General features: G+C 41.8%; 1 pseudogene; it reads left to right on the top strand.

Annotated features, from left to right (window-relative positions):
* Positions 1 to 29377: 29377 nt before the first annotated feature.
* Positions 29378 to 65205, top strand: LOC144252974 (ankyrin repeat domain-containing protein 60-like; annotated as a pseudogene).
* Positions 65206 to 72089: the final 6884 nt, after the last annotated feature.

Genomic DNA, 72089 nt, shown 5'->3' with positions numbered 1-72089 from the left:
AGCCTCTTTTTCAAAGGTGCATTGCACTGAGAATAACCAAGTCTGTTACCTGGCCCACATGGCCCTGTATAATCTGGTTTGTACCCAGATGTTATGTCCACTTCAGGTCACTCTCCTGCATTCCGGACTCACTAGCCCTTCTCCCACCTGAGCATTTCCTGTTGCTTTGGCCTGAAGCCCTTCACTCTCAGCTCTCCATGGTTGACTCATTCCTATCCCGTGAGTCTTGGTTAAGTGTCACTTCCTCAACACATCCTCTGTGACTATCCTTTTTCTTTAATTGCCTCTGTCTTCCTTCACCCTTCCCCAATAATCACTATATTCTATCACATGATATGTTTTTCTTGGTATTTTTTTACACAATGAGTAATGATTTTTTATATATATTTACTTATTTTCAATTTTTTAATACTGTAATATAAGAATGCAAGTCCCATGAGGGCATAAATATCACTTGTCTTGTTTGGGTTTGTCCCCCCTTTTCACTTGGAACATGTCAAGTATTTGTGAAATAAATAAATGACACCAAGTTCCATCTCATTACAAGGTCAGCCATCCTCTTAAACCCTGAAGTTCCTTCCAACCTCTTAATCAAGTGCTGTCCTCCATGGACCAATCACACTTGGCACCCAGAGCCTCATGCTGCTGCAGAAAGCAACAAGTCACTTTTTATCTTGTCTCTGAAATTCGATACCAGCTGTCATCACTTGTTAGGACAGTTTTCTCCCTTACCCTACTCAAGTCTGACCTGACTCAAAGTTCAGCTTGTTATTTCTTTTAGGATTTCAAATTCTAAAAGGAATCTTTGTCCCAAAATGAAACACAGCTACATTTTCTTAAAAGATCTGCTTTCCTTTCAATGGGTGAATCCCAGAAGTATATGAACCCTAGCAACTAAGTTTAATGGATTCTTGGTAACTTCAGTGTCTAAGTGTAAACTTTGGTGAGATACCTGGTTATTCTGGCTTTCAAAATTTTCAAAATTATATATATATATATATATATATATATATATATATATATATGTGTGTGTGTGTGTGTGTGTGTGTGTGTGTGTGTGTCTCAAGTTCTCTTTTTCTGCTCTCACCATCTATAAGGTCATTAGCTGAAATTTGCTTTTTTGTTCATTGTTATTTTGATCTGAAGTACTCATTCTTAATATTGTAGCAGTATTTTAGCGTCACTATTGATAGATTTGCAATTCTGGAAGATAAAGTACATCCAATTCTCTCTCTGTGTCTCATTCTCTCCCTCTGTCTCAGAAACCAGTTGATCATTATAAAAAAAAATAGTAGTCCCTTCAAGACTTCTGCATTTGCATATTCAAGTCAGTCCTTTGCTACTGTGCATGTAAAGTCATTTATAGTTGTTTAGAATGATTAAAGTCATTCAATGATAAATATAACAAAGCCAATGAACTCAGACCTGAGCACCCATAGAAACTTTTTTTTTTTTGGTTCTAGTCTTCATTAAATTCCAACACTAGACTAGAACCAAAAAAAAAGTATTAGGAAAACAAAGTCCCTTTTATGGAAAAGAGGAAAAAAATTTCAAACACCAGCAGCTTTAGTCAGCTAAATTCAAGACCAAAGAAGATTGTTGGATATTCTCTCTAAAAATGCTTACTGTATACATATATTTTTAAAATACAATAAAAACATAACAATAAAAGAGGTCAATGAAGCCTAATTAGTGTTTTGACATCTGGCTGAATTACTATTTCCTGCATTTCATACTTTTACAGTAAAGTATTACTCTTTTTGGTTACCAGGGATTAAACTCAGGATTACTTAGTCACTGAGCCATATCCCCAGCCTTTTCCATTTCTTTATTTAGGGAAAGGCTCTCACTAAGTTGCTTATGCCTAAGTTGCTGAGGCTAGCTTTGAACTTGTGATCCTCCTGCCATCAGCCTCCCAAGTTGCTGGGATAACAGGCATACACCACCATACCCCACAAGCATGACACTTTTAAATTAAGAACATTACTTCTGTTTCTCCTGAACCAACTAGCTATATGGCTGCTGTTTGGACAGAAAAGTCATCAAGGGATGTTGTAAGGGATGTTTTTCTGTTACATTGCAGGCAATCACTGGTTCTGAGATTAAGCTAAATATCATCTTACTTTTTTTATAGATGATAAGATTTTATTGGTACTGTATAGTACTTGAAAATAAACCCACATGCACATATATGTATAACACACATGTAATCACTCTAATTTTGCACATAATAATATCATTTTTGTGCTCTGTGCCAATGTGCTCTGTTAAGTCATAGAGAAATACACTTATTTCTCAAGATTGAGATATGTGTGGTTTCTCTGCTTTGCTAGGACTTTAAAACCTAACAGAACTAGTTCACATTTTACCTTTTATGTCTTCTTTTGTAATCAGAATGAAACATAGAAGAACATGAGCCTCCAAAACTGCACTTTACTACTTGGTTAACTATAAAGCTAGCAACAAAGAAATTTCTATTAATTAAGATAGTTCAGGAACTATCTTTCCCTGCTCTGCCACATATAATTAAATATATTATCGAGACAAAAATGTGAGATGCAGAAGCTTTCACACCCAAATTTCCAACTCCAAATTTATAACAAGATAAATGTGGATGCTGCAAGCACAGGGTGAAGTATTTTGCTTTCACTCTAAAAACCTTTGAAATCATATTCCAAGAAGAAAAAGATGTTTTAAAATTAGTACTATGGGATGGATTTTCAGAGAAAAGAAACCAATAAAACAAACAAAATCTCAGGTGCCCAACTTAGAGCACCCTGCATTGCTCAGATAACACAAGAATTTTCAATCCTTTATATGTACACAAAGTGTACATGTGGTACCTACTCCACCAGTCTCTCACACACAGAAGCGAATCTAAAATCTACAACATCATGATGTAAAACAGGAAACATCCAATATTTGGACACTGAAGAATCTGAAAAATAGAATCCATTCCCAACCACACAATTCTTTGTGGTTAAATGAAATAATTTGGAACCCTTAAGAAATTCGAAACTTCCCTATGAAAAATTGCTCTGTTGAAAGGAAATGACCCAGTTATTTATTGTAGGGCTTTCCATTGTCTACAAATAACTTATATTAGTGATAATTCACATTGGTTTTATACTAGATGAATATGTCATTTTTTAAAGTTGACATTTTGTATGCATTTGAAAACAAAGCTGAGTAATATTTTCCCAGGAAAAGACTCATTTAATTAAACAAATTTTGAGCTTGATATATCTTTATGCATCTTTTTATTAACATGAATGATATTTCTGTGATGTTTGAATCATTTTACCCTTCCAAAACATACACATAGACAGATCTTCACAGTAAACTATATTGCTAAAAACAGCTTTTCTTACAGATAAAAATACATATCTACAATTCATGCACTTATCAGAATAACCCACCAAAAGAAGATTAAAACTGACTGAATATATGCAGATAGCTTTTTGATATAACCCTTCATAAATAACAGAATATGTGGTTGACAACTTCAGTTTGCTTTCTTAAGGCAGTAAGAAAGTAAAAAATTCTGTTTGGCTAGACACATTGACTTCAATCATTTAATTTTAAATCAGAAATGCATATTGTTCTGAGGATGTTCTGAATGGATAATCAGAGTAGCTAACACCCGTGTCAAATTTTCTCCAAAGTTTTGTTTTCACATACACCTTACTTTGATAATTTTGACACATTAGTCAATTTAACCCTAATACAGTTTTATGGAGCTGGAAGCCTTTGTTTGACTTTGACTCTATGTATCATGTCAACGAACTTATAGGGTTGTTTCCATAACAAAGCCTTATGTTTTTACTTAGGTCATTTGGGAAAGTTGTTCTGAACTGAACACAATTTGAGATTCTGAAGCTACAGGAACAACTATCTGAGGACTTTTCTGAAAACAAAATCAGATGCTAAGGATCAATCCCCAGCACCAAAAGCCAAAACAACTAATTCAGACGTGAGTTCAAAAGTTGAGTCTCAGCAAGAATAGTCAAAAAATCATTTAAGTTATATACTTTCCTTCCCAGGTCACTGTCCAGCTTTTCTGTGTATTTTGATTTTATTTTCTGCCTATCTACAACCTGGCTCTCTCTCCTGTTTTGCCAGAATTCTTATTATGGGGGCTCTTGGTGGGATGGGAAGTGCTTTTCATTTACCAGACCGACTCTTCCCTCTTCCTTCCCAGAGCCTGAACTACAGAGGCCTCCTAGCTCTTTTGATCTCTCTCACATCAGATGCTGTGTTTCTCATATCTTGGCCCTTAAATCTGTCTTGGTTCTTTCTATTTTCTAAGGTTTGTTCTTTGGCCACTTATGGATTCCATTAGCTCTTACTATAAGCTAGCAAATCTCCCTTTTACTCCATATGACCAGAGCTGAGTCCATGGTTACCCACGGAAAACCTCATAATGGAAACTGCTTCACAGATTGCTCACTCTTCTCTGGCTACAGTAAGAGGGAGAAGAGACACAGATTCAAAGGGTAACATGGATGTGCTGTTTATCTCCCCCACCTCATTATATTAAACTAGGCCTGAATTTCTATGTTCAGCACTGGAGCCTGGAAGAAATAATAGCTCTTCAGTTAATGTCCTTCACAAAGGAATTGGCCAGCACTGTTTGTATTTGAACTTTTCATACCATCCCATGCATCTCAGAGGGTATTAAGCTTCAGAAAACACAGAATATTTCCAAAGGTGAAATATTTCCCCATTTAGACTCTATAAATGAGTCTTAGAGAATGAAAACAAAAATCCATCTCTGGCTTTTGTTTATTCCCAAAGAAGGGAGAGGAAAAAAAAGAAGAAGAAAAGGAAAAGGAAAAACAGAGATATTTCTTGGGCCAAATAATGGGAAGCATTATAATCCTTAGGGTTTCTAATCCAAAGGCCTTCAAATCCCAGCAGGTAAAGCAGTACAGAGAAAGCAGTACAGAGAAAAGGGCAGAATGCACATTGTGAGAATAACAGAAGCAAGTGCTTAATGGTTTTCTTAAATGCTGCAGAAAGTGGCTTGTGTGGACGTAAGTATCCTAAGGTATCAAGGCTTAGCAAGAAGAAAAGGTGAAAATGGAACTCGAGGGCCCTAGAGGCCCTATTCTCAGCTTCATCTGCTGGAGTTCTGCATAAATCTGACCTTTCTGCACGTGAAGTGCTTTTCTATAGCCCAGTTCTCCCTCTCCCTCCCAGCTGGCTGCTAACCCACAGCAGCAGTCAGATGTAACACATGATATGTTTCCTGCACTTGCCCCCCTTTTTCTTTAAATAGGGTAATAATTGTTCAAATTTGTGTTTTCACTTCACTGCTTGGAGAGTTGCTCCTAGAAAAATCCAATGGGAATATGAAAGGAATATGCAGGCTTGGATCCTACATACTCGAAGATTCACACAACTCAATCAGACCAAAACTGGTCCAATGTCATGGCTACACAGCAAACAGAAAAGCTGTGTTCCAAGGACAACTTTCTTGAGCTTTCTATTCTGTGTCCTGTCTTATTAATTGAGGGAGTTGGGCTATCTTCATAAAATGATAATTCATTTTGTGGTCAAATTAATTGCTGTGTTAAATATCAGGACTTTTATTAGCATGGTTTGTACTTATATGCACTGTAAGTCACTAAGGGTGGGGACAGAATAAGCTACACCCTTTCAACTCATTTATCCATCTTTCACAGCTCTTCCCAGGAACACAAAGTTATTCTAAGAAATCACTACATGTCTTTCAACTCTATAATATTATGCTCCTTTCTCAAAAGGACAAAATAACTTAAAGGAATGGTTAATGGGATGTGAGGTTCTTTTTCTAAGGGAATCCAAAAATCACTGAAGCAACTCCATTGTTAATGCTTTGGTAAGGCCAAGAAGATGCGTTATAGAGCCAAGCTGACTTGGAGTCACATTCTGTTTTTGCCTTTGGTAGCTGTGTATTCTTGGACAAGTTAGTTCACCTCTCTGAACAACAGTTTCTTTTTTTTTTCTTTTTTTTAAAGAGAGAGTGAGAGAGGAGAGAGAGAGAGAGAGAGAGAGAATTTTTTTAATATTTATTTTTTTTTTTAGTTCTCGGTGGACACAACATCTTTGTTGGTATGTGGTGCTGAGGATTGAACCCGGGCCGCACGCATGCCAGGCGAGCGCGCTACCGCTAGAGCCACATCCCCAGCCCACAGTTTCTTGATCTGTAAAACAACTCCTCTGTTTTCCCTGAGCCATTCTCAGCATGGCCTCCATTTTAGGTTTCACTCAATATTATACCTGATTTATCTAACTACACTGACTACCTAACTTTAAATCTGGCTTCAATATCAACCCAAAAGAATTTATTACCCAAATTCTACAGGGGACTTTTTATTATATTTTTTTTCATCTCTCTTCCATGCATGATTTTCTCCATTTTGCTGCTAAATTGGGTGCAGGTTTTTAATTGTCGTCATTTTAATCATTAACAGCTTTTTTTTTTCTTTCAAGATCCATCAGTTCAGAGAAAATGGCGCCTCAATCAGAGAAGAATTAGACATCACTTCTCTGTCCCAAGAGGAGCAGACAGCAATAAGATCTCCTTGCTGGAACAAATTATTTTCCCAGGGTGTGATGCCTATGGGGCTGGGTCAGAAGACAACAAATGGGGACTCTCAATTTGTTACCTATTCACTGCAAGCCCCCTGAACAGATGCATTAATACTGTAGTCTCAAATATGAAAGAAGGCAAAAACTAAATGATTTCATACTAAACACTTAAAAGTGTAGTCAGAGTATTCTGCATTACTACAGGCCCAGAAGCAATGGAGCCAACCAACCAAGGACTAAAACCTATGGAACCATGAGCCAAAATACTTTTCCTCCCTGTACATGGATTCTCTCAGGTATTTTGTGACAGTGATGGAAAGCTGACTTACACACTCAGAAACACATATATTGGAGGATCTGATATTCTTAAAAATATTTCCTAGGAAAACAGAAGTTCCAGTGAAATCAACGGTTTAAAAATAAAGATATTTCTTTTAAAGCTTCTTGCCTGCCTCTAACTATGGTCTTGTTTCCTTCCGATTTTCCTTGATGCTGACAGCAATTTATCCTTGAGCACAAATCTGGCTCCTGCTTAAGAATTCTTTACCAGGAGGCAGTCTGGGTACAGGGCAAGGCCCACAAGGCCCCACACTGTCTGCCAGCTCTCCACCTTTGCCTTGGCCACCTTGGCTTACACATGCTACTTCCAGGTGCTTTGTGCCTCACCGCCTCTACCCTGCAGCTGCAACTCTCTGGATGCCCCAGGCCCTCTGTCACCCAGCAAACACCTGCTTATCCTCTTCAGTTCTGGTAAAGGGTGGGCCTGGACTTTCTGACACCTCGCTGTGCCCCGTTACATCCACCCACACTTGCACTGATCCCTTTGTCCCACAGACTGGTACTTATTTGATTGCACATTTGTCTCCCTAGTACTTTCTAGAGCAAAGTCTGGGCCTTCTTTGTTTTTAAATCTGTAGAGTGTAACAGAGAGGGTGGTACATGTTAGGAGCTTAACAGATGTCTGACAAACAGAGTAAGTGAATGAATGGTTCGATCATGACATTTCTCTTTAGCGCATTCTCCAGAGTGTTTCAAACCCTATTTTGGTTTAAAACACCTTTAAGGAGGATGGGAAGTTATTGTTTGATGGGTACAAAGTTTCAGTTTGAGATGATGAGAAGGTTCTGGAAATGAAGACTGGTGCTGGCTGCACAACAATGTGAATGCCTCATAACTGAACACTTAATAATGGTCCAGCCAGTGAATTTTATATGTTTTGTATTTAACACAATTATAAAAGAAAAAAATATAATACAGACCACCAAGAGACTGCTGACTAAAAAATAACCCAAGAATATAATCATGGAAAGGAGTAAGGAAAAGCTCTTACACAAAGTCTTGAGGATGTGATCTTGCTATTTAAAATACAGCCCCAAACCCATAAGAAGGGCTCCAGAGCCACACTCAGTTCTTTGGTTGTACTTGAAAATTCTGACCTCCTAGCACAGTGCTTGATACATTAGTATATGCCCTAAATATTCCCAGAATGTGTCTAAAATCACTGGCAGAAATAGCACACAGCTTAGGAATTATTTTGGTGTAATGGTCTTTTTCCTGTAACAGCAGCAATAGTGAGATTTGACCTCTGCATGATACTCTGATACTCTCCTAAGGAACAAAGAAATCTGTGCTCAGAAATATCACAATCTCACTGCCAAAGGGAGCTCCACTTGCTGGCACAACCTGAACTGGTCCTTCCTCTACCTTTAGGTTGCTCTTTCCCAAAGGGAAGGCAATCCTCATCCAACTCTGTGCCACCATTTCAGGTAACCCCTTCACCGTCCCTCTCAAGAAAAAGTCATAGTCCCCCCAGAACAAGCCTTTCATTTTTCAGCTAAAAATGTGGAACCCAAGGCCATTAAACTTTTGATAGAAAAAAAAAAAAACAGGGCTCCACAGGGTCAGAAAAGCATTTTTTCTTCTAGTCATTTTACTAATCAGAAACAGGCCTCAACTGCCATCACCATTATCCATCACCAGAAGGCAAGGGGAGAAACACACACACACACACACACACACACACACACACACACACACACATACATCAAGACAAAGCAAAATCAAAGCCAAAAGGCAATGAATCCTACCCCTTCTTTCCTTATATAGTGAGGGTAATGACGTCTCCATAGAGACTTCATTCAACCAAAGAGCCAATGATGCCAGGAAGTCACCTCATCCACAATTCACTTCCCGGGATTGCTCAGCTGAGCCACTTGTCAGTGTGCGCCACTTTCAATGTCACATAAACATCCCCACCATAGTCTTATGTTCTTCAAAATTTTGACAATCTACAGTCCATCCCCACAAAGAGACCTCAAAATAGGGTTACTTGGCCATGCTCTTTTAATTATTAAGAGAGTGTATTCTCCTATAAGGAATTCAGAATCAATAAAGACAGAGTTGTATTTGTTTAAAAAATTAAGGGAATGGCCACACTACTGAATTTCTGTGCTTTAAGAGGTTATGGCAAATACCTGAATAAGCTACCACAGAACTCTGCAAAGCTCTATTCACAAAAGTTTCATGCCAGGCTATATTCAGAAGTAAATATAAACTATAAAAGTCATAGAAAGAATTACCTGGAAGTCACAAGCCCCATCATCTACTCACATCCTGTCAGCCAAATTCCTTCTATTGCAGTTGAAGGCACCATTTATGGAAGGAGTTGACCCTCCTGGTCCCTAGAAGCCTTGCTGCTGGGCGTGGCAGATAGCAGGGATGAATCTTTCCTGAACTCCTCTGGTCCCCTTCCATGAACTCTATTGTTCTATCTCCTAGTAAGTTCCAGTATGACCTCCACAGACCTGATACTACTTGTCCCTATACAAATATGTTTTGCAAAAGAATACCAATGGGCTGAGATTGTAGCTCAGTGGCAGCGTGCTTGCCTCACATGTGTGAGGCCCTGAGTTCGGTCCCCAGCACCATATAAAAATAAACAAATAAAGATAAAGATATTTTTAAAAAAAATAATACGAATGTATTTGTTGGGAACAAATACTGAAATTTCACAGAATACTATTTCCCTACCTTTGAATAAAACAATGCTTCCATGCTTAGGGTTCTTGCCTTTAAGCTCTTTAGAAAGCAGAAAACAATTAAAAATTGAACAAACAAAATAGCTTTTTCAGTTAACATTAATAAAATAAGAGATTTTAGAACTTAGGCTAAATGACCTCTTATTTTTATAACCATGGTTGGATTCAGTAACTTTTTGCATCTTACCACAAAACTACATCTCCTCATTTTTAGTACTTTCTTTTTATTTTTCTCTTCAAATCCTGATTTCATAGAACCTCAGAGGATTTTGACCAACAGATACTCACTTTTGAGTAGCATTTCATGGGGAGAGATGCCTACCACATCAAAAAAAGCAGGTAGCCCACCTCCATTGTACTTTCTATTCTCTGTGTTTAGGTTCCACCTTACCTGAATAACCCAGCATTCACAGCCCAGGTGACTCCCAGAGCCTCCCAAAGCAAAGGAGGCTAAATAGTGGACCCTGACACCCAGAAAGGAAATGAGTTTTAACTTTCTAAGAGTCTTGTCTCAGACCCGCACTAATTTTTAGTGGAGTCAAACAAATTAATGAAGATTGCATCCTTTACAGCAAAGGAATTTAAAAAAATCTGGACCTAATACTTTGTAATATACACATAGTCACAATATGTTCATATATAATATGCACATAGATGTTTGCTACACTCCAGGAATAATATGATGACATCACTGATATTAATGTATCAACATTGACATGGATAATGCATTTTACAAAAGTATCTCTAGAAACTGAAGCTCCATTCTTAAGCTTTTCCAGTACCTACTTCTAAGTTCCATCTAGTGCATATGTCACCCTATCCTCCTTTCTATCTCTGCTAAAATACACTGGTGGCTGGAGGCTGGCTGGTTCAGAGTTGTAATGTAACATGTAGCCTTTCACCTTTGGGTCACAATACTAATGCCAGGCCACATTAGCAGCATCTGAAAGCAGTTACTGTACCATCTAATGGCCTTGCTCAAGACAAAAGCCTCTCACTGTTGTAGCTTTTGACCCTGGTGGAAAGTTTTAACCAAGAAAGGCAGCAAGGGCTGGATAACAGGCCCCCCAAAGAAACTCCCAATTAGCCTCAGTCCATTAGAATGGTTTGAGAGAGCCCTTTGCAAGAACAGATTGAGAGCTTGAGAGTCTGGTGATTCTGGTGCTTCATCTATAGCAGAGGCCCTTGATGTGTGACACTATGATAAAATTCTCCTTTTTTAACCTGGGAAATGTCAGACACCAGTCAAAGACAGGTATTCAATAACCCATGAAACCTCACAGCTCAGAAGTGTCATTTTCTAGAAAACAGCTGGCAGGACCCAGGCCTAAAGGACATCAGAGTCTTAGGGTCTAACCTAAGCTTGCTGGTGACATTGATCAAGGGTTAGAGTCCTGAACAGGGACTGATACAGAAGATATATGGAATAAATAGCTGTTGAATAGGAGAAAAATGTTTCTTGGCCTCTTGATTCTTCTCTGTCTTTTGTCTATTAAATGAAGACAGACCACCCCCATATCCATCCCTCACATTTCCTTAAATGGATCCTTTGAGAAGAAGCAGGAAAAGTGGCAATGGCCCAGTTAAGTAACTTGAAAAAGCAGCTATACAAATATAAGGTGGTATTATCTTATCAGAGCTTTAAAAGAGTCCATTTGGTCCAACTCCAAAAAAAGTTATACGTGAAAAGTGTGTTGGCAAATTTGGAAATATTACACTGCCATTCAACATACTACTGTCAAGGACCCAAAAGCTTAATAAATCTTTTTTTTTCTTGGAGTTTACTGTAAAATGAGAAATGTAATTATAGCAATGCATTAATGACTATTATGCAGGAAACCATTTAACAGCTGCTCTCACAAAGATTTATTTGCTAGCTTAATGTGTTTAGTCAGTTATTATGACTGCCCATGAAAACTTTTCAAACTATTAGAGCCACAGAGGAGATGGCTGCTTTGTGTTGAGATCTACAGAACAGAATAACATGGAGCTGGCTTATTGCACATACTATTCCATAGCAAATGCAGAGGGAGGAGTCTTGGCTAGTCATGGCCAGCTCTCTTCTCAGAAGGCAAGTAGAGATCAGAGAAAAGAGAGGGAGGTTGGGAAATCCTATTCCTACATCCCTCTATAGGTGTTCAACTGGCTCCATTTCTGGATAACCTTCCCCTTCCCCTCCTGCATGCCAATAGGCAGAGGACAACAAGTAGAAGCCATGCAGCAGATAGTGCAAGGATCACCTCCTGCCTTGCACCAAATCTTGCTGCAGGATCTTGGTCCAAGAACCTAACCATGCCAAGTTTCCTCTGCTATAAAGTCAGGCAGTAATAGTGCCTGCCTCAGTGTGTTCATGAGGTTCAATGTGAGATTACTCATAATGAGTAACAAATATTATCACAACAACCTTTCATGTGTCATTACTGCATGATCAGGCAGACCATGGGGCTCCATCTTCCCTCCAAACACGATTTTGTGACACAATTTGTAATGTATTATTGGGGGCAGGGAAGGTGATTTTATATAACATCAAATGTCATGTAACATAAAACTGATCATTTAACTATTTTCCAGCGTTCGGTTCCACAGCATTAAGTATTCCCACCATTATACAACCACACATCCCCACTTCATCCAGAACATTTTTCATTTTCTCAAACTCTTCCTAACGTCCATTCTACTAGGGTTTGTTTGTTTGTTTGTTTTGTTTTGTTTTGTTTGGGGTGGTACTGGGGATTGGACCTAGGAGTGCCTTACCACTGAGTTCCATCCCCAATATTTTTTTATTCTATTTTATTTTAAAACAGGGTCTCACTAAGTTGCCCAGGCTGCCCCTGGACTTGCAATCCTTCTGCCTCAGCCTCAGCCTCAGCCTCACTGAGATTACAGGTGTGTGCCACCACACATGGTTCCATCTATGAATTTGAGGACTCTAGGTGCCTCCTGTACATGGAATCATGTTTGTCATTATGTGGCTGGCTTACTTAACTTGCAAATTTCCTCACAGTTCACTGATATGTAGCTTGTGACAGAATGTCTTTCCTTTTTAAGGCTGAGTATTCCACTGTACGGACATAGCACATTGTATTTAGTCTTCTATCTGTCAATAGTCCCTTGGGTAGCTCCCAGCTTTTGGCTTTTATTAATAAGGCTGCTATGAACATGGATCATCCTCTGTTCAAACTCAAGCATAAACCTTACAGTGTTATTTCACTTCTTTTGAAGCCCTCCCACTTGGGACATTTTATGTCTGTTAATACCATTTCCTAGGGCTCCTGCACATCTTCAAGGCTGATTCTGGTCTCTGGGTCTGAGATTCCTCAATTTCTTCACCAACTCCTAAGTATCCATTCCCACTATCACCTTTCCCCTCCATACCTAGCCATGACATCCCTCCGAGGGGTATTGAAGGAAAGAAGGGAAAATGGCAATGGTATCCTACACAGAAGCTCTGGTGACTGTTCCCTGTGTACATGACCCCATTAATATCTGTGGACAAACCATCCTGCCACCCACCTCCTGCCTCTTTGATGTTCTGGACCAAAGGACCTGAAACCAGCTCACATATTTCTCCTCTCACCTCCAAGCTCTGAGGGAGTCTGAAGGAAGAGTCTTAAAGGAAGGATGATTCCTTTATTATTATCACTCCTCCTCCACCCAGGATGTCATTATGTGTTACCATCTCAGCAAACAATGGAGATAGTGAAGAACCACATTACCAGATAAAGGGAAAAATTAAACCCAATACAAACACCATCAGGGAGCCAGCGTCTGGGGAACGAGCCTCATCCTTGCTGTGACAGATGAAATATTTATGTTCCACAAATTCATATATTGAAAGCTCACCCCAAGGTAATGGCATTAGGAGGTGAGGTCTTTACATCTTTCACAATTAGGACATGAGGTTGAAGTTCTCATAAAAGAAGTTTGTGCCCTTCCACAAGAATCACTAGTGAACTAGCCAGTCTTCTCTACCACCTGAGGATACAGGAAGAAAGTACCCCACTCATGAACCAGAAAGCAGGCTCTCACCAGATCCCAAATCTGAGTATCCTGGATTGGATCACTAACAACACACAAGGGGTACAGACTCAAGAAGGAGACACACAAGGGCAAAGAGCTGGGTAAATAAATTCTATCAAAACCACCATAGAGATTCAGAAGCCCAAGTTTTTCTGAGTGACCCTGGGCATGCCTCCTAACACTCTCCATCATTCTGTTATCTCCTTCCTGACCCCCTAAAAGACCATTATGAAGAATCACTAAAAACTAGGAGGACTCTATTAAAAATAATAATAGTAATAATAATAATAATAATAATAATAATAATAATAATAATGTTAATCAGCACACACCACCACCACAAAAAGCCCACAATCCAGCAACTTTCTTCCCCCAAGTAGATACCTCACACAGGAAGCAGAGAGCCCAATTAGGCATATTAAAATCATGCCTTTGTATTGCATTTATCACCCTGGCTGCAAAATATGTATACACACACACACACACACACACACATATGTGTGTATATGTGTGTATATACATATATATGTGTATGTATATATGTAAATATATGTATACACTCATAAAGCCATCATGGGCATTCTTGCAGCTGCCACCCTCCTCCTCTGCTCCATTCTCAGCCTGCTGCAACAACCCACTATCTTCTCTGCTGAATGCCCTTTTAATTGCACATCCCCTTGACCTCCAACAAAAGCTTCAGCCTAACAATGTCTGAAACCTGAGACAGGATGTCTACCATGTTACCAACTTGTATGCTTCCTTTAGGGTCCACAGAGTGTGTACACACACACACACACCCTTCACACATACATACACACACACACCCCACATTAGAAAGTCTCCTTTAGAAATTTCAGAACCTTGCAGCTGGGGTTATAGCTCAGTGGTAGTATGCTTGCCTAGCACATGTGGGGCACTGGGTTCCATCCTCAGCACCACATAAAAATAAATAAATAAATAAATAAAGGTATTGTATTCATCTACAACAAATTTTTTTTTAAATTTTCAGAACCTAAATTTTATGGTAAATTTAAGGGTAAAGAATAAGAAAAGTAATACAGGGTACACTATCATAATCAGTGAGATAATAATCAGTGAAAACTTATGTGGAAGGTTGGCTGTGAATAGGCCAAAACCCTGTGTTGCGTGGGTTTGGCTACAGGATGCTTTGTTAATGTTGTAATAATGGGTGTGCAGAGAACAAAGAGGAACGATGAAGATGAGCACAAGGTACTTCTGTACCTCGTGCTGCTCTGTGCCTGTTCTCAACTATATTTGCTCTGAAGTCTTAATGTGTGCTGGGCTAGTACAAGCCAAATGAAGCTCTGCTTTTAATATCTGTACTCCATGAAATGTGTTTATACAAAAACATAAAGTATTAGATTTGAAATAAAAGTTGGAGAAAACTTCCCCAGGAAGCAGGTAGTTTAAAGAGGCAACCAGGGGTAAGGATAAAGGTGAAAAACCAAATCAATATTAACTGAATGTTTTCTGTTGGCCCAGCAGGCAGCTACCTGTCATCCTTTTCTCAGCCTATAGCTCAAACACTTCAGGACCATCCAGGCCATGGGCCAATAATATATAAATACTGGCCTAAACAGTTATGGTCCCCTCTAGACACTTGTAAATGCAGAAAAAAAAAAGAAAAGAGAAATCAAAGTGGGCAAAAAGGATTTGAGGAAGGTTTCAACAGAGAGTCTGTTTTTAAGAATAATGAATACAGTGTTTAGAGTCTTGGTATTCCTATATTGCTATAGGAAACTCTCCACAAATTGTTTCTAAATCCTAATCAACATGGCAGATATGTTCAACGTAAAACTAACTATAAGTAGGCCTTTCTAAGTCCTAAGGTCATTCTTTGCCTCAAATAATCCTCAATCCAATTGCTCTCATAAAGTCAACTGTCCTTTTTGTTCAAGTTTATTTCTATTTTAAAACATGAATAATATAAAGCAAATAGCTTTACTAAAAACAAGAAGAGGGTCTGGGGGTGTAAATTAGTGGTAGAATGTGTGCTTTGCATGCATGATGGCCTAGGTTCAATTCCCAGAAGAAAGAGAGAAAGAGAGGGAGAGAGGAAGGGAGGGAGAGAAAGAAACAGGAATATCTTTGTCAATCAATTTATGATCCAAATTCCAAAGTCAGAAGCTTCACTGATGAGAGGGCTACCGGCACCTTCACCGGCTGACTAGTGTGATCCAAAGTCTTGCCTCGTGGCAGCCCACAGAACAGCTTGAGGCTCTTGGTTCAGCCAGAAATCTATGCAGGGTTTTGTCAAGCATATTTCTCTGGAATGTGGGAGCCAGGAATGGACTCCATAAAGCCCTGGGTTCCACACCCAGCACCACAAAGAGAGAGAAAGCACAGTGAGCTGGCTAACTTTCCCAAGATCACAATGCTAATTATGCTGGAGGCTGGACTGTAACTCGGTCCCCAGCTCTAAGCACAGTTCTTCTTCAATAAAAATTTGGGATTGTAGACAACCTCTGATGCCTATACCCCCCACTTCTTTGTTTTCTATTTCTGTCACCCTCTCTCTCATCCATCCTCCCTCTCTTCCCCTCTACCCCCCCATCTTATTCTCCTTCTAATCCTTCTCCCCTTTGTCCCTCAGTTCCCATTGCCATGCCTCCTGGCTTGGTGGAAGAAAAATGATGCTCCAATTCCCAGCCATGGTGTCATGAGGAAGATATCCAAGGCCATCTCTTTAGCTGCTCAGGATATAGACCTCCCTCTACAGCTGATTGCTTTTCTTAAACAAAGGTGATTGCTACTTGTCTGCCTGAATTCGACTTTTATTTTCTGCATAACCTCTATATTAGATAGCTCAACAGATTTTGGTGGTTGTTATTTTTGGTGTCTAATTAGTTAATACCTAAGTCTCCCATTGCTACATGAAGCTACCAGTTAGATGGAATAGAAGTAGAGGCAGTGATTATAACTCCAAAGAAAGCAACCACGATAAATAAGGTGATAATGATTCATAGGAAAGCATAACTGCTCACCACTGCTAATTAATAGATGAAATTATATCACAATAAAATCTCAAGCTCTCTAAGCTCCTATGCTATCTTGGGGGGGAGTCCTAGTCAGATGAGATAAAAGAATTATGAAACTAAAATTTATCTTTTTGTTATCCTGTGGTGGAAAAGCATGTTTTGACTTATTATTTCCAATTCATGCTTTTAAACAAAAATCAAACAGAAATTTATCATACATGTAAAAACTATCAAAGACTGGAAAAGCATGCTATGTGTAGAACTAAAACTTCTTCCGAGAACCTTTTGTGGTTGCCAACAGTATTGAACTACCATTCTAAAAACTAGAAAAAATGAATTAAAATAGCCCCTCAGCTGCCACCTAGTCTATGGCACTTAAGATACATTCATATATACTTCTGCTTATCAAAATAACTTGCTCTAGCTTCAGAGCCTTCAGATCTGGAAACCTGTATCGCATCATTCAGAATACATCCTCTTTTTATACTACAATTTACAAGAACCCACTCCTTCCATGTCAACTCCAGCTCTCAGAGCTGAGATAAGGGCAGAAAATACTGCTTGGTGGGGGAGGGTATCATCTCTATTTCCAGACTTCTCCACAGGGTTTGGTTGGAATTGATGCAACAGGATCAGCAAACTATAACTGCAAAGAAAACTGTCTGAGAAAGATAAAACTGGATTAGAAGGCAGATAAGCCCAAATTCCTAGTGATGTTCAGATCTGCATATCACATGCACAGTCACTGGAGGAAATCTGCACTCCTTCTTTCACTAGAGCCTGAAATATAAAATCCTGTCTGCAATACTCCCTTTGGAGGGAGGGGGGCTCTGAGAGGGCAGGGCTTCGAGAAGGGATTTGCATCTGTGACAAAGACTCTCAATCCACATTCATGGTAACCCAACTAAAAGGAGTGGCTATTTGCATCAGTGGAGCTCTCTTAAAATTTTCAATGGTGCTACCTATGAATGAAGAAGTATGAGATGCTTTGTTGACCTGGAGGTGAAGAAACAGCAAAATAAGGAGCTCAATGGCTCCAGTGTTCTCTGACTCCATTTTTCCCCCTCCATTTTTGTGTTAAGCCACTAGCAATTGGGGGGAGTAGAGAAGAAAGAAATGAAAGAGAAGAGAAAGGAGGGAAGGAAGGAAGGGGGCTTTCATTAAATTCAGTTTTCTTCTTGTGGAAAGTCATTGGAATAATAATAATAGAAAGTGATGGTTAAATATTATCTCAAAGTTTCACCTAATCTTCACAACCAACCTGGAGGGGTCCTTTCATTATTCCATTGGACAGATGGATTAAGGGATTTTCCCAAGGTCACCATGAAGTGATGGAGCCTGGTTTTGCACTGAAGTCTGTGCACCCCAGGTATTCATAGTCATAAGAACATCAAAAAACGGATCTCTCATAAATTTTAGTGTTCTGACAACTCCAGTACTGACTCACATGTCCTCGTCTCCATCACTACTGAACTTAACTGTCATTGTCTGTCTTTCTCCAGGATGCTAGAAACTCTTCAAAGATCCCCCAAAGACCTTTTTATTTTCCAATTCGGTGGTAGTCTCAGTCGCTGCTTCTTTGATCTCACCAAAGTATCAGATTTCTCACACCAAGCCCCTGAAGCTCAAGATTGCCTCAGTTTGTATATCACCACTTCTCCTATATATTTTTCTACCTCTTTTTTTGGCCTGTTCTTCTTGGTCTGTCTTCTTGACTCCCTTCAATGTCAACAAGCTCCATGGCTCCATGCTCCACTGGTTATTATCCCCACACACCCACACCCACAGGGAACTCACACCATCTGTGAGGTTATTCTATTACCTTGTTCATGTGGGCATCTCCCAGATCCACGTCTCCATCTCTGAACTCACCCTAAGGCCCCAAGTGGATATCACTATATCACTCAGCCTCAAGCTCTAGAAGCCCAAACCAGTTTCATTATCTACAACCATCCTTGAAAACCAGACTTCTAATAACAAAAACTCTCTCCTGCCTTTATTTCCTGTCTGAATAGCTGGCAACACTGTCTTCATACTTGTCCTAACAAGAAATCTATGAGAATGCCTCCTCTCCTTCCTACCCTGCATCTCAGGAGCTACCCAACATGGGTTTTCTACTCACTCATTCAGATCAAGCTGCCACTTCATTTTTGCAGTCAGTTGACACAATTTCACTCAAGCCACTGCAAGGAGTCTCCTAATTGGTCCCTATGACCACCCTTCCAGTCCAATCTCTCTCACAATGAGCAGCTCATTTCAGTCCCTTCCTGTACATCCTCTAATAGCTGCCCATTGCCTACAGATAAGTCCAGATTTTTGCCCACAAGACCCTTCAACCTTTCCCTACCACCTTCCCACCTTATCATTCATTCAATGCACTATGTCAATTCCCCTAGTGTACTGAGCATACATAGCCCTCTTGTGCTTCCACCTGCCATTTCCTCTGACTGGAATATCTAGGCTTCTCCATATTCATATCCTACCCAGCCTTCCAAAGCCAGTTGCAGGCTCCCCTGTCTGCATTCTGTTGCAGTCCTATTGTAGCACTTGAAACACTGTTCCAACTCTTATATTCTATATCTGTCTAATACTAGACTGAGTGGCTCCAAAGCAGGGATTTTAGTCTGTTTCATATTTTGGTTATAATGTGGCACAGTTACAGTAGCAATTGGTACCTAAATGAGAATCTGAAATAATCAGTGGCATATGAATATCAAGCAAAACAATAAATAAAATATTAACCAACTGAATCTAGCAGCATTTTTTAATGCACTGAGACCAAGTAGGATTTATTATGGGAATTCAAGAATGGTTTGCTGTTAGGAAATAAAAGATAATAATTTGCAGTATTGGGCTGGGGATATAATTCAATCAGTGGAGTGCTTGCCTTACATGCTCAAGGCCCTGGGTTCAATCCCCAGCACCACAAATAATAATAATAATAATTTTAAATATTAATAGATGTAAAGAAAAAATTCACATGATTATCTCTCTAAATACTGAAAAGATACTTGGGAAACAACAGCTATCCTAAATAAAATAGTAATTGATAGATACTGCCTTAACTTGTATAACTGTAGGTAGATCTCAGACCGAAAGCCAAAATCTTACATTAAGTCAGGAAAAAACTATAGACACTACTATTTAATATCATGTTAGAAATATTAACCAATATAATAATCAAGATAAAACAGACATACATCCAACAAAGAGAGTTACAACATCTATATTTGAACATCATTTTTTATACTCATGAGTATTAATTTTTTTAAATGAACGTGTTAGTAGAATTTAATAAAGCATTAGGATTATACTAATATGTAAATCAGTATTCCTCATGAATATAACTATCACTTAGAAGAGATAATGGAGGTAAAGACTTCATTCATAATAGTAACAAAAGATAACACCTAAGAAATTTGAGGAGAAATGTGCAAAACCTACATGAGGAAACTCTTAGGAATTGTTGAAATGTAAAATTGTTGAAAAGAAAGCCATTTCAGGTTCTTGGGAAAGTCTCAGCATCATAAAGAAGCCAACTATCTCCCCAGATTAACATGCAAGTGTAACATGGTCCCAGTGAAATTTTTTTTTTCTGGAGTTAGGCAAGTTTATTCTAAAGTTCATAAGGGAAAATAATCAGGAAGAATAACCAATGATTCCTAGAGAAGTAGGGGATTGTTTGGGTCAGAGAGAGCTAGTCCTACCAAACATTAAAAGGTGCTATAAAGTTTCTAAAATGGTATGGAATTGGTGCACAAGGAGACCAACAAATAAACAGAATAGAAAATCCAGTAAAAGATCCAAATATAACTGGAATTTTGTTTTATGATAATGGTGGAATCTTAAATCTCAATAGGGGAAAGATGGATGTATTAATAAAGGGTTTGGGGGCAATGGATACATATTTAGAAAAAGATAAAATTGATCTCTACCTTTGTGATACCTCCAAATAATCTCCCAATGGATCAGAAATCTAAATACTAAAAAGGCCACTCCATATAAGAAAGCAAGCATGGTAAATTCCTATCATACCTAGAAATAGTGGACAGACCCACTTTTAGCCATGATTCAAAATCCAATTTTCTCAGATGAGTTCCAGATCAGGTCCAAAGGCAAAACAGGATGATAAATACAAACTAATCTGGTATTCTGATAATTATCCCAAGAGTAATTTAGGGATCTTTTTGTACCTATACAAGTAAACTTAGATATTTCAGATTGGTGCATATAAGTATGAAAGGTCAATTGAGAAACCAGTCTAAACAATGTTCCTTTGTCATAGTAAGAAAATAGAGAAAGTTTTCAAAAAGGAAAGAAAAGATGCTTATGAAGCTTGTGACTTGAAAGTGGCTTAGTTTTGTATTCCTGAAAAGAGACAGGGGACCCTCACACACACTGACCAATTTACAATCTTTTCAAAGACAGAACAGCCTAGAAGTCCAGCAGTCCTGCTGAAGTACCACTGAATGTTCAGCTGCAGGGCTCTTCCTCTCAGAAGGTCAGGACAGGGCCCTCAGGCAGGGTTTTCTGTTGGAAAAGTACTGACAACAGCATCTCAGCTGAATGCATTCAGAAACAAGGAAGTTCCCTTCCCACCCCCACCACAAGCCAAGAGAATCTAGTCAATTCAGTCTTGACACTCTTGCATATTTTCCCCAACCTCTCTGCCCCCCAAAAGTGAAATTACCATCCGTGAGCCCAGATAATTATAACCTTCTCAGGCAGGGGTCTTGGAATCACTTATACTGCATTAACAGTGACCCCCCAAAAGATTTGGGAGACAAAGCATGCTTGGATTTATGTTCCTTATCTAACTTTTTCCTTCTTTTTGTGACCTAAATAATTATCTCAAGCCTCTGGAATTCCAGGGTGAGGAAAAGATATCATGCTCATCTCTTTGCTATGTGAGATTGTGTGTCTTGGTACAGCACCCAACACATAATGTCAATAAGTGTTAGCCATTCGTAACCATCATTATTACCATCACATTATTAGCTGATTAATAGCACAAATTATGATATGATGCCAAACAGCAACTGAGGGGTGGACTAAATTTTAATTGACTAAATCCTTCCAAATGCTAACAAACTACCAGCCTCAGCCCCTTAAAAGTCCCATATCTAAGGCAATAATCCTATCTACAATGAGTGTGGAAGAATTGATTATAGGCCAGGGATTTTTGCAAAGTGAATTAAGTTACTACAAAAACTGACCATGTTGTTTCCACAATTAAAAGTCTAGGAGAATGAAATGTCATTATTCCATAGCTTGCTAAGCCTTAAAGAAGAAATTACAACTCTCATGGCTGTACTGGGAATGTTGTTATAAACTCCTACAATGTTTCAGAAATTATTTCACGATAAATGCTGCAGGACGTTTTCATTATTGATGTTATCAAATAACTACTCCTCTGTCTACAGTACTTCCAAAATGAGAAATTCTAATGAAGCTTTTAGAAAATAACCATGTTTTCTTAGAAGGAGATTTCAACTATAATTCCTTTATGATTAATGAATACTTAAAATGCAATCTCTACTTTTTCTATTTATAAAGTGTTTATGATGGCTTTGAGGGGACCTTATACATAGGGTTATTTTCCATACCCCTCTTTTGGAGCCAGTAAAATGCAGAAATATGTATTTATATCTCCCCAAGTCTAGACTTCTCTGGGCCCTGGCTATTTAGAGTCCATGTTTGGTGTTTTTAACCCCTAGGACACATTCCTTTCTTTCATCTCTGTGATTCCTGGCTTCCCTTCTCAGGGTGTCTGGCTAATCTTGCTCATATTTCTGGGGCATAAATGGGCTCAGAATATTTGGCTGCAAAAGGAACATAGTTCTGGACCTTCTCTATATAAAAGAAGATTTTCTTTTATTGATATAGAAATGAACAGATGCCTGATAACCTTTGGCCAACCTGAAACATTTCTTTGTACTTTATGGAATTTCTTTGGACTGATGTTTTGCAGAACTTACACAGTCATTTCAAAAGTTCTATCACCCAATAATAGAATGATCTGAGCTAACTCAAAAATAAGAAACTCATTCCTTGGCCTCTTCTGGCTTGGTGTCTTAACCATCATCCAGAAAGCAGAAAAGACACTCTCACCACTGGACATTAAATAATTTTATATTTACACAGTGGAACACTGTAGTGGGTAAAATAACTGTCCTCACTTAGAAACCCAACACTTAACACATCTGCTGCAGGCTGCTTGGCCCCGGGTCGAGCAGGCTAGCTGAGCTCCGCTCTTGCCGCTGCTGTTGCCGAGCACTGCCTGCCGCACCCCTGCTGAGCGCTTCCCTGCTGGGCTGTCAGTGCACGCCCGGCTTGCAATCTTGCAACCCGGTTGGGCACAAAAACACAAGCCAGTCAAACTGAGACAAAGTTTTCTTTTGTGAGAGGCCGTGTGTGTCCCCTAACAAGTGGGTCCACCACGTGTGTTCTACCTGAGGGGGGGGGCTCCACTTCCCCCGGAACACCCTCCTACCATCCTTTCCCAACCAATGGGAACTCTCCCATTACAAGAGTGACATGAGTAACCTGAGTCCCGAAACTGGCCCAGGTAAACAGCAGGAGACAATTACCATAATGTAACTTAACATAATCATAATCTGAATGGCTGGCTGGCAGTCACTAAACCCAAAGGTGCCTGTATCAATATTTTTGCTGTGGCTCCTAGCACACATCCACATTCTTTTGTTTTATCTGACCACTACCACTTACCAGCACTAGAAGAGAAATGATATAAACTGAGTATGCCCTTTTTATTGACTAAGGTAATAAAAGTCAGTACAAATGTTTTACAATCTGCCAACAGGCACAAATCTCTCCTTACTCAGGTAAATTGCTATTGGAAAGATGAATTCAGAGAATCATTAAACAGTTATGTGAGCTCACCCTTGTCATTTCAACATTGCAGAATCTTGAAATAGCCAACAACAAACTGTTTTAAGATCAAATCTTCCTCCATTTTCCATTTCTTTCCAGAAAACTCAAATTCCATCCATATGAACTCAAATCCATTATCATCCTCCTCTCTGTGCTCTATCCAGATCTGGGTCTCCTATCATCACCATTTTCAGTCTCAGTCAGCACCATCACCACCAACCTCGCTACCCAGTAACATCCAAGTCATGTCACCTTCTATCATGAAACCCTGTCATCCATGGGGCCACATAATTCCTAATAGTGCTCAGAGTAGAGCAGTAACTCTCAGATCACCATAGCAATTTAATAATTTGAGGGACCAACCAGATACCCTGCAGGGACCTTCCATAACCTCATCTCCTCTCCTTACCCAACTATCCCAAAGATAAAACTAAGGGATCAGGGCTTGCTACCTACAAATTGACATAGTGTGAGAATTAATATGGCAGTGTGATATTTGGGAAATATACTAATGAAATTAGAACCTGAAAGTTGCTAATTTTTTTAGGAAATAAATTCTATAACATGAATCTAACAAAATCGTTTCTAGTTAATAAATATCAACCAGCACAGTTTACACTGAAGAATGGAAGTACTTTTTGAGCTTTACCTTGGATAATTCTTACAACATTCTAACAGTTTGAATCTTTTTTATTAGAAATGTAATGGGAAAGTTAAAAAATAGAGAGGAAAACTGATTTATTCAATGTCAGAAAATAAACCAGTGGTGGAGAAAGAACCATAGCCAAATCCATCCTAAAATAATAGGGCTCCTGGGTATACTATTCTGCCTTTAATGTTTAACTACTTACCTATGAGACTTGTAATGATAACTAGCAGAATTTAATACTCTATTAAGGAATATATTCCCCAAATACATTTAAGTATCTTAAGCAAATTACAAAGATTATTTTTACTAATATCGCTCAAAAACATATCTTTATCTTCCAGCCTCTAAATCTCCAGGGTGAATTACTTGCTGGAGTACAATGACATCTCTTTGTTCTAATGAAACTTAACTCCTTTGGTGCCTGAGGGCTTCAGAGGTCCACAGTTTGCTCATAAATCCTGCCCATGAGGATTTATTGCCCACCATTCATGGTTCCCAGAACATGGCAATTGTTTTATTAAAATGTTATGAATAGCCACAAGAGGTGGCACACTTCTGTAATCCCAGCTGCTGGGGAGACTGAGGCAGGAGGATCACAAATTCAAAGCCAGCCTCAGCAAAAGTGAGGTGCTAGGCAACTCAGTGAGACCCTATCTCTAAATAAATTGCAAAATAAGACTGGGGATGTAGCTCAGTGGTGGAGTTAAATCCCCAGTGTCCTAAAAAAAGTTGTGAACATTAAAAGGTATAATGGAAATTGGACCTAATGAGAAAGTAGAAATACTTACACACACACACACACACACACACACACACACACACACCTAAAATTATTATTCCTAGAGACATAATAAAATATTGGTAGTTAAAATTGAGGTCCCATATCTCATTACTAATCATGAGCTTAACCAAAAGCACCCTCATTACTGGCTACATCCCTTGTATCTAATGTCATGCTTCACTGAGCTACTTCACATCTAAACTCAGGCAACTATGGTTGTGTTATACTCATATATGCACTCATAGTGATCCTGATGACTACCCCTGTGATGACAGCTCTTCCCTAGATGCATGCCTGGATCACTGTGAGACAGTGTGCAGCACTGAGGTTCAGCCCATCCAATGCTGCTTCTGGAGCTATCACCTTGCTCTGACAATATTATCAGTTTCCCAACATCAATAAAGTTGGCAAATATATTGAGCTACCTCCTTTAACACTGAATGACATTTCCAGGAAGTTTCATCAAAAACAAAAATCCAATTTGTCACATGACCTCACAAATCATAATGGATGCATTTAAGTTTCAATGTTTGTTTCTTCTTCATGTAAGTTTTCCTTCCCCTCTTCCATTGTTATGAAAAGAATCTGTTTTGATTTACTTTTGCGACTGAAGAGCACTCAAACTACAACACAAAGAATTTATTATAAGAATGGGTTCTCTAGAATATTCTAAAATAATTTGGTAGGCTGCAACTTACTAAGATTGCCAAATATCAAATGCTATATGTCTTCAAGAACCAAGACCAAGGTTCTTTAAATCTTTATCAGATGGTCTAGTCCCATTACATAACCTCACAGAATGCCACACTCCCTCCTTCCTAGCACTCAACACAAGTGAATAAATAAATTATGAACTGCAACTTGTAGTTAATGTCTGTATCCTCCATTAGAATACAATCTCTATATAAACAAGGACTGTATGTTTCTGTCATTTTCTCTGCTGTTCCTGACACTTTGCATTCAATGGGAAAGGAAATCAATGAATACTGGCAAATCATCATAAGAGCAAATAAATCTGTGAGTGAAAAAATGGTGTTATATTGGAGGGTCTAGCAATGCAAAGGTGAAATAAGTTTTCAGACTTCCTGGGATTTATTCTTAGAGTGTCCTGGAAGATTTATTAACAACCTATAAAAATGGCAAACTTACAACAATCCATGAGTTAATTATTCTTGAGAAAGGTTATGGATTCAGAAGACCAATTCTGGTGGTGAATTTTCCATATTTTGAATTTTATAACAGTCTGTGGGGATTTGTTTAATTTAACCCTTGTATATAAAAACATCAAAGTGTTGTTTGGGTAAACAGATGAGGCAAGCAGATGCAGTTATTCCTAAACTCCACTACTCGAAATCACAATATTTCATTTCATGGAAATATAAACCAGAAAATGTCATTGAAGGGTGACAGAAACCTCCACAGCAACCCACCGTTTTCTTGATATTTCTCTCTAACTACTGATAAAAACTCTTTGAAGTGGAAAAGTAAATATTATCATTTGATAGTACTTGGACCCAACAATGCAAATACAATTGCATTGTGTTACACTCTGGGGGGCTCCCCTGCAGGTCACACAAAGCAGCAGGGTTGCTATGGAAGAACCAATGTGCCTTAGCGCAATAGTAGGCCAGGATGTGGTACTGCTCTTAGGAGCTATCCACCTCTTCTTAATCTTCCTCAGATACACACACACACACACACACACACACACACACACACACAGAGGCAGAAAAAGGGCTGGCCTTTGAATGTGTTTCTGTTTCTGTAATCCTGGGGAGGAAGAACCACAAATATGCGATGGGAAACGACAACACCCAAATATCAGCTTGCTGTTACTGCTCCCATTGACATTCTTGTAAAGGATCCCATGTGGGGATGGGAAGAAAGATTTCATAAGCAGTCTGGAGTCCCGAGTGGCGGCACAGCCAGACAAACCACCTGGGGCATCCACCTGGGGCATCCCGGGTGGACCATGAGGCCTGAAGCTGCGGGTGCGCCAACACACTCCTGAGCTAGTTCCCCTGCCCCATGGGGCCTAGGTAAGGGTCCTCCCCAGGGCCGCCATCTGCGCCCCATAGTGTGTAAAGCAGCCCCCTAAATAGCCAAGACCCCTCAGGTGGCGGCGCTGCTCAGGTTCACGATGGGTGGGGCAGCTACTACTCCCCGTAGTTGTCCTGGCCACTGCCCTCCCGGGACATCCCCCATCCTGGGTCGCCCTCCTGGCTGTCCTGTCGCGCCGCTCACCTTGCCCGGGAAGGGCCCCCGGGAGGAGCACCTTGAGAGCCTGCCTCTTCAGCTCCACCAGGCTGGCGTTGCAGTTCTAGCACCAGACGCTGAGGTCCCAGCCGGGGGAGGAGCCGCCGCCGCTGCCAGCGCCCGGGGAACAGGTGCCAAAGCCCGGCGAGCCGCCCAGGGAGCCCGGCGAGCTAGTGCTGATGCCCGGAGAGGCGGGACCGGGGATCCGGTGAAGGAGCTCGGGGACGAAGTGCCCGAGCCGGGGAACGGGGTCCCAACGAGCCTGGCGCCGAGCCTGCGCCCACAGGGGTAGGCCAGCTCCCAGAGCGATTCCTCCTATGCTTTCCTGTACCAGCTCTCAGGGGAGAAGGGAGCCACGGACTTGGTGGGCGAGCAGACCTCATTCACCTGCAGGGTGTCAGGGGCCGAGAAGCAGTGGACTCCCGCTCTCTGGAGCTGGGCCGGCCTGGGGGCGCCGTTTTGCCCACCCGCCGGGGCATCCGCATGCCACTGAGGCCTGGCTGAAAGCCCATGGGCTCTGGTTCCGGGCTGCTGCAAGCCCTGCAGCTAAGTTGCTCTCCATCTATCTCGTTAATTGTCCTAAGTTGATTCCCCGCCTCCCTGACTTCTGCTCCGGTTTCTGGGTGCCGGTTTCTGGGTGCCTGAGGTCAGGAGAAAGGTTTACTTGAAGGGTTTTTCAACGGTTTCTGCAGGGGGTACCCACAGATTCAGCGCCCCAGTGCTTTTGGACCTGGCACCCACCACTCAGAAAGAACCCAGTTACAAGATGCTAGCAGACTCTATTCTGAGGGTCCTGTGACTTATGGGTTTTTATTCATTCGGGGAACAGCCCACCAGATCCTGCCGGTAAAATGAAGAGATCTCCTAGATTCTGGGAAAGGATCCGTTCTACCAAAGGCAGAGAATTCATGGGAAACATGTTTTACGGCTTAAATCTGCCTAGAAGTCCAGGAATAAGGCAAAAGTTATGGGTCCAGGGAAAATAAAGGATTAAACGGACTGAAAAAAATCTGAGATTGAAGTGAGTGTGCGGGTGTCCTCGCAACAGACTCGCCTCCGCACACAGCAGAGATGTCCCTGCAGCGCGAGGAGAGCTCAGATCCGGCGCGCTGGCCGCTGGCTCCTGGGGATAACTCTGCCAGAGCCACCCTTTCCGGAGAAGGAAAGAACCCCGGCAGAGATGGGTCTGGTAAGGCGTCTGAACCCGTCACAACTTACCCCGTATTTCTTGCCCGGTTGGAGACTGCAGCGCAGGCCGGGATCCATTTTAAGGTGTGGCGCTCCTGCCTGATTTTGCGAGGCTGAGGGCCCGGCTGCTGACCGAGAAGTTACTGGCGAGTGGCCTGTGTCCAGGGCTCTAATGAAACAACGCTGCGGAGCCTGGAGCTGAGGAGAAGCGCTGAGCGAGCATGGTTGGATGGAAATGCTGCGCCTGAGCCTTCCCCCGCCCAAGTTCTTTCTCTTCCTGGTAAGGCTTGCAGGTCTGCCTTTGAAACTCTGTGTAAAACGGATTGAGTCACAAACAGTCCGCAAACATGCCGGGTCCTCTCCCCGCCCTTTGTTCTCCAAGACCTGCCCAGCAAACCTTGTCTAGAATTGCCCTACCACCCCAGGACAAGCCAGGGAGCCTCCCTCGGAACCACAGCCAGAGGACTGGGGACCTTCGGCCCCGCCCGCCGGCTGCACCCTAATCTGTGAAGTACTAAACCGGCCATGGTGAGCCGAGGACCTAGCGGGGTGCTGGAGAGCAAGGGAAACTGAGGGATTCGCTGTGCTGCTCAGGAGCACCCGTACCGCGCGGGCCTGAAGAGGAGGCGTGGCCCGAAGTGGCCTTGGCCTCTCCTTGCCCGGGGTCGGTCCCCTCACCCGACTTCCACGCTTTTCTTCCCACATCCGGGATCTGTGGGGTTTCCAGAGCACCCAGTCAACGCCCCCTCCCCTATAACCGCTCCCCCTCCACCCGCCCCTCACACAGTGCCCAGAGGCGCAGGAAGCCGGCATGTGTCAGGCTCCACACGTGGCTGCTCTGGGGTGTCATTTTTAATTTCTCTGGAGGACATTTCTTCTGGTGAGCCAGCAGGTCTATTTTGTTGTGACCTTTAATTAACACCCTGAGAGACACCTCCTGAAGGACCAGCCCAGCGCTGGGATCACGTGAGGTGTAATGGCATCCCCAAGCTCCCAGGAGAGACCGGGTCTGGAGGTAGGTGAGGGAGCAAAGGACTTCTAGGGCTTTCCAGTCGGGGGCTTGGTTCTGAGATATGGGTGAGGCAGGAGGGGGCAGGAAGAGAAAAATTGGGGGTACTGGAACTCTGGGCAACGCCCCCCACCCCACTTTCCTGGGGGAAAAAATCTTTCTTGTCCTCTCTGGTGCTGCCATTCCCCCTACACCCCCGGGCTGCAGCCTTTGCCTGGGAATATGTCACAGATACCAAGGCGAGGTAAGAAGGGCAAAATAAAGATGTTGAGAACAGTGTGGAAGTTTCCATTACGTTCCTACTAACAATTTAAAAGCGATCATATCAGTAGAGAACCTTAGGGGGAATAGGAACACCTCCAGGCAGCACAGGCCAGCTCCAGCCGAATCTGTATTCCATATAGGTGCAGCGGAAAATATTGTTGCCATTAGGTATGGGCTGCTTATCAGCCGGAAAGCAGCGTGTGGCCAGGTGAAATGGACGAGCTGGTGAAGACGCGGGTGGGAAGGTGGGATGTGGAGGGGGAGCAAATGGGGAGCTGCGCGATCCACCATGGAGACTGATGAGCCGGGAGCTTATCTGATTTGCATCCCAAAGTATCTGGGGCCCCAGATTGTGTTTTATGGGTTCGGAGAGCCCTCTGTTGATAAAAGTCTATAACTGGAGGCTCCACAAATGATTTGAAGCGTTTAAAAATGTAAACGCAGTGAAATGCAAAAATTTTAAACGCATAATTCTGTGCGTTTTTATAAATGTATGCTCATTTTTATAAATTTTATACTCTTGTATAATCCACTACCCCAATTAAGATATCAGTTTCCATCACTCCAGAAAATTCTTTCCTGCCTCTTTAGGCAGGCAGTCGGTCCCTACTCCTCATAAGAAACCACTGTTCTGATGTCTATCACCATAGATTAGTTTTGACTGATCTCGAATATTTTTGTACATAGAACTCTTTTGTGTTTGGCTTAGCATACGTTTTCTTCATTCCATGTTGCCTTTTATGGGTCAGTTTTCCGTTATTCTGTTTCTCATTCCTCCATCTCTCCCATCCTCTCTTATTAATTGAATAATTTTTAGTATTTAATATCATTCTTCTATTGGGTTTTTGTTCTAATGATTACAATATGCATATTTAACTTACTATGGGATAATTAGTGTTAATATTGTACTACTTCACCTAAAATGTAAGTTTGCAACAGTTCAATTCCATTTTCTCTCTCACCTTTAGGCTAATATTTGAATATACTTTATGTGTATATACATTATAAGATCCTGTTTTAGCTAGCTTTTTTGATGCTGAGACCAAAATACCTAACAGGAATAGCATAAAGAATGGAAAATTTATTTGGTGATGGGTCACAGTTTCAGATGTCTCAGACCATAGATGGCCAACTCCATAGCTCTGGCCCAAGGTGATGCAGAACATCATGGACAAAGGGCATGGCAGAAGAAATCAGCTCAAGACATTGTAATCTGGAAGCACATAGAGAGGGCTTTGCTCACCAAGAACAAAATATAAACCCCAAAGCCATGCCCCAGTGACCTACCTCTGCCAGCCACACCCCACTTGCCTATTACCTCCCAGTTAATCCATATCAGTGGATCAATCCCCTGATTAGGTTACAACTTTAATACTCTAACCATTTCACTACTAAATGTTCTTGCATTGGCTCATACATGATCTTTGGGGGGTACACCTCATATCTAAACCATAACAGGCCCACAATACAATTTTATCAATTTTACTTTAAACAATCTGTCATCTTTCCATGAAAAGAGAAAAAAATTCAGTGTTTTGTATATACCTAGTTTTTTATAATATTTATTTTTTTAGTTGTAGATGGACACAATACCCTTATTTTATTTATTCATTCATTTTATGTGATGCTGAGAATTGAATCCAGGGCCTTGCAAGTGCTTGGTGAGTGCTCTACCACTGAGCCACCACCCCAGGCCCTATACCCAGTTTTAACATTTCTGAGACTGTTCATTTTTTTCCCTATTGTGCCAAATGTCCAACTAGATTGTTTCCTGAAGAACTGCCTAAAGAAGTTCACATAGCATTTTTTATAGTGAGGGTTTCTTTACAACATATACTTTCAGATTCTGCTTATCTGAAAATGTCTTTATTTCACTTTTGGGTTTGAGGAATGGTTTAATTAGATGTAGGATTCTTGGTTGGCAGTTATTTTTCTGCCAGCCCTTTAAGAATGTCATTCATTGTCATTCCATGCTTCTGATTAAAGGTAAGCAGTAATTCTTATGGACATTCCCCTGCATGTATTGCATCCCTTTTTTTCCCCTCTGGGTGCCTTGAAGATTTTCTATTTATCTTTGGTTTTCAGAAATTTGACTGATGTTTCTGGATATGATTTTCTACATTTATCCTGCTTAGGTCTGCTGAATTTCTAGGACCTATAAATTGATTGGTAAGTTTTTGATCAAATTTGAGCAATTTACAGTCAATGTTAAAATACCCTTTCTGCCCTATTTTATCTCTTTTTTCTCTGTTTGGGACTTTTGTAAATGTGTATGTTATTATGCTGTTTGATATTATTCTATGGGTTACTGAAGTTCTTTTCATTGTTTGTATTTTTATCCTTATATTCTACGTGTTGTATAACTTATATTGTCCTTCATTAAATTCACCAATTCTTACTTCTTCTATAAGGCCTATCCAGTGATTTTTTTCATTTTAGATTGTGTGTGTGTGTGTGTGTGTGTGAGTGTGCGCGCACGCACACATACATGCACACTCACACAGGAGAAAGAGAAAGAAAGACATTTCCATTTCATTTGTTCATTTCCTTTAACTCTTTGAATGTAGTTATAATAGCAGCTTTAAAATTCTTTTCTTTCTTTTTTTTCCCCCAGTGCTAGAGATAGAACCCAGGACCAAGTGCACTACCACTGAACTACATCCCTGTCCCTAATCCTAATGCTTTTCTGAATTCCAACATTTGACTCATTTGGGAACCACTTTCAATTAAATGATTTTTCTCTTTGACTCTGAATCACATTTTCCTGTTTCTTTTCATAGCCAATAAACTTTAACTGCATACTGAATATTGTGGATACTACATTGTAGAAATATTATATTCTGTTGTCTTCATTGAAGAGTACTGATTTTTTAGTCTAGCAGGCAGGTAAGTTACCAGTGGATCACCTTGAACTTGGAGAGGCTTGACTTTTTACCTCTAATGATTATAATATGCATCTTTCATTTGTCACAGCCTACATTGGAAATACCTCTGCTTCAAAACAATGTTCATTGACAAGTACACTGCACAATTTCTACACTCAGGAACCCCTGGTGTACAACCTTATACAAGAGAAACCTCACAAGCATTCTTAGAATACTCTTGCATTAACTACCATCATAAAAAATTAACTATGTATAGGAACATAAAAACAAACAACGTTGGAGATGTGCTTGAAGCTATTGACACCAAATATAAATTCTCAAGAAAAAATAGCAGAAAATACCACCTTCACACATTTCAATAATTTCACTCATTATACTAATAAATCATATCTTGCAACAATAAGAAGGAAAACTATACACTAGAATCAGCATGAATAAAATTCAACTTAATAAACCATACAATAGGAGAACACTTATAATGTTTCATGGAATTGGAAACACACATGAACACACAGTGTGACACATTGGAACTCAACTAAGCCACATTTCATACTTCTAGAAAAGAGTCTAGTGGCATTATTTGACTATAGAGCACTTCCTATTGCATCATTCATAACACCATATAGTCCACAATATGATCTCCAAACAGAAACCCAGACATATAACAAAATGTTGGTCATGTCTCTATAAGAACTAATGAGAGTAACAAGATTTATGAATACATCTCATAGTATAGATGACAACAAATGTACATCCATATTATCTGTATTCTTTTTGGGTGACCAAGTAGGTGCAATACACATGGACAACAGATTAGACTTTGAAATTTCCTTATATATAAAAACAGACAACCAAATATACATAATACCATAACCAGATAAAGGATAAGACCCTAAACTTAACATAAGTAGTGCTGTATGGATAGATGATTATGTAACACCAGACATACTGATAGGATTGCTGCACTGGAGTCAATGTAAAATTCAATACACCTACTTCTACCCCAGGTATAAGATAAAAGCAGCAGACAAAAGGCCTTAATCATGGTGGAAACAGCAGGCATGAATTTTGATTGAGTATCAAAATATATAGAGTAGATCATAATATGCTCTACGATTTCTACATGCTACTACAAAAATGGAATAAGCCATGGGAATTAAGTCAAAATTATTTTGTGGCTCAACAGCTCTGTTTAAAAAGAACTTTAATTGCTAAAAGATCATGGCAGAAACAGGAACATGTATTTATTTGTATTATCCATGTCCTCTGAAAGATGTTACATCAGGGACCAACACCAACCATGTATAATTGATAGAAGAGGTATTAATGCCACACATAAACTATTTACAGCACATTACCCATCATGAATGAAATTCTATAGAGAAAGTCCAAGGCTAACAACAATCACCTTATGTAATACCAAATATACAAATTCCTTCACAAATAATTGTAAATCCCATAATTCAGAGGATAACATTAACTATTGACACAACACTATATGCTAAGGAGCTATATAGGAGATGCCATAAAAAAAGAAATGCATATTCCAACAATACAAAGACAACACATTAGAAAAACAAGGGAGATTTTAGAATAGATAGCTATAGCTGGACAGCTATAGCATTAGAATAAATCTTTAGTGCAAAACATAGAGGACATGGATGTTAGAATTACAGTCCTGGAACACATTAGAGACAGAAATTCATGGACTAAAAATAATTTCCAGATCTTTATATACAATCACAGATATCATACATCAAGCTGAACTACAGAGGTGAACTATAGTTCAGACACTAACAGCCCATAAAGAATATTATGATGCTTTTATACAGAAAATGGATAAGAGAATGAAATAAATAAACACATAAAACCACTAATATCAGAAATTAGCCTCAATGGAACAATTTTACTGGAAGTTTCAGTGATACCAATTGACACATTAACTTACCTATACATAAACCATCATATAAACCATCATGAGTTACATGTATCTAAGGTCACTATAATTGTGAAGAAGTAATACGATTCAGAAATAATCTTTTTGCTGTCTGTTCACCTAATACCTTTAGCATAACTATCCATGTAAACACATATACCCTAAACACAAACAATTACAACCACACAAAACACATCTGACAGCAACTCCCACAGTGAGGATTATTATTATTATTACTCTGAATATTCTGACACCAATATATGTTTTGGTAAATGTAAAACAACCCATGAAGCACATGGAAGTTGACATTATACACTAAATCAGGTAAATGTATAACAGCTTTCTCAAATCAACAGATACAGATAAAACACACATTACAAACTAATATGGTATTTGAAGAAAATTAGAGGATAAACCAGACATACAATTGGAATGTATGAAGCAACTTCAAAACCAGACTTAACATATTATACAACAACTACAAAGACAGGATGCCCAAATAATATTGGATATAGCACACCTTAATAACAGAAATCACATTGTCTCACCAGTAGTACATGTAATAAAAACAGATTATTTATCATACAAACATAATGTAGTCAATAGATTATGATGCTCTTGGGCAGATTAACTCTATAAGCTCCTCAAGTTTGACACAGTATGCTGGCACATTCCAAAATGGTTCCAGGACATAAAAGAAATTCTCCACTATGCACTGCTAATATGCATATTCATGATAGCCTTAAAATTTTTAATATGCATGCTAAATGGAATAAAAAAATTAAAACAAGACACAAAGAACTTAAAACACATGTAGGTAATATTAGATGGCTATGGGACCACTCTGCAGTCACCTCTGAATAAGGAGAAGTGGATGTAACATATATGAATAACACCTGCACTTTACAGCACACTTGGATATTGTTGGACCCAGTTATCTGTGTTAACACCCACCTGGATTTCCTGAGAAACAGACTGGGAAACTGAAAATACCATTTTATGACATTGATTGAAAATTACTTCTGCCTTCCATTTGATGCTAACATTTTGACATATATTGGTTGTAACAACCTAATGATTCTTGCAAAATTGTTATAAGTATTCTTAAATTTAGGGTTAAGACTTTGCTGTGTGCTTAAAAACTTTGGAGTACTATATAGACACACCTTAGTTGAGCTGCTGTGGCAGATAATTCCTAACAGATTCACTAGAAAATTAAGATATTTAGGATTTAAGAGAAGCTGGGAACAATAAAAAGTGAGACCATTTATCAGAATTTGACAGATGTTTTAATGACAACCAGACCAGATGTTTCTGACCCCAGGATAAGGGATGCCATGGAGAAATCCAGTGGTAGCTGATAAGGATTGCTAGGGGAAGGTCAAAAAGCCTCAAAATATAGTGTAAAATATAGAGCTAATGGACAGGGATTCAGCCAATAAAAACAAGGGTGCACTTGAGCTGGAGAGCCTGATGAGGACCTGAACTTCCAGCACTTGTCATCATTCTCCTGATCCTCTGTGTGATCCTCATCAATCTCAAATTCTACAGCCTTGTCTGGACCTTGTTGAGAGACTTAACATCTCCCTATGACCCTCTCCTCAACTGATCATCCACTCTATGCTGGGAAAAGCCTGCCTTGGTTCCAGACCTGATCACTGTGATTTGAGTGAGTATGCATATGCTAGACATAATACCTAAGACTTGAGACTTTTGAATTTAGCATGCAGAGAGAATTTCTGTCACTAGCCTCTCATGACTAAGTGTGCTTTGCAATTCTTAGTATTAATCTAGAATTGTTTGCTGTGAATTGATTATGTCTATTGCAGTGCCTACCAATAAGGATTTCTGTTTTCTTGATTAAGAACCTATAGAGTAAAATTATATTGAGTAATTTGAATGAATAAAGCATTGAAAGGGGCAGAAGCGTGTGGACATTCTTTATTTCTCCCTTGACTTCATAAGTCACAATTTTGCCCCCCTGTGACAGGTTGTTATTATTTTTAAAGTATAAAATTAAGGGATTCTTATCACTAAAGATTATGTTTGTCTCCAATTCTAAATGTTGACTTTATTTTTGGTATTATATCTGTACTTTGACTGTTATTAGGTTAAAGATGATTGCTAGAAAATACTTCCTAAACTTGTACATGTTGGGTTATTGGGAATATATGGCTATGTGTTTGCTCTCAAAGCAGAAAAATAAAAAATGCAGAACTTATGATACCAGAAACACAAACATACAGACATCACACTTGCCAGAACATACTGTCTTGGTCTCCAGCACCCACTTGAAGGATTTCTAGAGTTTAATAAATAATATAGTTAATTTTTCTCAAATCTCAGTATTTGAATAATCATCTTTGTTCTTCTGTACATTAATGGAGTAACTACATTTTTGTTTTGGTGAGAATCATGTCTGTTTTGGATAAGTTATAAATGAACTAGTATGATACACAGACTTTATAAACATTATGTAAGTTATAAGAATATGAATCCAATTTATAGAAATATAATTCTGATAAAAAGTGAGATCACATTATTTTGATGCTTATTATAACGCCTCTATCCCTTCCTGTAAATAAATCAGAATTTTTTTATATATCACTTAATTCAAGGGCTTATCACAATTATTCATACTATATATCATAAACTGAATTAGAGAACAAATTAAATATAATTGCTTTTATATGACTGATAGATAGTCAACTTATTTTTCATTGCAGAATAGCAAATGAGACTGTGCAGAAAGATGTATTTTAGTCTTGGCCATATTTCATTATGGATTTAGACTTAATGACGTGGATTTATATACACATTTGTCTGTTGAAATCTCAAATTTACGAGTACAGTTAGTCCATATTATTTTTCCCAGGTACTCACAGTCAGCTATGACACATAGAATCGGAAGAATTACCCACTAAGACTGGGTTTTTTGGGCTCAGTGGTATAGTACTCACCTAGCATGTGTGAGGCACTGGGTTTGATTCTCAGCACAACATAAAAATAAAACAAAGATACTGTGTGTCCACCTACAACTAAAAATAAATGTTAAAAACAATTATCAAGTAGGAGCATGTGAACTCATGGCAGAATAAAGATGATTCGCAGGGAGACTCCCATGCCAGTTGTACTTAATACCTCAAGTCTTGATTTTATAACATTTTCAATGTTGGTCAGTAAATCAGTGACAGTACCAGTCATACCATGTCCTTGGCAAAATAGGGTGCAGCATAATTACAAAGGAGTGAGGAGGGATGGAAAAGGGAGGAACTGAGGTACAAGATTGACCAAATGATGTATGTACGTATATGAATAGACCTCAGTAAATTCCACCTTCATGTATATCTATAAAGCACCATTTTATTAAACAATAATTAAATGGAAGGAAGACAAATAAGGGGCATGGAGTAGAGGAAGGAGAAAAAAAGCAAAATAAAAGTACTGGGAATAAAATGTAGCAAATTATATCCCATGCATGTACCCATGTCAAAATGGACCCCACTATTATGTATAATAAAGTCCTCTAATAAAACATTTAAAATGAGGAAAAATATATATACACTGCCAATTAAACTGAGAATTTCTCAACCAAATAAAAATGTAATTGATGTGTTTAGTTCCAAAAAATTATGGAATAAGTTTTTAATAAATGCTGATTTTATTAAGAATGATAGTATTGGGGGGGCATAGGGGGAAAGATTGGTTGAGAAACGAGCAGCAAGGAGCACTAGTGAGGAGAAGAACTCCAAATTATATTGTACTCTAGAGGATCCCAAAAGACAACAAAACTCCAATTTCTGTGCACCCATTCACACTTTCTCACAACATTTATTGGCTATCAAGCCTCATAAATTTTCTAGTCTACCCCATATATGATTCTGCACAGAGTTTTTAATGGGAAACTTGTTTACAGATTAGGGGAATAACTGGCCATTCTTACCATACCTTTGATAAACATCTGTTCTTGGGCCTGAAGCCTGCACAGGTGCATTTATACTTCAAAGGGGAGTGGTCAGACTCTCAAGAGAAGTTCTCTACAATCCAAGTTGTAGGGACCCACAGTCAATCAGGCTTCCTGGAGAAAGACTGAGAGATGGCAATGGAATTGACACCTTACCTAGGAGTAGGTTTCTTACCATAGTATTTTTACAATTTCATTTTCCAACCAGGTCTGTTTTGTCATCACAAGGTAACAAATAACTTAGTGGTCTTAACACACTTTTCAATTTTTCAATATTTTTTTTAATACTTTAACACTGAAAAAAAAACATTAATACATCAAAGAAAACAAGTAATTAATTGCACTTGGGACCCATCCCCTCACGCTCAGGAATCTCTATCAGCATTCCTGCTTATTCCCTGCCAGGTTCACAGAAAACAGTGAGGTCACAGTGTTAAATGATGAGAGGCACAGTCTCAAGAAACGGTACTTATTTTCAGTGATACTGTACAAAATAGTGAAGGAGAGAGCTGGGATCAAGCTAGGTTTCCCTCAGATCTGAGGGCCGGGATAAGCCCAGCCTGCATTCCTAGCTTTTATTTATTTATATATTTATTTTATTTTTTTTACAAATCTCAATACAGCTTTCCAGAGTTGTGCTTATTTGCATTTCTACCAACAACATATAAGTGTACCTCCCCCAATTCTCACCAGCATCTAGTATTATTTGTATTCTTTATGTTTGCCATTATAACTGAACTGAGATAAAATTTCAGTGTAGTTTCAATTTTCATTTACCTTTTTAACTAAACTTTTTAAATGTATTTCTTGGCCATTTTTATTTATTCTTTTGAGAAATGCCTATTAATTTATTTTGCCAATTTTCATTGAGTTTTTTTGTTACTGATGTTAAGTGTTTTGAGTTCTTTTATCTGGATATTAATATGTGGTTGGAAGAGAAGCTGCCAAAGATCTCCAATTCTGTAGACTTTATTTATACTTCTGTTTCTTTTGATGAGCAAAAGCTTTTACTTCAAATTCATGACACTTATTTATTCTTAATTTTATTGTTTGAAATTTATGGGTATTTTCAAGGAAGTTGGAGCCTTGAAAATATATTGAAGAATCAGTTTTCTACGACCCCAATATGGCCTTTTCCACGGACTTTCATGTTTATTTTAGAACACCATTATTTTGAATTGAATCACACAGAATAAATAACACTTTACATTTTGCTTTTCAAATGCTCTTCAGCTTCTGCCATATAGTTCATTGTCCATAAGTATTAAAATATATGCAAAGAATAAAGAAAAAGAAGGCTGAAAAAAAGAAAATGACTTTAAAATAGCCATGCATTCCTCTCCCTTTTTCTCTTTTCCTTTTATTCATTCATTCATTCATTCATTCATTCATTTTTAGTACAGGGGAGTGAGTCCAGGACCTCATGTATCCTAGGTAGGTGCTTATCTACTGAACAATATCCCCAGTTCTTTTTTTATTTGGAGACACACTCTTGCTAAGGTTTCAATGCTTGTCTCAAACTTGAAATATTCCTGTCTCACCCTCCCTCTTAGGTGGATAATAGGCATTTGTCACCATGTCTGCAACTTCTCCTGTTAACATTATGCAATGAACACCTGTCACTTCCTTAGCATCTTTAGACACCTAGAACAGTATAGGTAGTTTTAATTGGTGGTCCAAGGAAAACTGTCCCTGGATTCAGTGTGTCTGCAGACACCTAGTACTATGGAAGGTGGTGAGTATGGCAGACTCTCACTGCCTCTGCTCAGCTCAGCCTCAGCATAACCTAGATTGGGATTTCAGGAAGAAAGTTTAAAGATTTAGATCCTCTGAAAGTTAGTGACCACCAAGGCCTCTACTCCTCATCACCTCCTGCCCCCTCCTGCTCCCAGCTCCAGGCCCTCAGAACCTTCTCCAGACCTCACATCCTCATAATGCCTTTCTTCATCCTCCAGATACCCTCTCCAAATATTCACCTTTCTCCATATCCTGTTCTTCCTCCAGACCCCACCCGCATCCTCCAGACCCTAACACTTCTTTACACACCATCCCTTCTCCTGATTCCCCCAACTCTTCCATGTCCACTTTTTACTGTGATCCTGTCAAATTTGCAGTCCCTGCCCCTCTCCCAGTCTCCAGCCCTCCTCAAGTCCGTACACCTACTTCAGAGAAGTTCTCTGTTTCAGGATCAAGCCCTTTTCCAGATACCGACCTCCAGATCCCACCCAGATTGAACCTATTTCTGTATAACCTAACCCTTCCTCTGGACATGTCCCTTCCTAAAGACTCCAACTCTCCCATGCCTTGCCCTCCTGGAGACTCTGCCCTTACTTCAGACCCCACCCTTTTCCAGGCCCTGGCCATTCTAGAGACCCAACCTCTCCTCCAGATGCACCCCTGTTCTCACTCCACCAAATCCTAGCCCCCTCCAGAATCCACCCCATCCCAGGCCCACCTCTCCTCCAGACCCACAGTCCTCCTGTCTCTGCCTTCCCTCCAGATCCCTCCCACCTCTCTCCTGGCACCACCTGCTGGGCAAGGTGGAGCAGCTACACACTGTGTTTCCTCAGTGTGCTAATTGGCAGTTTTTGCAGTGGTACATAAAATAATGCCTATTTTATAGACATCTCTCCTGCAGTGGATGAAGTACCTCAGGTTTTCATATGCGTTAAACCAAATTTTAAAAAAATTCCCCTCCTTCTTTTTTAAATATTTATCTATCTATCTATTTATTTATTTATTTATTTATTTATTTATTTATTTATTTATTTATGTGCCAGTGATCAAAACCAGGGGTTTCTATCCACTGAGCTCCTGACTCAGTGCTTTTTTACTTATTAATTTATTTAATTTTAAGACAAGGTCTTGCTAAGTAGATGAGGCTGGCTTTTAATTCCTGATTCTCCTCCTCCTGATTTGTCAAGCAACTTGGTTAATCACAGACATTAAAATAAAATCAGCTGGGGTTGTGACTCAGAGGTGGAGCGCTTGCCTAGCATGTGTGAGGCACTGAGTTCAATTCTCAGTATTGCAATAAAAATGAATAAATAAAATAAAAGTCGATCAACAGCTAATATATATATTTTACAAAAATAAAATCATAATTTGTCAAAGGTTAATTAACAGCCAATGCTGATCCCTGATGATTCTGATTCTGTGGTCTTTTTCAGTGAAAGATCTCTTAGCATCAGTCCATGTTTTCTATGTTTATTGGTCAGTTTATAGTTTCCTTATTTTAGAGTCATTTTATAATGTCTGTATGTACTCAGAAATCCCCCATGTCCAACTGTCTTCTAGTTCAGCATTTGTTTTCTTCTTTTTCTAGTTTACAACAGAATCTTGTGAACTTTTGCTGTTTTTTATCAACAATATTTTAAAAACATGCTTTTAATTTACTTTATTTTTGATTAAAAGACTTATCTTTTTGGAGATTCTTTTGGTACTATTGATTTATTTTAATTAAGTTGAGCTTATTTAGACATATTTGAGGGCTGGGCATGAAGCTCATGGCAAAGCACTTGCCTAGCATGTGAGAGGTCCTGGGTTTGATCCCATCACCACACATCCACACAGAAGATGTCTTTGAAAGGACTCAAACATAAGAGGTATCCAGAGATATGGTTAAAAAGATCATGTGCTTATACATATATGTGCTCATAATCCACAATACATCTTTCTTATTTGGATGAAATTATTCTAAGCAAATTTTTTAAAATCAGTTTTAGAAGATAGAAGCAGGATGGTGTGTTTTAATTTAACTTTTTTTTAATTTTTAGGTACTTGTTCTAATCAGTTATACATGACAGCAGAATCCTTTTCAATTTATTGTACACAAATGGAGCTTCCTTTTTCACTTCTATGGTTGTACACAAGGTATGGTCATGCCATTCATGAAATTATACATGTACCTAGGTTAATGATATCCGCCTAATTCCACCAACTTTCTGACCTAGGATGGTGATATTTTTCATATCAACTATTATAATGCATAATACTTAAAACCACTATAGATTAAAATTTCTCAGGACTCAAACTATTACAATATGTAAGAGATAAGTCATGAGCTGCATTTTGTAATTTAAATACATTTTCTAAATAATCTATTTATTATATCTATTTATAATTATTTTTTATAATTTTAAAATTTAGAAAGCATATCCTTATATCTTATTAAAATATACATTCACCAGAAAGTTAATTATTTATTGGTTGCTAGTAAAAGGACAGGCTTTCTGATAAACATCAAACTTTATTGATATCAGGAATAATTGTTGTAGAACTCTATTATGCTTCACTCCTCTTCAAAATATCATTTAAAATGCACCAATTGTGATTTTGGTGTTAGAAGTTTGAATTTTTTTTCTTTGAGATTGTTTGTTTATTAGGGTTATTTCTTGTGAAAGTTCCATGATAATATTTTATCTTAATGTTGGTGCCTCCATGTGCTTATAAGGTAGCTTTTAGAGCAGAGTCAAGTGTACATTCATAGTATTTGGTGGATTCATTAGAAAAGCACACACACTTCTCTTTTTTAATAGTTATAGATGGACACAATAATTTTATTTTATTTATTCATTTTTATTAGTTGTTGAGGATTGAACGCAACACCTCACAGATTCGACGTGAGTTTTCTACCACTAAGCCAAAACCCAAGCCACAACATATACTTTTTATAATATTTAAAACGTTATCTTTTTGAATCATTGAAAGCAGAGTTTAGACATGTTAGTATTGTGAGTTCAGGTATAGTTTAATATTTTTTGTAAGTTTACATAGTGGCTTCTGCCCTATTCTACTTCTTCTATGATTGTCTGTGATCAGATATATGAGCTTGAGAATTTTTTGCACTGTTGATTGGACCTTCGGTTTACACATGCAGGGCAAGCACTGAAGTACAAATATCCCCCGCCCTCTTATAAAGTGTATTTTGAGACAAAGTATTTCTAAATTACCAGGTAGGTCTCAAATTTGTAATCCTAATTCCTTAGCTTCCCAAGTATCTGGGATGACAGGCTAGTGTCAAAGTTTCTGGTGTGTCCTGGAGTATTTATGTCAGTATCATGTTTCCAGTATATTAATAATTTTTAAGCTATACTATGCCCATTTTTTTTAATTTCCCAAAAGTAAAAAAAATAAAGCTTTTTTGGTTGTTTTGGTGGTGTGTTTAATGTAAACATACTTACAATGTTAAACTGAAAGTTTCTCATAGTCTAGCTATGCAATTTAATGAGAGGAAAGTATTTTGATTCTGATAATATCAACTGTATTTCAGGTCCAACATGTTTTCCTAAAAGCAGCGATTATTATTATTTTATTTGATTATACAAATAAGGCCATTTGTTTTCCTTTTATGTGCTGGGAGTTTAGCCCAGTGCATTCTTAATGCTTCTACTGAGTTCCATCTGCAGTTCTCTAAATCTTTTAGTTATTATGACCTTTTTGGCTAGTTAGATTGATAATAAAATCACATTCAATTGAATAAAATTCAATTGAGGTTTTTCCCCTGACTTATTAAGGTGTCGTTGACAAATAAAAATGATATATTCAAGCTATAGAATGTGATGTTTTCATATCCTTATACATGAAATGATTGCTAAAACTGATAAGGCAACATACTCATTATCTCACAGTTAACTTTCTTTTTAATGGGAAGATCATTTAATATATAATTAATATCTATTAAGATAACTTAATACTCTTTGCAAATTTCAAATATGCATTGTTAACTATGTCTATTAACAATATGTAGTATTAATTATAGTCCCCATGCTGTACATTAGGTCTCCAAAATTTAAGTGGTCATTTTTGTTTCAAGGCTTTTTTTTACTTTAAAATTTATTTATTTATTAAACATCAGAAACTTATTGTTGCTCAAAACATTACATTGATCTTGACATATAATATATCATACATTTGTTTCAAATGGGGTATGAATTCTTATCATTCCCATGAGTACACATTACAGGACCACATTGATTATACAGCCACATTTATACATACTGCCATACTAGTGTCTGTTGTATTATGCTGCCCTTCCTATCCCCTTCCTATCCCCCCTCCCCAAATGACCGGGCAGTGTCCCTGAGTGGGTGCGAATCAATTGAGTCTTGAACCATTCAAGAGTTACAGCATCTAGTAATTCCTTGTGATTTTTAAAACATAAATTATTTTTTATAAGAAAGCACCTGGGCTGCCATCCATGTTGCTCTCCTCACACCACTTCCTTCAGAGCAGCAAGAGGAGGTGAACATTTATTTTCTATTAAACACTTCTGTTGGGAGGTTTCATTTATTGTGATTACCAACCCTATTTATATTTTTTTGACTACTGGTCACAGTAACAAATATTTGAATCTATCAGTGCTAAAGGATAGGCATAGAAACAAATTAAAGACACTTCTTTGGGAGTGGTGATTCAGACACAAGTAGCCAAATTGCCATTGCAATATATTATATTTTTACACAAAGTCACTCTTTTAAGAAAATTCAGCCATTAAATTTATATAGACTGTTTTTTTTTATTCCAGTGATCATATTCTTAGAAGGCACACACAAAATGTAGTGACAGAATATATATAATTTACATATGTGTCATGACTTCACATAAACATGTAAAAGAAGAGGCACATATCTTGAATTATATATTAGTTTGGATTCTTTTAATTTTCTTGTGGGTGCTGTGGATTGAACTCAAGGCCTTGTGCATGTGAAGTAAGCACTCAACCTAGCCCTTGATTGGATAATTTGATTTTATTTAATAAGTTTTCATAATATAATAGACAACTAGCTGAGTGTGTAGTTACCAGTAATTTACTGTATAAATAATTTTAAAAGCCTGTGTTTGAGAAAATAGAGCCATGTCTTTATGTTTTATTTTACTGTGATCTCTGCCCTACCAGTCTCTGCTCCAACCCCTTTTCTTACCTCAGCACGGGTAGTCAGGTGGATGGAGCAGGTGCAGAGATGGAGACCATGACCTGACTGAGGTGTGAGAGCAGAGAAAGCAGAGGGCCATGACAGGTTCACCAAGGGACACCAAGCCTTGCACTGGGCTACCTGCAGGCTATGCTGGAGCAAGGTGGACAGTGAGGAGCAGGGGGGACAGAGAGGAGGAAAGAAGCTGGAATAGAAGCCCAGCTGTCTGTCTGAAAGAGCTCACATTGGGATGTGCACACTGTAAGAACATGGAATTAAGTGCTCTTGAGGATACTGGGCAAGGTGATGAGGAACAGCAAGAAAGACTGCTCAGAGACTGGCGGGGCTGCATGGCCACAGACACAATTCTGGTTGCTCTGCAGAAAGGCTCTCTTTGCCTACATCAACCCCTGGTCACAAAGATGACAGAAAAATGGCTTGATTATTACTGTAGACCTGGTCTTGTACATTCCTAACTGATGAGAGAGGAATACGAAGATTATGACACATGTTTTATAAAAACTAAGGAGCAGAAGCCCAAGGCTTCATGATCTGTGATGACCCTCAAGTGGGCCTGAGGCTCCACACAGAGTGTATGGAATGGGATGAACCAAATCTGGCAGGATCTGCTCAGAAGTGTTTTTGTGATCCACATCAGTGCACACAATGTATTTTTATTCCTAAATACTCATATTTTCTAAAAATGAGAAATTATCTTCTATAACTATGGTGCAATGATCAAAATAGGAAAAGTATAACTATATAGTCTGTAAATCTTTTTCAAAATTCGTCAGTTATTTCAACAATTGTCTTTAAACAAAAATAAATTCAATTTTGGGAAATTTTTAGTATTAATTATTTTTTATAACTGGGATTGTTCCTGAGTATCTCTGGACTATTCATAACACCTATGATTTTTGAATGATGTATGTCAGTAGTAGTTCTGTAGATTTTCCTTCAGTTTGAATCATATGTTTTCTCGTAAGTGGATTCAGGTTATGCCATTAGAGGAAGACCATCATGCATACAATGCCTAGTTCTTACACTAGATTGTATTCTGGCAGCACTGACAGACATGATTACAAATTATGATTAGCCTCTAGTAATGGTGGACATATCCTCCCAGATTTAGACTTAGCCTCCACTTAAGAGTAAACAAATATCTGGGGTCTCATTCACATAAGCCCAAGAAACTATGGAAGTATACAGTGTCTCCATCACTGGTTATTGTTGACTAATTATTTGGGTAAGTAGTATCTGCCAGTTTGGTCCATGATAATCATAGTATTTATTTGTGTTTATAATTTATAAATATTTTATGTGGAGATACTTTGGGAGTTTGTAAATATCTGCTTGGTCCTTAAGATTTCACCCACTAGAATTAATATATTTCCTTGATGATTCCTCCTTGTGTCAAATTATTACTATTATGGTAGCCAAATGACAATTTTTTTCATTGATTCTACATTAACAAATATAGCAAAACCAAACAAAAGTGAGCAAGAAGAAAAAGCTTATCATTTTGGTACTCACATGCCCCAGATATGGACAGTAACTGCCATTTCAAGCTGATTGCACCGATTTTTTATGTGTTCCTATTCATCCTGGAGTGCTTTTGACTTTCTTGCACAACAAGATGTTTCAAGCACATCATTTATTTTCTTGTTATAGAGCTGGAATTATCATTTTTTTTTCTAGTAGCTCTGTTTTCTCTTAGAGGAAAAATAGCTGACAAGTATTTGTGATGGTTGTCATTATTACTTTTGGGGTTTTCATGTTAAGGACATTTATCATATATATAATATAAAAATGTGTATTTTTTCTTTTTAATAGTTTTTCAGTTGTCAATGTCCCTTTATTTTATTTTTTAATGCACAGTGCTGAGAATCAAACCTAGTGCCTAACACATACTAGTTAAGCGCTCTGCCACTGAGCCACAATCCCAGGCCAAAATGTGTACATTTCATATAAAAAAAAACATAAAGAAGGGTCTTTTGTATATATTCTGATTTTGTATATATATATATATATATATATATTCCTATTTAAAGATGTATACTGAAAAATTATACGTACATATGTAAAGAATCTTTATTATAGAATTTTCTTATGAATTAGAAATAGTCTAAATACTCTTTCAGAATTCTGGATTTTATCTGTAAAATAATGTAGTATGTTATCATTTTTAAAAATGTGAAATTTATAGAGTATGTATTATTTGAAATATAAAGCATATTTAAAACACTTAGTTTCTTAACACATCTTAAGTTCACTTCTAATACTTCTAACAACTTGATAAGTTGAGGAAAGAAGCTGCCTGCCACACTGGCACTCTACCTGCTTACGGAAATTGTATTCATCATTAGATTTTAATTTTCATTACCAGTGGATAAATGCTCAAATATTTGACTCTCAAATTAACCTTAATTCTGTAGGTGGATTGCACATAGGGATACCTGTCCCACCAACCTGTCAATATATTTGGTGACATTAAATCATATCAATGGAATTTGCAAAATATTTCTTCAGAAGACCACATCATGAAAACTTTAGGCTTTGTGAACCAGAATTTCTCTGTGGTCATAGCATAAAATCTGCAATATATAATAATTGAATACCTGATGACATTCCAATAAAACTATATTTTCAAGGTAAGGAAGGGACACTCAGTCGTAGATTATTTTCCTAGCATGTGTAAGGACCTGAGTTTGATTCTCAGCACCACATATAAATCAATAAAATAAAGGTATTCTTTCGAACTAATAAATAGTTACAAAAAAACAAATATCTAGTATTTAACCCTCCGACTTTGAACCATATATCACATTCTTAAAAAAAAAAATATATATATATATATATATATATGACTTGGTATCAGCATAATACAGTGTTACAAAGTCACATCAATATTTATAGCAAAACAATTCACAAGAGTTGAGCTATGGGACAAAGCTAGATGCTCATCAACTAATAAATGAATAGAAAAATTGTTGTATATATAAACAATAAAATATTACTCACCCATAAAGAAGAATGACTCTATTACAAATCCCAGTAATTAAATGGATATGAAGACTCATTGTGAGCAAAACGAGAAAAAAAAAAAAAACATAGGTGGAATGTTTTTGCTGATAATTGGAGGCTAAACCACAATAAATGAGAGAGGAAAAGGGGAGAAGTTCAGTAGATAATCCAAAGAAGCCTTCAAGAAAGATAGAATAGATAGGAATAGGAAAGACATTAAAATGAATAATTAGAATAATTATGAATTATTGTTTTAACTGGACAAGATATAATTATTTATTTTTATGGTGCTGAGGATTGAACCAGATCTTTACATGTGAGGCAAGCACTTTACCAATGTACTATATTCCCAGCTCGAAAAATTATGAATTATAAATAAGAGTTTCTATGCTTGTATAATTTTATCAAAATGGATTCTATGCCATGTAAACTTATGAATAACAACTAAAATAAAGTTAAAACTAGGAAATAGGAACATGAAACAAAATTGATAGAATAAAAGTCTGATGATTAAATGTCTTTAGGTTCATTTCAGAATTTTCTGAATCTCTCCCTATGTGGAGTCTGCCAAAGTTATTCAGGCCTGAAAGAAAGGTAGAAGTTCAGGATGCTGCAAAGAGAAGACGAAGGGACTGCACCTCTGCTGCATTGATATACAGGTGAAGGGATCCAAATGAGAAGATAATCTCAAGGTCCCCCATGTTTAACTAGGGCAGAGAGGAGCAAGGTGCTTGATTATATATTTATTTAATGGCACATACATGGAGATATATATAGAATTATAAAAATCTGAAATTAGTTTTCCTGGATTTACAAATGAAAGCCAAATGTTTTTTCCTTGAAGAAAGAGATCCTTGACCCTCTTTTAACACTAAGTCTCATCTGTATTATATGACTTTTTGCACCCCTGATGTTTAGGGAGCAAGATACAGATCTCTCTTTTGAATCTTATCAAAACAAGCAGGCAGAGGTGAGAAGTAAGTAATGCTGTTTTTTTTTTCTTTGTAAAGTGCAGAGTGTCCAGCTGCAATTAAGGATGCACCCCTTGGCAAGGCTTTTTTGACTGTTGTAGGAAGGCAGGTGAGCACCCAGGTCCCAGAATCAAGGTGAGTGGCAGGAGGCAGAAAGATTGCCCAGGTTTGCCTTGTTCTGTGGAAATCTGCCATCATGTGGCCACCATAGGTATTTCTTTCAAAAAATGTCTCACCAGTGACCAAGGGAGCCCAGGGACAGCTGGATTTTATATGTCTGTGCTCTCTGATGTCTCTTCTGTGCTAATCTTCTTATTCTGCCTCCAGAATAAACCACTTAGAGAAAAACCAGGCTCTAATTCTGACATCCACATCCAAGTCTACTACAGGGCACCTGTCAAGCCTGCTGGAAGCACTCACCAATGTGGGCAAAAGGCAATGTGTTTATTTGGCACTGAATATTTCTTTTCTGTTTCTACTGTTTTTGTTTTAGCTACCTGCCCCAGGTAGCCCATGTAGCAGTCAATTCTACTGGCCTTCCAGTACTTTTACAAGATGTATTGACAACTTTTTAACAAACTGAAAGACCATATTCATTTGCATATGTTTAAATATATAAAAGATGAAATGTCAGCACTCCAAAGAATGCTTTGTGATAGTCTTATTATAGGAAGTGGCCCAGGTAATGAAGCTTTCAAATCAACCTCAATTTTTTAGCATTAGATCCAAATAGAACTTAGAACTCTGGTAACCAGGCACACACATTCCATAGAGGGTGCATTATTCATCTCATATAAAGGGAGATGCACAAGATAAAGAGATGTTTTCATGACATATTCAAACCTTTCAGGGTTCTAGGCACAAATATGTCCAAACCACATTTGCACATTGGCTCAGCCTTCACATCAGGACCTATGACTATTTATCAGAAGGCATTTATGGGTAAAAGAGAGAAGTTTAGAGAAGACCAATCCAGACAAGTCCTCATCTGGGATCACAGCTGGTAAGTTTTTTGACATTCCCCTTCTGTATGTGGGGGGGGGAAGTAATTGAGGGGCACCTTCAATGGAAGAATTAGGTTATATCAGGACATGGGTGGTAAGGTGGATATTTAAATATTGGGTTCTAGTTTTTTTTTTTTTTAACTGAAATTACTATTCAAAGACCTTATTCTGTAATCCAATGTGTGGAGGTCTATGCATATATTCATCTATTTCTAGATGAGTCGCATCCCCCAAAAAATAAAACCACTAAAGGCATGACAGTGCAGTTATGTTGGGTCACAGGCTAGAATGGAATTAATCCATCGTGATGTCTTATTTAAGGGGAACAAGTGGGCGATTATGCAGTTCATGGCCCTGAGGTAGGAACCAGATGCCAGATAAAGATCACTATTAGCTACCCCCCAAGTTAAAATGGGATCAGAGCAAGAAGAGGGACACTGAGTGGGCGAGTAGATGGTTTCACGGAGGTTGGTAGATTATGAGACCAAAGTTGGTAGGGGATAGTCATTTGGAGCGAGAAGGGTTTATGACTAAATGTGGTATGTACCGCCAGTGATTTTAATGTGCTATGCACTTTGAACGATGGCTATATGGTAGATCACTGTCGTATTGACGAGCATTTAATGTGAAGGGATAATATACTGTATTATGTACTATGTTAGTATTATGAACGTGCTTATATGCATGGGGAGAGTGTTATTAATGTTGGTTAAACATATAATGTCCTATGTACATGGATTAATAGTAGTCTAATGGGGAAGAGCAAGTAATGCACGATATACATGGAAGTGAATTGTTGGATGAAAGTTAATAGTGACATAAAAGTCAAGATTTAAGTAACTGGTCGAGTGCAGGGAATAGTTTAAGTAAGAAATATCAGCTTTGGGAGTTGAAGGTGAAAAGTGTATTTTCTTCCCTGATGGGCTGCTCTAAGAAGTCTATAGCTTCATTTTTGGTTTACAAGACCAAAGTAATGTTTATACTATTAGGGCTCTTCATTTAAGAAGTTTGTTTTCAATTAGGCTAACGGTTGGTAAGATTAAGAGAATGATGGTGAAGTAGAGGATTGATGCTAATTGACCAATAATGATAAACGGATATTCAACAGGTTGGCCTCTGATTCAGGTTATCGTAAATAGGTCTGCTACTAGAATTCAGAATATGCATTGACTTAATGGTCGAAATATTATACTGCTTTGTTTAGATAGATGGAGTAGTGGAAAAAGTGTTAGAATAAGGATTGAAAAAACTAGAGCTAAGACACCTCCTAGTTTGTTGGGGATAGATCGTAGGATAGCATAGGCAAACAAGAAATATCATTCTGGTTTAATATGAGGTGGAGTGCTTAGGGGGTTTGCGGGTGTGTAATTGTCAGGGTCTCCTAGAAGGTCAGGTGAAAATAGAACTAGAGTTATCAGAGCTAGAATGAGAAGAAGGACTCCGAGGACATCTTTAATAGTGTAATATGGGTGAAAAGGAATTTTGTCTGAATCAGAAATAAGGCCTGAGGGGTTGTTTGATCCGGTTTCATGGAGGAAAAGAAGGTGGACTATGACTAGAGCTGCAATGATGAATGGAAGAACAAAGTGGAATGCGAAAAATTGTGTTAGAGTAGCTTTGTCTACTGAGAAACCACCTCAAATTCATTCTACTAAGGTTGTACCGATGTATGGGATGGCAGATAAAAGATTAGTGATTACGGTTGCTCCTCAGAATGATATTTGGCCTCAGGGGAGGACATAGCCCATAAAAGCTGTGGCTATTACTGCGAATAGAAGAATGACTCCAATGTTTCATGATTCAAAGTAAGTATATGAGCCGTAGTATAATCCTCGGCCTACATGAAGAAAGAGGCAGATGAAGAACATAGATGCACCGTTAGCATGTATATAGCGGATAAGTCAGCCGGAATTTACATCTCGACAGAAATGAGTGACTGATGAAAAGGCTGTTATAGTATCAGATGTGTAATGCATTGCTAGAAATAGCCCCGTGAGGATTTGGATAGCTAGGTAGAGGCCTAATAAGGATCCAAAGTTTCATCATGCGGAAATATTGGAAGGTGCAGGTAAATCAATAAAAGAATGATTGATGATTTTGATTAAAGGGTGAGTTTTGCGAGTGTTTGTCATTAGTGTTTTTATAGTTGAATAACAACGATGATTTTTTATGTCATTAGTCATGGTTAGACTCCATGTAAAAATAATGACGTATGTAACGTATTTATTGAGTATACTCTTTGTTTTAGGTTTTGTAGGATTTTCTTCAAAGCCTTCTCCTATTTATGTGGGTTTAGGATTAATTGTTAGTGGGGGAATTGGATGTGGGGTTGTATTATATTTTAGAGGGTCTGAGCAAGACTAAGTTAATAAAATCTGTGTGTTCTTTGAATGGTTTATTTCTACACCCCAATATAGGGAGAGGTTATATCCTTCCCTGTACCTGTACCTCTGCCCCACCCATGAGCAACTGCCCTCCTCCTGTCTTCCACTTGGTGCCAGTTCTTTTATATTTCAGGGAAAACAAGTAATATTATTTTTTTTTACTTACTATAATTTTTTAAATATGCAAAACTATTGGGAGTCCATCTTTAAAAGTTAGATACTTACTAATGAAGGCATTTTGTCATTTGAAAGGACGTCCATATGACTATTCTATTAAAATGACTTGTTATCCTGATGTGGTTTAACAACAGCAGCAGCAACTAGAGGATGTGTTAAGACACAGTTCATGGCACATGTGATACGAACTTGTGATTTCTCTCCTCAGGGTATTTTAGAAATGCAAGTAACCCTCATCTTGAAGTTGCTGGAGAGACCATCTTGGCTTTGCAATCTGACCAGGACCAAGATGTTTCCTTTTTGCCACCCTAGAACCAAGCGACAGAGTCTTCTGGACCCTACTGCACCAGGAAAACAGGATGGACTCCTCTGGGAAGGTTGTTTCATGCCTGGCACCTTTGGCTTGTGACCTGAAGGGGAACTGATTTTATTTTATCTGGTGAAGAAGAAAAGATTTCTGAAACTTCCGCATAGTGCACCCAAATGACAGACCCCTTTCCTGTCTAAGGCTCCCAGACTGAATCTCGGTGGGGACTTAAGTGCAGATGGCTAGGCCTGTGCCACATTCCCCAGCCCCACAGGCCTGACCCAGGACACCTTGTGGACAGGGTGCAGGCCGGCCAGCAACTTGTTTTGTTCAAGACAGACTGTATTCAAGTCTCCCCTCCCAATCGCTTATTAGAAGCTCTGAAATCTTTACTAGACTTGCATATTTGTTTCCCTTTTGCTTTTATATAAAATATAGTTTATGGTGTTATATTTATTTTTAACTGAGATACTGTACATATGTAAATATCATTTTTTTATTTTTAGATGAGAGCTCACTAAGTTGCTCAAGCTGGCCTTGAACTTGGGACCCATCTGCCTCAGCCTCCCAAGCAGCCGGGATTACAGGCTTTGTGCACTGCCATGCCCAGCTTGTAAATAGCTCTTGACAGGAAGAAAATATATGAATGTAATATTAGCTTCCTATCAGTGAACTGAACAAATATATCATTGAAATTTATGCTGCAATCTGAGTTGCTGCAAACATAGCCCAGTTTGTTTACTTTTGAAAAATGTGACAAAGCTACTAAGAATGATTTATGGCAGGCTTTCTACTACTGTGGGTGGGACTTCTTAAGCACTCACCCTCTGCTTCTCCCGGGAACTCTCCTCACAAAGATGTTATTGGTGTAAAGCTGAAGGATTTTTCATTTTTGTACAGATATATTGTCGACGTTTAAGAACTTGAGAGGGAAGTAGATAACTGAGATGCATGGATATCAACTTTCATGCTTTAGAATACTAAAAGATAGGAAACCATAGTTCTGATCAGAACTTGCCCACAAATACCAGCGATTCTGGGGGGTTAAATCATGTACTCTTCAAATTGATGTAAGTACACCAAACTTAGATTTCATGCTTTTAAAATTTAGACTCAAATGCTTTAGAATTTAAACAGTTTTTTCATTAGTTAATAATTCAAGGTTCTGTAAACATTTGATTAAACTCTGCATGCATATGTCATTGTTCTTGTTTTTCTGTTTATCTTCTCAACAATGGGCCCAGAGAAGAAGGAAGAGTAGCCCACTGGGGATTTAGGAACCAGCTGCCAAGGGCCCTCTTTTCCTCTCTGATCTTTTTTTTTTTGTATGTCTTTTTCTTCTTTTTTTTAAATAAAATTTCTGAAGCTACACATTGAATTTCCTGATATAAAGGATACCCCCTTCCCAATCCCCAAATTCTATTGAACTGGTTCTCTGAGAAAAACAGAAGGAATCCATACCTACCATGCCAAAGAAAATAAGACGTATGAGATTTTAGTTTGTAATCCAGGGTGACATTTAGGCAATTTGACAGAATGAGTTAATCACAATCAGAAGCCACATTAAAAAAAAAAAAAAAGTCTTGGAGATACTGTTTTTCTTTGGTAACAAGCAATCTTTAATTTTTTTTTATTGCTCAGAAAGTGAGACTGTCATGTTGTTAAAATCTGTTAATCTAGTATCAAATACAGTTATTCAAGTGCAATCTTGTATTATATACAGAGATTAATTTACCATTAAGGCAAAAAATGAGCTTCTACACGTGTTGTGAGGTGTAGAATTTGCATGCTGAACCACAAGGTGCCTGTGAAGCCCTTAGGGACTCTGTAAATAGTTAACCTTTATTTACAATTCAATTTGTATGTTAAAATTGTCTATGTGAATGCCTTTCCAAAGCAAAGATTTCTCCTGGCTGCAGTTTCTTTTCAGAAAGTATCTCAAAGCTTAGGTTTGATTCTTTTTTGTAACAACAGAATTTTCCAAGGTGGTTATTGGCTCTCCTCTCTCCTCTGCCTGCCTCTGCCCTGCCCCCCTCCAGCCCCTGTTTGTAGGTGTTAATTGCTCCTGGGCTCCTTGCTGAGTGTGACTTGAGCCCACAGATAAACTTCCTGTTTACTTGAAAGCTGGGTGAATTGATGGAAACACCTTTCTCCCTCCATGCGCTCAAGGACATTTTCAAAGTTGGTGAGGTTTAGTGTCGTTTTGCGAATTTCCTTGGAGGCCTCAGGGGAGCCCACGTCGTTTCTGCCATGCTGACCGGTCCCTGGCCAAGGTCTGCACCTGGCTGCCCCCTGAACAACGTGGAGACTTTCTCACGCGTAATTCCTCCATGTGGCTTGCCCTGAATTACGCCAAGGTTGTATTTTAAACAGACCCGGAGAGGGAACAGTTTCCCAGCAGGAGCAACACCCCCCACACACACACACACACTGTTATCCAGGGTGACAGGGGCGGGGGCGAGCGGAGGCCAGCCCCTGGTCAGGTAGCTCAGGCCCTTGGAGGCCACGCATTGTCCTTCCCGGTGCCTGGCCGCTGCCGCCCGTCGTCATAGTCGGGCGGGGGCGTGGGCCCGGGGCGCGCGGGGGCGGGCGGCAATGACGCGTGGCCACTGAGCTCCAGCAGGGAGGACGCGCGGCCGGGCCAAGCGGCGGGCGGCAGGGGCGGGCGGTGCGCTACCGGAGCGGCCGCTGGGGGGCGCCCCGAGCCAGGCCTCTTTGCCGCCCAGGGCCCGCGCCCGCAGCCAGAGCAAGCAGCAGGCGGGTGAGCCGGTGGACTCGGACCCTGAGGTCTTCTTCTTGTTGGTGTGGCTAGAGGACACTGGGGAGGTGTTCCGAGTGTCAAACTGCCGTGGTGACACAACCGTGCGGGAGCTTAGAGAGGACCTGGACCTGATTGTCGGCATCTCCTTCAACCTCCAGGGGCTCCACTACTTGGACCAAGGTGGCCCCTGCCCTCCCCACATCCCTTGAGCTCTGGTGAGGGGTACCTGGTACTCCTCCTGCCTGAGTTATAAAGGGAGGCCTGCCTGCGAGGGTACCCCGGGTGTTAACACACACTGGCCACCTTTAAACCCCAGATGGAAGAGCCACTGGGGGTCTTAGCCACATAGGGACTTTTCAGCCCCAAACACTGGATTCACAACAGACCCAAACTCAAGGCAGACCTCACAGCAGGCCCCCTAGTCCACAGAAATCCTGCCTGGGTCAGACTACATCTGCCAACCTCTAGTAAGTCCAGCTCATAGGAGGACCCCAGATCTCCACACCACAGCAAGGTACCCCAGAAGCCCAGACCCTCAAGTTCCCCATGTCTTCATAAGGGAACTATGCCCCAAAGCCAGCTGTGTCCACACAAGACCATAAACCGAACAAACAAAAAACCCCCTATCCTCAGAAGTACCCCCAAACCCAGGACAATCTGCCTGTCAGAACCCCAAACTCCAATCAAACCCAAGTCCTCATGTCATACTTGTGAACATTGGAACCCCAAGTCCCCTAGCCAGCCATGTTCTCACAAGCTCACAAAGCCTGAGACAAACCCTGTTGATCTCAGGACCCCAGTCCGGAACAGAACTGCCCATGACTGAACCCCAAATCTCCAAGCTAAACAATATAGCCTCAAACCCCAGATCCTTCACCAGCTGGGTCTGTCCAAGGAAGCTAAAATTCCAACCCTTCCCCCACAAGACCCCTAAGCTCAGAAAAAACCTTGCCAAATTTGAAACCCCAATCCCCCAGGCTAATGATGACTACCTCACAACTGGAGTCCTCGAGCAACTGTGTCCATGCAAGCATGCCACAGCTTGAATGCCCACGTTGGGACCCCAGCTCAGAGCAGACCTGCCCAAGACTGAGCCCCAGTTCCAGGCTAACCATCCTTATGTTAGAACCCCCAAACTCCCATCAGCCATGTCCATGCAAGGATGTCAAAACTCAAAAAAGCCCTGCCCACACTAGGACCCCAAAACAGAGCATACATGCCCAAGACTCAACCCCAAACCTCCAAGCTAACCATTGCTACCTCAGAACCCCAAAACTTCCATCAATGGTGTCCACACAAGGACTAAGTGAAGCGTTACCCATCCCAGGACCCCAAGACCCAGAACAAATGGCCAAATTTGAACCCCAAGTCTTCAGGTAATGACCATTACCTCAGAACCCTGACTCCTCCAGCAACTGGGTCCACACAAAGATGCCAAAATTCAAACCAACCTGGACCACCTCAGTACCCCAACCAAGAACCGAATCCCAGATCCCCACACTGGAGTACTACCTCAGAACCTGGAGTCCTCTGGCAACCATGTCTACACAAGGATGTTGGAGCTCAGTACAAACCCTACCCACCTCAGGACCCCAAAACCAAGGTCAAACTTGGCCAGATCTTGAGCCCCAATTCCCCAAGAGAGTCATGTGACCTTCAGAACCTGAGTCCTCCAACAGCCGTGTCCACACCAGGGTGCCAAACTTGGAGAAGAACTCTGCTCCCTCAGGATCCCATGATCTCTCTGCAAGCACTGTCACATTTGCCCCTCAGATCCTGGAGCTGCCCTGGTGTCCAAGAAATCCTAAATCCCAGAGCAGACTCTACCCAAAACTCTGGATTCTAAATCCCGTCTCCAGCAAGCCATCTCTATCTCCACACCCCAGACCATCAACAACTTTTGTCAAAGCCCCAGACAAACCCTGTCCTCATCCAGACCCCCAAACCCAAAGCCAGCTGTGCCCACATCTTAAAGCTAGTCCCTGAGGTTACCATGACCGCATCGGAACCCCAATCCAGGCAAAGTGTCCTCAGAAGATTTCCAAGAATGAGACAAATCCTGCCTACAACAGGACCCCAAAACTCAAGTGAAATATCCCCGTACTGAACCCACAAACCTCCATGAAATCACAGCTACCCCAACTCTCCAAGGTTGAAGTCAACCATGTCCATGTCAGGAAGTCAAGGTTCAAAACAAGCTTTGCCTGTATGAGGACCCCAAAACTCAAAAGCAAACTATGCTTATATTTGAAACTCAGATTCTTTTAGCTAAACCCACCCATACCAGGATCCCCAATTATAGACCAAACCCTGACAAATTCAGTCAGAACCCTAAATCTTGGAGCAGATCCTATCACCAAGACCCCAAATCTCAGTGTACACCTGCCTGATTTCCTAACCTACAGTTTCCACACTATACGGGCTTCATGAGAACCCCGAATCCCAAAACAAGTCCTGGACATACAAGGACTCCAAATACCATACAAAAGACCCTTCCCAAACCAGGACTCCTAAACAAACAGCAAAACTTGTTTGCATCAGAATCCCAAATCCAGAGCAAATTCTATCCTTATCAGGACCCCAAAACTCAAAGCAAACCATGTCCACATTTGAACCCCAGTACTGGCTCTAACCCAGTCTGTATCAGAATCCTGAATTCTGAGCTGTGTTCTTGCCTAGGAGCTCAAAGCTAGCCCAACCGGAATCAGAACTCAGTATCCGAAGCTCACCATGCTTAAAGCAGGACCCCCAAAGACCCTTTGTCCATACAGATCCCATGTGGAAGGTAGGTACCTGGGGGAGGCCAAAGACCCCACGGCTCAGGTCTCCCTCCACTCATCTCCTTCCCTCAACCTGAGGAAGTGGTTTCCCTATCCCGATTCCCTACAGTATTTAGAATATGAGAACAGGATCAAAGCCCCTGAGATCCATCATCTCCCCACCTGGTTGAAATCAACGCAAAACACTTCAAGAAAATGAAGATATTAAAAAAAAAATCTCTGGGCTGCTGCACAGAGATGTGAGGAGCCAATATTGCAGAGAGACTGCAGCTGTACTGCAGGGCCGGGAGGCGATGGAGACGAGACCTGAGAGCAGCCTGTCTCCACCAGCCAGCTCCTGGACTGCCCTTCTGGGCTCAGTTTCCTAATCCGTAAAGCAGAGCCCCATTAGCTCTGGAATTCTCCGTGCTGTTCCCCCATGGACAGGAATGACTCAGGAAACTCCAAACGGACGCTTTTGCACTCTTTAAAGTAGGTTCAACATTTTTCCATGGCATATTTATTTTTCTGCAGGAACATTCAAAAGATGTTCTTGGGCATTTTCAAGGCCTTATTTAGCAGGAAGAGTGTCTCGAGCCTAGAGTGTACCTCACATGTTAAGAACGACGGTGAATCATTGAAGGACTGATTAAGGGTCCCCCACAAGTAATTTGAAAATTATGTATCTCCAACTACAAATGTCTGGACCCCTTCTGTTCATTTATTTTCACGGATGAGCCCTGCTGAGCAATAAATTCAAGAGAGTTAAGAGGGAAAGAGAGAGATGGGGTGAGTTAACACTGATGTCACAGAGCTGTTACTCAGCAGCCACTTAGCAACTGCTACGGAGCATGACCTCTCTCTGTTGCGTGGTCCTTCCTGTAGATGGCAAACGAGAGAGAAGATGGTACTACTTCAGTGTTATGAGAAATTTGGGCTACTGTCTATAATCTGGGGATGCTACTCTTGCCCACTGCGAAGGAGGAAGAGGGAAGAGCGAATGAGATCGTGTGTGAGCATCCCATCCAAGCAAGTGGTCAGGGAGTCAGCGAGTGAGGCGAGGGGCGCCCTTCCTATCCTTGGGCAACTCTGCTGATTGACTTAGCTGGCGATAGTGCCTAAGGCCCGGCCGTCTGCCTGTCAAGGGGCGTGCTCTGCATGTGTCACCTGCCCGCCTTTGCCAGGGAGCACAGCTTTCCTCAGTGTCTCAGAGCTGTCTGGATGTCGAGTTGTCTTAGACTGATTGCTAAAGATCCTCTGTGTTCCAGCCACAGACAGGACCCCGATGAACAGATTGGTTAGTCACTATCCTCCACTTCCATCCACTCTTTGGAATTTCTAGTGATCAAATGGTGCCCCTAAAGCCCACAAAGCTCCAGTCTGTTAGCAGATGGCTTTGCCCATTCCAGCCAGGGGAGCCTCTGTGTGCTCCTAGCAGACAGATGTGCACCTGTCTTAAGAGGTTGTCGAGAGGATCAAAGAACTTAGTGCAGGCACAAGGCACTCACTTTGAAGGACTGAACACACAGGCCCACAGGGGTCCCTGCCACCCGATCCCAGCAGACCAGTGAGCTCCACTCCCTGGGAATGTGCGTCGGCCTGGCATGGGCAGACCCGAGGCACACTTGTCATTCTTGAGACTGTAGATGGTCAACGCGAGAAAACGCATGCATTTGAAAAGGTCAACCAAATACAACTTGAACCATCTAAAAAATGCTCTCTATTAATATTCATGTTACCACTGCCGATGGTCTTCCCCAGAGCCTGGATCTGTGAACTTAGAACAGACCCACCCTGTGTCCTTCACGTGGATAAGCCTCTGTGCCAGGTGATGACAGGCTTAGGAGCTCAAACACGCCAAGACCCAGCACAGTGAAAGTCAATATTTGCTCCTTATGTGGCCATGGGACTGCCTTGAGATGATCTTGTCCCCCGGGGCCATTGGCAACACCTGAAGACGTTTTTGACTATGGGAACCAGGTGCAGGGGCTCCTGATCCCCTTGGGTAGAGACCAGGGAGTCTGCCTCACGTCCTTAAGTGCACAGGGCAGAGAGCACTCAAATTCAAAATGGCAGGTGTGCCAGCATGGAGAAACCCTGCCCAGGGTCGTCATGTGAATCCAACAATTTTTGTTCACTGTCACCTCTTTGGTTAGCAAATGACAACATTGACCAGAGCTGGTCTTTTAGTTAAATGTATGTAACTTGTGTAAGTGCATTTTACCGCAATACATAGTTGTCTCAAGTTTAAGTAGTTCTCTTTGTAAGAGTTTGCCTCATAAAACATCTTTACTGACTCATGTATTTTTTCACAACAGGACAAGCTATAATTGCAGAATTTTATAAATGGTTGCCATTGTGTTTTTGGTCCAGCTTCAATCCTAGCTGAGCCAAATTAATTTTCTAAAAAGCATTAACGACAACAGGCTCATGCGGAATCATCAAATGAGATCTTTGTTCAAGATTCTAAAATTATCTTTGCGATTCCCAAGGTCAGATAATCTCCTAGCCAATGTAATAAGTTTTCTTTAATGCCCAGTTTTTTTAAAAGGAAACATTGCTCCCCACAGGAGATATGATAGATGACGGCACCCTCAAGTTCCATGACGTCATGCCCGGAGGAGTGATTTCCCTGAGCATTTGGCATTATAATGGCTGGATAGAACTGGTTTTGGCAGCCATGGAAGGGGACCTCAGTAAGGTGCTTCCCGCTTCTTTCCAGGGGTGTTGCACAGAGCGACAATCTTTATTGTGCGGGTTTGAGTGGAGGCTTCAGAGAAAGGAAGAAAGATGAGGACCTTGGTCCCCATGATGGCACACTGTTTCAGGAGCTTCCCCTCACTCTCGGGGAGCACAGTTCCACGGCCTTTACTTATTTATGGCTTAGGGACCCACTCATCCCTCACCCCCCACAATCAAGGCAGCGCATACGTCCATTTGCCTTCTGAGGTTGAGAGTCACTTGACCCTGGTGGAGGGCTCCAGAGCTCTGGGCCTTGCCTGCCTGCTGCAGCCGTGCCCAGGTGAGCGGGAGGTGACCCAGTTCCGGGGGGCACCCACAGCACCCTGGATGGCAGCAGGACCCACTGTTTGCCAGGCCTCCCCCGTGGGGCACTCAGCTGACTCTGGGTGGGAGGGAAGGACAAAGACCAGGATGTTTACCCATCAGAGAAGATGAATCGCTGACACGGGGGTTGGTGGATGTTTTCCTGTGGATCAGATTCAGGGGGAGAGGGTGCAGTTCCCTCGCAGGGCTGTGGCCAAGCAAGGGCCGGCCGCAGGCCCTGGCAGGAAGGGTGGCCCATCCCGGTCATTGCAATCCTCCTCCAGACCCGTCCTTGCTGCTGTCCCTTCTGTGTCCCAGCATCCCCATCCCTGGGCCTTTCTTCTGCTGCCAGCAGTTTGGTCTGGGCTCAGCTTTCTGGCTCTCGCCACGATGTAGGGTTCTCTCTCTCCTGTTTGGGGTTTCGAGTCAGAACTGCGGCAGACCCATGTCCTTATGTCTGTCACTTCTGTCTCCTGTGCTGTTCCCTACCTGGCCCTGATGTCTGGGGCAGAGTCCTTCCTGTGGATCCTGCAGCCTTCCTCCCATGTTCCATGAGGTGACCATATGACAGGGCCCCTGTGAGAGGGGTTCAGAGTACTCCACAGAGGCACTGGGCACCAAAGTGGACAGGAGGACAGAATTCGGGCCGTCTCGAGGAGACTTCCCCCTTGGGCTGCCGTCTGGTTGGTGTCTTTGTTAAGGCCACAACTACCTTCCTCTGGCCACCAAAAAAGCTATTTGCTCTCGTTAAAACATCGACTGGGATGTTCCTGCCTCCCCAAGTTGACGGATGGTGATTTTGTCTAGGGAACACCCACGGGGCGTTGAAGAGTGTCCCCCACCACCCTTCCCTGGCTTCCTACCATTTCTTGCCCTCTCCTTTCCCGTCATGCACCTTGGTGTGGGTCAAGCAGACAGACCTTTCCTGAGCCACCCTCAGCCTCTGACTGCACCTACTGCACTTCCCAGAGTAACAGTCTGTGTTCTCTCCCCCAGCTGTCCTGTCTCAGAATCACTGAAGATTCCTTCTACCGAACAGCAAATTCACGCTACTTGGAGGGTGAGAAGTGGAAGTGGTGGACATCCCAGAGAGCATTTGTGGCCTTGTACATTGCCTCCCACAGAGGTCACTGTGACGTGGTGTAGTACCTTCTAGAACAAGGTAATCTGGGCAGAAAGCATGGTACTTTGGAGAGTCTCGGGGGACCGCATCTTGGTCTTCCTGGATCCTTCAAGTGCTGATTCTCTGGGTCTGATTCCTGTCACTCACAGAGCTGGGTCCGTGCCAGGCCTCCATGGGTGTCTGGGAGTGTCTCAGTTCATGCCAGGCAGAGGCTGTCGAGGCCAGACCCTGGAAGATGCTGCTGTTGCAGGGAGACCAACCAGAACACTGCTGGGGACATGGCCACACTGTCTGCACAATTCTAGTCCCACCTGCAGTTGGAACATCCCAGGTGGCCTGGCCCACGGGTGGTCCTCGGACGGGCCCTGCCTTCTTTCTGCAAGTCTTGCAGTTACTTCCTCTGGTGACATTCTCCCCAGACTCTTCTCACTCTTGTCTCCACTTAGGGGTGACCATTGTTCTGTCTGTCCCCAGGGAGCCCGCATTTCCTCTGAACTGAAGGGTTTTGCTTGAGATTCTGCAGCAGTACTCTTTATCCTCCTCTGACACAGGGTATTTTGTGTGGGGGGGCGTGCTCATGATTGAGATGCAGAAGATTGGAATCCTGTAGGCAAGAGCTGCAGGGCCCTGGGGAGAGGAGGCTGGCGAGGCCGCGTGGGCTTGACGGGCAGGCTCCATGTCAGACCCCTCCTCTCAGCTCCTCTATTATCCCCACTCCACCAAGCATGGTGGAGAGCAGCCCGGGTTTCCTGGGCAAGATGACTGGGCTGCGTGTCGGGCACATGAACCTCTGAGCTGGGCAAGGGTTGGCGACTGTGCCCTCTGCCTTCCTCCACTGCCTCTTTCCTGTTGAAGAATGAAATATGGCTTCTCACAGCCCAGCAGTCCTTTAAGCTCATGAAAAGTCATTTTCACTCTGATGGAACCGTGATGTATTTGAGGGCACCAGTTAAAAAAATGACAGCTGGCTTTGCAAAGTTTTTTGTCCTCTGCAGACGCTGCTGGGAGGAGGCATGTGGGGTGGACTCCACCATCCAGAGTCTGATGGAGACTTCACCTCACCAGCCAGCCATAGCTCATGAAAACAGGCCCCGGAAATGTCAGCCGAGTTTAATTGAATTGCCTTGTTTTCTGTGTCATGATATTTGTTACCCAGAATTTGATTCGATTCAACAAGTCCACACTGGACACCTGCCATTAGCCCGTCCATCTTCGGGAGACAGTGAGACATTCAATCGAAGGGAGATCTGTCCATGAGTCAGGCTGCTGGTCGTCCGTCACTTCCCAGTGCCTGTCTCCTCCAGGCCCGAGCTACGTGCCTGGGGTGAAAACAGCAGTGATCAAAATGAGTATCTTCTACCCTCATGGAGCTCACTGGGGAAGTTATCAGATTACAAATAATTAATTCCATGGTCAGTCACATGGGGGTATTTTAAAGGTGGCAGATGTCTGCTGAATTCATGAAGGGGTGCTGTGGGGAAGGGGAGCTGAGGAGGGCTTCCCAGGAAGGTGAATGGAACACTTAAGAAGGATAAGAGTTGTCCCAGGACTGGGGGAAAACAGGCAAGAGTTTTGTTTGTGACAGGAACAGTTTGTACAAAGGGCCGGGGGCAGGATGCAGAGCAGGGTTTAAGGGTAAAGACAGAAGGTAGGTGAAATTAGACCCTCCACTGTGGGCAGGGTCATGGAGGAAGAATGTGGGGGGCTGGTGCTGCACTGATTGGGGGATTACGGGTGAGAGAGCAGCAAAGATCAAGACATTGACCCCACAGCAGGGGGATTGCCATGATGAGGTCTAAGTGGGAGATGACATGGCACTGTGGAAAGACATTGGCTGTCAGGAGGGGACAGGCTGGTGCTGAGGGGTGCTGGAAGGGCAGCAGTGCCCGGTCCTGCCCCTTTTGTGTTCCTGGTGCCAACTGTCTCTAAGGGAGAGTGGCCCTCGCTGACCCGGCTTTCTCATTTTACAGGTACCAACTTCCTGGATAGCACGCCCCTGGGCAGGACTCCCCTGCACGTGGCCGTGGCCATGGGCCGGCTGGACTGTATGAAACTCCTGCTGGAGCACGGGGCCCCCATCCAGGAGAAGGACGCCAAGGGGGAGACCCCCATCTCCATTGCCCGCTGCATGAACCACAAGCTGACGGGGAGCAACGCCTGTTCCTGCTCTACTGGCTGGCCAAGGGGACGGGGAAGATGCACATCAAGGACCTGATCCTGAGGCAGGTCTTCCAGAGGATGTGCTCCAGCTTGGGCTCCAGGAAGACCTCAAGTTAGCTCCCCTGGAGATGTCTGCACACCAAAGCTGACCCCGGCGCCTGGGCAGAGGTCACCCCGTGGGACCCCGGCAGTGCTCGCCAGGGTGGGGAAGGGGAGATGAGCCAGACTCAGACGCGGAGTTCACCGTCCTGCTGGAGGGAGGGTGACTTGGGGAGGGGGTGGCGGGGCCGCGTGTTCCTGCGCATGTTCTGACCCATTACAGACCCACAGGCCCGCACGGCCTTTAATTCTAAGCTGTTTGCGCCTCGTGTCCCGTCATGCTGAGGCAGGGGGTGACAGGAACAGACCCCCCACCCAGGCTGTTCAGGGCAGCGCTGTCCAGGACGGATCACAGTAATGAGCGCGACTGTCACTCTGCAAAGCAAGTGCCCGCCACTGTCGGGAGGTCGCGAGGGTTCAGTGCGTGAGATCCTTGCAGCTGGGCGCTCCCTGGCTAGGGGTGTTCAGGAAGCGTGGCCAAGCCATGTTTGAGGGACAGAAGCCAAGCAGGGGGGAGCTTGGTTCTCCCACGTGGCTGCCTCAGGACCTCAGCAAGGTGCGGTGGAGGGTGGTGGGAGACGAGTGAGCTCACACAGGACAGAGCCTGGTTTCTGCTGTGGCCAGTGCCAGCCCCACAGCCTCCCTGCAGGCAGGCAGACACCCTGAGTGTCTGCGCCCGACTCAGGCCACCTCGGTCAGGCTGGGAGTGGGCCTGCAGCAGCCGCGCCTGCCCTGCAGATGGGGGCCTGGGCTTGGAAGTAAACAGAGAAGGTCTGCAGAGGGCACCGGGACCCAGCAACAGTAGAAATTCAAGCCCAAGGCTGCTCGGTGGTTCTAGAGCTTTCTAGGGCAGAAACCTGACTTTTTGAAAAGATAACTTCTGGTTTTTAAATGTTGGCTTGAATTTTGGGGGAAGACGGCATGGTACAGAAAGAGTGAGAAGATTTGAGGCACCCACACACCCTGTGTGCTGTCCAGCTCATCTGCTCCTCCTGGGAACCAACCTAAGGACCCGTGGGACCATGCATAGCTCTGAGCCACTGCCAGGGAACGGCCAGGATGCTCACAAGGTGCCACGTGTCATGCACCTGCTGCCCCACCCACCCGTGGCTGTTTACGTTTTCCTGAAGCCCTATATTCCAGCACCACCTCCAGTATCCGAACTTGTGGCCAAGGTCTCCTGACAATCGAGGGGCTATCTTTGCGGTGATGGAAAATGACTGTGTGTCCTGGCTGCCCTTCCTTCCCACTTACATCCCAGAAACCGGATTTGGCTTTTAAATTAATGGGCCACATTTCCTGCTGTCACAGCAAGCAAGGTCTTGTTGACGCTGGGGTCTTGTACTCCTCTACGTGGCCTGCCCAGCTCAGCAACCTGTTTGACAAATAAGAGTCAGGAAGAAATAGCTTCGCGTCAGCCACGTCCAAGCTGAGATCTTGTGTTTGGCAGACGTTCCCTAAAGTCAATAGGCAGATATTAAGTCACCCCAATCCAACGGGTCAGTGCACTTAGCTAATGAGGTGTGCGGAGGTGTGACTCGTGCGCCTTTTAACTTAAAAGGTGGCGTCACTCCAGGTCCGCGTCTGGCAGTAGCTTTGCTCGGCTGTCCTGGTTGTTGGGAGAGACAGCTGCCTGGCACCTGAACCCACAGTTCTGGGAGGAAGTGCTGTAGCTTCACTTGCCCCCAATTCAATTAGGTGCTTGGCCAGGTGTAGGGCAAGTTGCACACTCACTCTCTGCGGTGCCAGTTTGCTCAGTCTGTGGCAGGGTCATTTGCACACTTGGGGCCTGGGGAGAGCTCCTCTCTGTAGGCAATCTAACACCCTGTGTTGGAGCTGGGGTGCAGCTCAGTCTGTGCAGGGATCTGGGTTCAGTCCCCAGCACCAAAAAGAAAAAAAAAAACAAAAACAAAAAACAAAAAAAAAACCCAAAAACCCAAACCAACCCCTGCATCTCACCTGGGAACAAGCCCGAATCGTGTAGCATAAGAAATACGTTCATAATCACAAAATTTAAAGCTGCAACTCGTCTATATGTTGCATCTTGTAGTTAATTCATTAAATGTTAATTTTTTGTGTGTTTTCATGCTTAGGGAGCAAACAACAATTGGGGGAGAGTTGATCCTGAACACTTTGGTGGGACCTTAAAATCCTTGTAGGTCCAGGCCCTGGAGAGGGCGGAGCAGCTGTGGTCTGCATGGGCCAGCTGGGCCACCCCTCTATGTGCAGAGGAAGTGGAGCTCCTTGGAGAGGAGCTCCCATGCACCTTTGCACATGGAGTGCTGGCCTTTCAATCTCCAGCAGGAGGGGCCACCTGCGCGGCTGGGCCAGCGCAGGCCTCAGGTGGCATCTGGCCAGTTCTGCCATGGTGGGCCCCGCTGCTCTGAGACAAGGGTCTCCTATAGAGAAGTGTGGAGGAGATCTTTGTTCGTGGTCCATGAGGGTGCTGGATGCCACTGCTGTCCGAGAGCATAACTGGGAACCTGGCTGGAGTCTGAGAGAAGAGAGGAGACCCATCAGGGCCTCTCCTGGGCTCTCAAGTTGTGACCACTGGAATTGGACTCAGCTCAGCACCCCGGGAGATGTGGCTGCCTGACCTGGCCTCTCTTGGAGGCACAGGAGGGTTCCCCTCGTCTCATCACTGCCAGTAACGCTGCTCACCTGTAGCCCTGAGCAGAGCTGGACATGGGCTGCAAGAGGATGAGGAGGCGGGTGCATCACTGTTCTGTTTCCATCTCCTTGGCGGCTGGGATGCTCCACCAAGGCCAGTGTCCACCTGGAGCACACCTGCCCCCTGGCCTTTCCCCCTCCATGTAACCTCCCTCTATGTCGTGTGTAATTGCAAGTTGCCTCCTTGTGAAAGTGTGATGGAAATTAAAAAGCAGTGAGCAGACTCTAGGTCTTAGACAGTGACCTAAATATCCTTCCCACTTGGCCTCCATGTGGCCTCCATTCCAGGTATCACGACAGAGGTGCTATTCTACCCTGCTGACCCGCTAGACCTTTGAGCACCCTGGGTCTCTTGGACATCACCTGCTCTTTGGCACTTGGCCCTGGCTAGACCCTTTCAGATGAACGGTTGACCAGGCTCTCCCATGGGCAATGCTGCTCTGTGGCACCTGGTACCATTGCCATGTATTCCGTGTGTTGTAGGCCAGGTTTCCATTCCTCTCTCCCTCTTCCTACTTGTGTGGCCTTGGGAGTGAACGTCACCTGCTCCTTCCCAACCTGGTGTTGCTGGTGAAATGACCAGTGTGGACTGTGTTCTCAGACCCCTGGTCTGACCCTTGGTCTTGCAGTGCCATAGGAAGCACCAGGGGTTGTGGCCTGGTAGATCTGGTTAGAATGTCCCTCTGCCTCCTACCGTGTGGCTCTGGGCCAGGCAGTATCACCTGTCAGAGCCTCGGTTTCCTCATCTTTACTTTGAGGTAATGACACCTGTCTCCTGTTGTCACTGGAGGGATTAGATGCTTGGCATAGAGCAGACAATTGAAAAATGTCAGCCATTATTATTATTACTACTGCCACTTAATTTGCTTAAAATGTTTACTCACTGGGAATCAATACACTCTCTGTTTCCAGAGAGCCTCATACATTTTCAGCAAACCTTATACAATGAGAGTCTCCATCCGGAACTAATCATTCCCAAAGTGGGAGATGAATAATTTCCCTCCGACTTGCTGATTTTGATATGAAGTGGAGGCCTTCGTCAGCGACTTGCAGACTGCGCTCTGAACTTGAAACTCCAGGACCAGTTCTGCAGGAGAGGAAAATAATCTCTAAGGCGAGAGGAAAATTCCAGTCGCTGAGCTCTGCCTCCGCAGTGCGCACCAACTACGGCAGCCTCCAGCAGGGGACACAGACACTCATTAACATTTAGAAAAACACCGGTGTTTGTGTTCATTGCAAATGTCAGAGATGCTGCAGTCTGCGCCACTTTGAAAACTCAAAGGTGGGATCACATGGGGGGATGGCAGCCACATATTTCTGCCTGAACCACAAAACTGTCCAGAGGGGGAATACACACATATCACACACACAGCTCTCATGACATCCCAAAGGAATCAGTAAGCCCACCCAGGGTAACAAGAAGCTCTACCACACCACCTGCCAAAGAGAACACCCCAACGTGTCACCGCGATGTCACTCTCGACCCATTTGGTGGGTGTGCATTCCAAATTTACAGTTGAAATATGGTTAATACTGGTTATGCCTGGGCTGTGGTGGGTGTGAGCATGCCTGGAAGTGTCCTGACCCCGAACGGGGGGAGCAGGTCAGGTCCTACATCCTTGCAGGATCACGATCAGTCAATATGTTTAGAACCTGGCAAGTGGGCCGAGCCACCCCTCATGTGTCAGTCATCCTACAGAGACCAGGCCTTTGTACATAAGGGGCATGTTTGTGAGTGCTCATAACAGCTGTTCTGGCAGCAAGGCCTGGAAACACTCCAAATGCCCACCAGGGGGACGTGGGGGCACATTTAGCAGCTGCTGTGTATGTATAGGCCAAGGCAGGAGGGGCATCTGTGACGTGTCATTAAGAGAACTAGTTGCCCAGGAAATGTGTGTGTGCACTGAGCTGCAGTTTTAAAGAGAGGCCAACCCAACGCCTGTGCACGTTGGGTGGATCATGAAGGCTGATGTGTGCAAGATGCGCCCTGAACCCCAGCGTCACTTGCTTCAGGGAAATCCTGGGATAGAGACTTGTGAATTGTGAAAGATGGTATCTCTTCTCTCTACTGTGTCAACACACACAAAATTTACCATTGATGGCCTTCAGTGCACCACATGTGGTGCAAGCATTGCGGCACCACCCTGGGGAGCAGAAAATATTCCAGAATATTCCAGCCACACCTTGAAGGCTCCTTGCAGCCCTCAGCAACCGCCAGTCCACTTCTGCCTGAATGGATTTTCATGTTTGGGATATTTCTAGTGAATCAATCACACCAGGGAGGCCTTTTGTATCTGAGGTTAGCATAGTGTCCTGGGGGTTCACCTACATTGCATCACAGCTTAGTATTTTGTTCCCCTTTATGATCCCCATTTTATTCATGCATTCATCAGCTGGGGAACATTCAGTTGCTTCCACCTTTTGGCTACTAGGAGTAGAGCTGCGGTGAGCGTGATGTCCACTACTGATGGCTCGTTCCAGCTTTCAGCTCTTTCAGGTGATCACCTAGGAGGGGAATTGTCATGGCGATTCTAACAACGTATCTCCCTTTCACTCTTAAAAAAATTGATGTCAAAAAGGAAAGGAAGGACAAAGAAACCCCTTGCTCCGGCTCTGCCAAGTTGGCAAGCCACAGCACGCCCCACCCAACACTTTCCCAGGTGTCCACCTCATTCTCTCGTTCATTCTTTTCAACAACCCTGGAAAGCAGACCGTCTGCAACCGAACCTAGAGAGGGTTTGTTCAAGAGGTCACTGACCCCGCATTAACTGTGCCAGCTCACAGCACTGCCCCTTCTCTATGGGGCTGGTGAACTCTGTCCCACACCCCTCTGGAGGATAGGCTGGATATTGCTGGTGGGTCTTCCTGGCCCTGCTTTCTCCTCTGAGCCCCCTTTCCCACTTGTACATTCAGAAAATGCTGACACTTATTTTCAAAGCATGGAGGAAGTGCCCGGCCAGAGTCCTGGCTGGGCACCAGTGGGGAGTGCAGGATTCAGGACCTATGGGCAGGTGCTCAGGCCCCATAGACACTTCTTCCGGATCCTGAGGGAAGACAGCCACCATTAGGGAACACAGCCACCACTAGGGAACACCTTTTTTCTCTCTTGATCCTGGATTTGGAAGGAAACCCCTCCCGGGCCGACTAGCTACCGGCTCCCGATAGGTGGCGCTGTTGCTCGCCGCTGCCACAGGTGGGGGATGCGTCGGCCCTGGCGGCCGCCAGGTGGCGCAACGAGACCACAAATGACTCACGGAGCCGGAAACTTGCTATTAACCTGACTTGAAGGTCCTGCGTCGCTTTTCTCCTCCGATTTGGACACTTGTGCCCCAAGAGCTTCCCACTCTTGATTCTCTTCTGCTCTCTGGATATTTTCATAGTTTATAATGTTTATAAAAAGCTTATAATGTTTATATAAAGCTTTATGTGAGTAGTATTTCCACATAAAACTGGTAGTCTAAAAACTTGGGCACTGGGTTCTCCAATTGACTCCAAAGTCCTCCTCCAGGGCCCGGGGTGAGAGCTAGCCAGCTCTTTCCCGCTCCCCTTCCACACTGGGGACTGAACCCAGGGTTTCACTGGACTGTACCCCTAGCCTTTTTTATTTTTATTTTGAGACAGGGTCTGGCTAAGTTATCCAGGTTGGTCTTGAAATTGTGATCCTCCTGCTTCAGCCTCCCTGGAAGCAGAGACTACAGGCCTGTGGGGCAAGAGCTAGTAAGTTTTAGGGGCAAATTCTATTTCTCACCCCCCTCCATGGCGGGGAAAAATCTGTGCTCTTTCTTTTACTTCTAATGAGCATTTTAATTAATGTCTCTGCCACCCAGAAGGGGTGACCAAGGAAGGTGAGAAGGAAGAGCACTGTCTTAGGAATTCTGAAGTTCACAACCCTCAGCCTTATTCCTCTCCAGCAATGTCCCAGCCATGTACGGGCAGAAGGACTGAGATATAAAAGGAGCACACCTCGGAATTACGGTTTTTACCAAATTTTTCCTTCAAGCAATTCATGATGTATCTCCAACTTCCTGCGAATGGCAGTACCTTTTGTACCTGGCTCCCCTCAGGTGGGGCTTGAGAATTGCAGGGGAGGAATGAAGACATGTACAGGCCTGGTTATGTCTGTGCTATGAAGTGTTCGATTCTTTAATTGGTTCTGTAATACCCCTTGAGATTTTGTGTTTCCCACCTCACAGATGGGGCTGGGGCTGGGGGAACCAAGGCCCCTACCCAGC

Source organism: Urocitellus parryii, unplaced genomic scaffold (assembly GCF_045843805.1).
Source record: "Urocitellus parryii isolate mUroPar1 unplaced genomic scaffold, mUroPar1.hap1 Scaffold_79, whole genome shotgun sequence".
NCBI classification, from domain to species: Eukaryota; Metazoa; Chordata; class Mammalia; order Rodentia; family Sciuridae; genus Urocitellus; species Urocitellus parryii.
The sequence above is the reverse complement of the archived record's forward strand: the minus strand, read 5'-3'. Positions and strand labels throughout refer to the sequence as shown.